Source organism: Euphorbia lathyris, chromosome 2 (assembly GCF_963576675.1).
Source record: "Euphorbia lathyris chromosome 2, ddEupLath1.1, whole genome shotgun sequence".
NCBI classification, from domain to species: domain Eukaryota; kingdom Viridiplantae; phylum Streptophyta; class Magnoliopsida; order Malpighiales; family Euphorbiaceae; genus Euphorbia; species Euphorbia lathyris.
The window spans coordinates 83429872-83501960 of NC_088911.1; the positions used below are offsets into that span (position 1 = coordinate 83429872).

Genomic DNA, 72089 nt, shown 5'->3' on the forward strand with positions numbered 1-72089 from the left:
CACAAGCTAAACTTGTAGGAATTAGAAATCCCCATTGTTAAGAGGGATGAACCCTAAAAACACTCTCAAAGAGAAGATATAATTTGATTGATAAAAAGTTACATATCCTTACAAAGATGGGGTTTAAATACCTCCCATAAAGAAGAACTAAAGACATAATTACCCTTACTAGGGTTACAACTAAAGAAGGAAAATAAAGGGTAAAATAGGTGATACGCCCCGACAATTCAGTACAAAGGTACAAGTACGGACTGTCAGGGTTGTTGGTGAATTCCTTCGGGAGGAAGTAAACCTGACGACCCGCCCAGGAATAGCTTGAGGATCCGCCTCTCGTACGCCCCAATGATCCGCCACTCTAGTGCCCCTCTTAGGATCCGCCGGTTCTAATGAGTGATAGAGAAGGAAGACTTAAATAGGCAGAATGTATATCCTTCCTTGTTTAAGAAAGGAAAGCTTGCAACTATCCTTCCTTAAACAGGGAAGGAAAGTCCACTCCTTGTAAAGGAAGTAATCCGGTATACGCCATTAGGTGTGCATGTTGTTCGTATTGCCCACATCTGAATATGATCTGCCAGGATTCAATGTAGAGTGAGATCCGCCAATCTGGGTCGAAGTAGATACAATTAGGTAGATCCGTCGGAGTAGATATATATCGACAGAAATACAATGAATAGATAGGCCAAGGTAGATCCACTCAGGTAGATACTGGAAGTAGATACGTCGATGAGTAGATACGCCAATGTAGATATGTCGAAGTAGGTCCGCTCAACTAGATACCTGAAAGGGGATACATCAACGTAGACACATCGAAGTAGATCCGCCCAAGTAGACACCTGGAGGAGATACATCAACGTAGACACATCGAAGTAGATCCATCCAAGGAGATACCTGAAGGAGATAGGTTGAAGTAGATCTGCCTAAGAAGATACTTGAGAGAGATACGTCGAAGTAGATCAGCCCAGGTAGATGCTTAAAGGAGATACGTCGAAGTAGATACACTGAAGTAGATACGTTGAGTAGATCCATCGAAGAGATCCGTAGAGTAGATCCGTCGAAGAGGTCCATCGAAGAGATCCTTCAAAGGAGATCCGCCGAAGAGATCCATCGAAGAGATCCTTCAAGGAGATCCGTCGAAGGAGATCCGTCCAAGGAGATCCGTCAAAGGAGATCCATCGGAGAGATCCATCGAAGAGCTCCTTCAAAGGAGGTCCGCCGAAGAGATCCATCAAAGGAGATCCGTTAAGGAGATCCGTCTAAGAGATCCGCCAGGTAGATACACTTAAAAGAAAAAGATATACTAGAACTTTAAGTGTGTCTTCCTCCTCTTCTGAATCACTTTCCCCACATACCTGACGAAATTTGTTACCTTGCTACTTCCCTAACCTGGACTTGGAATTTGTTGAAAAGATGTCCGCATCATCATAACATTGCTTTGTAGTCACAAATAAGCCGGCGATGGCTAAATTCGGTGCAGATTTTGCAACCATATTTCTTACAGAAGTTTAGGACTAAATTCGCCACTTAAATTATATTGTGAGATTACTGATAATATTTTCTGGCGGAATTAATGGATAGCTTAAACCGTTGAATTACTGACTATTATTTTATAGTATTTAGATGCTCATTCCTTAAAAATGAGGGGTACATACTACCCATAGGATGTATATCATATATGTATGAAGGGGACAAACACAAAGTTGTTAAGGTCAATGTAGGTAGTGAAGTAGAAGACCAAAACTAAAGGTCAATCTCTATCAGTAAGCAGCTTTGTCAAACCTATTATACTTCTTCCACACCGCGTTTTATATTCTAATAAACTTAATCTACCATTTCAAATAATTACTAATTTGAAATGTTTTTGGAGTAATATATATCGGTTTGACTATATATGAATATTTCTTTTCTTTTTCCACTGGTTTATAAATTGTTATGTAAAATATACTAATAGTAACTATATATATATGGTAAATAATTATTTAATCCATAAGTTATGATAAAATACATTATCAATCTCTATGTTTTGTTCGCAACTATAGCAGGGATGGGTTGCGGGTCCAGTATGTTATAATTTGTTGCAGCAGAAGGAGTGGACTGCTAGTCCAAGGGTATTTAAAACTACACTTGTTGATATGATTGGTGATTTTCGAATTGTACTTTTTATCAATACTTATATTGGCCATTTTTAGCTAATTCGAGTATAAATTGGCATGTTAATAAGGATCAAATTCACATATGAAATTTATTTTAGGAAGAACTGATCTTGCAAATCAATTTTGAAGGGTCACAGACAATGGCGAATACAGAATTGCTCGGTTGGGGGGGGGCAATTTAACATCAAAGCTGGACGTCTCAAGTCTGGGGGTGCTAATTCAACACCCCAAACCTTAAACAATGGAGACAGGGGTGCCGGAAACCACCCCTACTCAGGGTGGTTCCGTCGGCCGGAGGGGCCGGGCACCCCAGGCCCCCTGTCTCCGCCCCTGGTCACAGAATGATCCTTTAATAAAAACATTCATGGTATAAGTAAAGCAAATAATGAATAATAAAATAAATGATTGTAATGTATAATTGTTAGTTTTTCTAATGTGTAAGAGTTACCCTAAAAATTAAGTTATACAGCTAAAATATATACTAAAAAATCTGTTATGCAATAAAATAAATGTTTTACAATAATTGTAATTGTACCTAATGTGATGCGCGACATCTTCTTGGAGGGTCGAGTCTGGACGAGGGAAGTCGGAGGAAGAACCAAGCACGAGCAACAAGCGAGTAAAGAGGTTAAAACAGTGCCACACAGCAGGTCAGCAGCTCGGGCACGCGCGTGAAGGAAGGTTTGATCCGGAGAAAAGTCCAACAGCCAATCCACGCTCCGCTTGGATTTGGGCACGCTTCGCTTGAGGGAAAACACGCTCCGCGTGAATGAAGGATTGATCTAGAGAAAATTCCAGAGACCAATCCACACAGGCTTGGAATAAGGCACGCTCTGCTTGGATTCATTTTACTGAACTTGTTCCTTACTACAGCTTCCTATTTAATTACAATCCTGTCAATCCTTATTTACAGGTTTGTCACTCCCTAATTACAACTCTATCACTCCTATGTTTACACCTATGCCAGCTCCTTATTATTACCTCATTTTACCTCTAACCTTACTCTTTAATTAATTATGTAATTTAGACTTTTATGTAACTTTGTTTTAGGATTTGAGATGGTATAAATACATCAGACTTTTATGTAATTTTGTTTTAGGGTTTGAGATGGTATAAATACATCTCTTTCTTGTAATTGTTTCTTATTGATTGATAAAAAGTTAAGGTTTTCACCTTCAACAGTGGAAATTTCATTATATATTCCTATGTATTTAGTCCATAAAACCGGGATTAACTCCTTCAAATTTAGCTTGAGAAGAAACATTTTTATTAGTTTACCATTAAAACTAACACGTCTCGAAACCGATCTGTATCATAATGTGTAAAATAGAGGAGAGAGACAAAGTTTTTGGTGGACTATAAAAATACAAAACTATAAAAAAGCATTTGAGAAAAACTTATTAGGCTTTGACTAGAATAAAATAAAACGTTGAATTAGTATGATATAGTATACCATTGTGGGCATCCAAAATTTGACTTTGAATAAAATTCAAAAGGAGCAAGTAGAATCTATCAAACCATGAAAAAAAGGAGAATTAGAAAGTACAAAAGGGAGGAATGGACTTGGTAATCCCACTTATCTTTTACTTAATATTTTGGCATATAAATTCACATTGTAAGCCATGCACAAACTCAACATTTAATTCCCAGCAACAGCTTGCTTTTATTAGTGAATATTTACAGTTCTTTCTGAGTTGATTAAAATTGTCTGTAATTGATGGCTTTTGTGGTGGGTAGTATCAGCAGCTTCATTCCTAGTAGCAGCAGCAACAGCTTTACTGCAAGTAGAATACCAAATTACCTCATCTCCAATAACAAACCTCTTCTCATGTAAGCTTATTTCACTTTATCACTTTAATTAAGTAGAGATCGTATACTTATATTAATTTCTTTGATTTAAAGTATGATTAAATTATTGTTTTTGTTTTTGTTTTTGTAACAGAAAATCAGCAGTGAAAAGAGATCGCCCAAAATCCAGCTCAGGAGGTGGTGCTCAAATTAACAGAGTCCCCAGATCAGGGTTATTGCTCAGAACTTTTGATGTAAGGGCAGAAAGGATAACTTCTAATAACTTTAGTTCTACTGATCCTAACAAAACTCGATCAATTTTGGATGATGATGATGCCACCATTTTGAAACTTGAATCTACTCATGATAATTAGCCATTAGAGGCTTAATTAATAGCTGATTATTATGTTTTGAATTAATCTTTTTTATCTTTGTACAAATTTTGATTAGAAATTCAGAATCTAGTAGCTCTTGTGTACTTTCATGTAAATGAATAGTATATCATTTTATTTTCTTGTTTTCTTCCCCGTGATATTAAAGATAAGTGTTGTATTTAATTAGGTTTGTATAAATATAGCTTGTTGTATTGTTCCTATTGAACCAGAGAAACAAATCGAAAAAGTATTGAAGAAAGCTTGGAAAGCTTGAATACAGATTACAGAAGAAAGGCAGCAAACGCATGCTTAATAACAACGGTAACAAACAAAAGGATAACAGAACCATACACATGCCTACACGTGGCGTGCATACATAACAAACTAATTAAAAACAGAATAAGAGAAACGGTGTCGTATTAGTTTAAAAACCTCCTTTTGCTATCTCGTGCAAGTTCATCACCCCCTCCTCACGAGATAACTGGTAGATTGACAACATTCATCTTTTCCAGGATTGGCTTCATTTGACTGATAGACAATGGCTTTGTGAAAATGTCAGCTAGCTGCTCATTTGAATTAACAAATGGTGTGATCAATAGACCATTCTGAATATACTCACGAACTATATGGCAATCAATATCTAAATGCTTGGTGCGCTCGTGGAAGACTGGATTTTCTGCAATGTGGATGGCAGCCTGGTTATCACAGTATAATGGAACTGGCTTGTGCACTTCAACCTCAAAATCTGAAATTAACTGAGACAACCATTTTACTTCACATGCTGTAACTGCCATAGACCTATATTCTGCCTCTGCTGAAGATTTGCTTACTGTTACCTGTTGGCTTTCCATGACACCAAGGAACTCCCTAAAAAGACACCATAACCTCCAACAGACCTTCTAGTTAACTTACATCGCCCCCAGTCTGCATCACTATATGCAGATAATTTCATTTTATCTCTTTGTTCCTGAACCTCATAGTCATTATGACAATAAGCTGTCAACTGAAGATTGCTTTCTTTGCCATAAAAATAACCCCATCTGTATGGTTCCTTTCAAATATCTCAGCACATGTAATGCCACATCATAATGTAACTGTGTAGGAGCCTGTAAAAACTGGCTAAGCTGCTGAGTGACATAGCTAATGTCAGGCCTAGTGAATCCAAGGTACAATAATTTTCCTATGATTCTCCTATACCTATCACAATGAGGAATAGGTACTCCTTCATCCTCAAAAACCACACCAGAAGGAAAAGGGCTATTAACAACTGAAGCATTTTGTAATCCAGCTTCAAGTAAGATATCATGTATATATTTCTGCTGAGATAAAATAAAACCATCATTGGCTCTAGTCAATTCAACTCCTAGAAAGTACTTGGCAACTCCTAGATCCTTAATAGTGAATGAGCTATGTAAGGCTAGTTTTACTTCCTCTATTTGTGACAGAGAAGTGCCAGTTAATAGCACATCATCAACATAAACAACTAAGGCTATAAATTCATTCTGAAATTTTCTCACAAACAGACAATAATCATGTACTGACCTTGTGAAGCTTAAATTCACTAAAGTGATAGTGAATTCCTTGTTCCATTGGCGACCTGCTTGCTTTAAGCCATATATGGACTTGACCAATCTGCATACCTCCCCTGGTTTAGCTTTAGCATACCCCTCTGGTGGCTCCATATATAATTCCTCTTCTATGAACCCATGTAGATAAGCATTGTTGACATCAATTTGGTAGACCTCCCAACCATTGTGAGCAGCAATTGCAAGTAATAATCTGACAGTGACCACTTTTGCAACTAGAGAAAAACTATCTTGATAATCTATCCCCCACTGTTGATTATAGCCTCTTGCTACAAGCCTGGCCTTATATTTGTCTACACTGCCATCTGCTTTATATTTGACTTTAAAAATCCACCTTGAAGTTATAGCCTTCTTCCCCTTTGGTAATTTGGTAAGAATCCATGTACCATTTGCCTCTAGTGCATTGATCTCCATTTGCATGGCCTGAACCCATTCATTACTAGCACATGCTGCAGCATAAGTTGTTGGTTCTGGAATTTGTTGCACATTGCTTAAAAAGGCTTTATGATGCACTGTATAAACTGCTGTATTGATGGTGAAATCAGAAGTCCAAGCTGGTGGCCTGGTGGTTCTGCTTGATCTTCTGAGATTGTGTGGAACTGGTGAGGTATCTGCTGGTAAAATGTCTGCTGCAAGTGGTATGACTGTTTCTTCTGTGACTGGTAGGTCAGTTTCTGCAGCATATTGATCTGCTTCTGGTGCAACTGGAAGTGACATTTCTTGAGCACTTATGGGAAATACCTGCATTTCATCATGAACATTTGCATTTTCTATTTTTGCATAAGGAAAAATATGTTCAGCAAAAACTGCATCTCTGGAAACACATAATTTGTGTGTGGACATATTATATACTTTCCATCCTTTTTGACCTGTGGAACCCCCCAAATAAACACATTGATGAGATCTATCATCAAACTTTCCTCGCCCTACATCTATATTTACTACATACACTAAACAACCAAACACCCTCAAGAATTGATAATCTGGTTCCCTGTTATATAACACCTTAAAAGGGCTCTGCCAGTGTAAGACTTTGGTGGGATATAGGTTAATAAGCACTGCAGCATGAAGCATTGCTTCCCCCCGAAATTTGAGAGGTAAATGAGCTTGTTTTAACAAAGCTCTAGCAACAACTGTAAGACTCCTATGTCTTCTTTCTACTCTGCCATTCTGTTGAGGTGTATGGATGCATGTTCTTTGATGCACAATCCCCAATTTCTTGATTAATGATTGAGTTACATGGCCTGTAAACTCAGTGCCATTATCTGTCCTAATGGTCTTAATCTTTATGTCAAACTGTGTGCATACTAATTGGCTGAAATTCTCTAATAACTGTGGTACCTGTTCTTTTGATTTAAATAAAACCACCCACATAGCTCTAGAATGATCATCAACAATGGTAAGTATGTATCTATCCCCAGTCAAAGACCCTTGTTTATAAGGTCCCCATACATCTATATGCATCAATTCAAACACTTTTGAAGCTCTACTAGTACTATCTCCAAAAGCACTCTTCGCCTGTTTACTTCTTAAACAAACATCACAGTGTGCAAAATCACAAACTTCATTGATAAAAGGTAGTACATTAGATAAATGTTTCATTCTAGAACTTGATAAGTGGCCTAATCTTTGATGCCAAACACTGATATCAACATTAGACTTCATCTTGTCCTTAATAACAAAACTAACATTCAAAGGCTTACTAGACTTAGCTATTACTATATCATCAAAAGACTGTTCAGATAAGTAATACAGCCCTCCTTGCAAGTAGCCCACTGCTACAACTTGGTCACCAACCAGGTCCTGCAAAACACAGGAAGGACCAAGAATTTTAACTCCAATATGAGCATCCTCCAACAACTTGCTCACAGATAATAGATTGCAATTAAAGCTAGTGGCATATAGCACATCCTTAAGAACAATTCTTGAATGTAATGTGACTTCTCCCTTGTATTTTAGTAATTCTGATTCTCCTGTTGGCAAATATACTTTTCTAGGCTCAGTGAAACTCACTACATTCTTCAACAATGATTTATCATTAGTTACATGAGTGGATGCCCCTGAATCTATGACCCATACATGTTTCAATTGTTTAGTGTTTGTTTGAACATATGCTATACCTGCAGTGCAGACTCCTGCAAAAGCTGGAAGATCATTCTTAGGACTGCCATCTTGAGTTATCTTCCCCTTCAGTGCTTTTTGAACCTCTTTCTGAACCATAGACTTCATAGATGCCCTATCATCTTCACAATCCTCATCTGAATCATCAAAAGGGGACTGGCTACTCTGAGACCTGCTCTGAGATTGAGTCATATTAGCTTGAAACTTAGCACCATTACCAGACCCTGACTTCTTGCCCTTATACCAGTCCGGATATCCAACTAGCCTGAAGCATTCCTGCTTGATATGCCCACTTTTTTTACAATAATTGCAGAATTTGTCATCCTTGTTAGTTGAACCACCTGTATTATTTTTGAAGTTTCCTTTGCTCCCATTGTATCCAGATCCAGGATTGTGAGATCCAGATCCTTGAGCATAGGTCGTAGAAGAATTCACAAATTCTATCTGTGAATTCTCCCTACCAGATCGTTGCTGCTCAATGCAAGTCAGCATAGAGAAAGCACGATTAACAGAAGGTAAAGGATCTATGATAAGAATTTGATCACACACATGATCAAATTCAGGATTCAAACCTGAGAGGAGCTGCATCAGCTGTTCTTCTTCTATAGCCTCCAGAATTTTCTTTCTAGCTTCTCCACAAGAACAAGTGATAGGCGACTTCACCTCACTGTACTCATCCCATTTGCGCTTGATTTTGTTGAAGAAATCAACTAGTGCTTGATTTCCCTGCTTCATGCCACAGATCTCGCGACGCAGCTTGAAGATTAGTGGCCCATTACTTTCTCCATATCTCTGCTCCAGCTCCTTCCACAGATCACGAGCAGTTTTGGCAAAAAGGACCACATTAGCTAGATCCTTATGTAAGGAGTTGATTATCCATGAGAAAACCAAATCATCAGTCTCCTTCCATTTCAGATAGTCATCTGAAGTAACACTGCCGACCGGCCTGTCGTCGGTAAGAATGTGCTTTGATTTGCGTTTTGCATTCAAAGCCAGCATCATTGAGCGCTTCCATGGTATGTAATTCAAGCCTGTTAGCACAGTGCTAACAAGAATCAGGTTGGTATTATCCTGATTATTGAAGTTTCCCTGCGAATTTGACATTTCTTCGCTGGTTTGAAGTTCTGAATCTGATTCTAGAGGTGTTTCAACAACGATTCGAGTTTCTTCTTCAGATCTGCTCTCAATAGATCGTTTAACAGTTTCTGCGTACGATCTATCCTTTTTAGGTGGCATTACTTTCCGGTCACTGAGAAACTAACCGGTGCTCTGATACCATATTGAACGAGAGAAACAGATCGAAAAAGTATTGAAGAAAGCTTGGAAAGCTTGAATACAGATTACAGAAGAAAAGCAGCAAACGCATGCTTAATAACAACGGTAACAAACAAAAGGATAACAGAACCATACACATGCCTACACGTGGCGTGCATACATAACAAACTAATTAAAAACAGAATAAGAGAAACGGTGCCGTATTAGTTTAAAAACCTCCTTTTTCTATCTCGTGCAAGTTCATCAGTTCCAGATATTGGAATATGACTAAAAAGCATGAAATGAAGTTAAAAACAAAGTAATATAAGCCTAAACAAAATGACCCTAAGAAAGAAGCTTACTCCTTTAATGAAAAATATAAATAGGTTTAACAGTTAGGTAGGGAGCGAGCGAGGGAGAAGACAGTCTATTTAGAGATGCATGCACCTGTCGCCAAAGCTCGATATTCAACCTGGGTAAAAAGAATGAGCAACAGGATGTTTGTTTTGTAGAACTCCAATAAATAAAAGGAAAAACTTGTTGAAATAATGAACTTATAATTAATAGTCTTTAATTTGATTCAGTGGATTATCCAAGAGTCATTTCTGTATCTGTATTTATAGAGTGTCCAAGAGTCATTTCTGTACCTGTGTCTGTATCTGTATTTATAGTGAGTTAATGTGGTTTACTAAGAGTCATGTTTGTAATCTATAAATACCTATCAATACAAAGTAGTAAGGCAAGAGAATCAGAAGAGAATTTCTTCCAGCAATTATACTCTTCCTTTGTACCTCTGAAAGTTTATTTATTTGATCCAACAAATTGGTATCAGAGCCAGCAAAAATTCTCTACAATGTTGAATGGAATGATCCCATACAAATATCCACAATTATCAAAGGAAAATTATGATAATTGGTGCATTAGAATGAAGGCTTTGTTGGGTTCCCAAGATGTATGGGAAATGGTAGAAACTGGATATGAGCAGCCAGAGAATGAGGAGGAATTGATGAATGCTCAAAAAGTGAAAAGGAAGAAAGACCAACAAGCACTCTCTCTAATCCACATGTGTCTGGATGAGAATATGTTCGTGAAAATTTCGACTGCAACAACAGCCAAGGAGGCATGGGAGATTCTCGAAAATTCCTTTAAGGGGAAAGATAAAGTAGTCAAGGTGCGTTTGCAAACCTTGAGAAGTGAGTATGAGAAACTCAAGATGAAAGAGTCAGAGAAAATTGATGAGTTCTGTAATAGAACTTTGGTAATTGTCAATCAGTTGAAGAGATATGGAGAAAAAATGGAGGATGTTCTTGTGATAGAAAAAATCCTTCGTTCTTTGACTCAGAAATTTGATTACGTGGTGACTGCCATTGAAGAATCAAAAGATCTGGAGACTATGTCTGTAGATCAACTCTTGGGTTCGTTACAAGCCCATGAGGAGAGATTAAAAAATAGAGAAGAACCGGTCGCTCAGGTGTTGCAGGCGAAACTAGATTTGAATGATAAAGAAGAAAAGAAGCAATTTGAAGGTGGATATGGAAGAGGAAGAGGAAGAGGAAGATCAAGAGGTAGAGGCCGTGGCCGTGGCTGGAATCGTGGATATAATGGAAGAGGTAGAGGTGGCAGAAATTTCCACAATAATGAAACCACAAATAATCAGCAATGGAATGCAAGAGGACGTGGTAGAGGCAACAATCTCCAAGGCCGTGGAAATAATTGGCATGGTCGTGATAAATCTCGTGTGCAATGTTACAATTGTCAAGAATTTGGGCATTATGTTGCTGAGTGTAAATCTGAACCTTTTAAAGACGAACAGGCCAATTTTGCCGAGGAGGAAGATGAAGAATCAACTTTGTTACTGACATGTAGCGAAGATGAAGCAAGGAGCAAGGAGTCTTGGTATCTAGACTCGGGAGCAAGTAATCATATGACGGGAAATAAAGAACTTTTTTATAAGCTTGATGAATCTAAGAAAGGAAGTATTTCTTTCGGTGACAAAACAAAAGTTCCAGTTGTGGGAAGTGGTGACATTCTTATCAAACTGAAGAATGGAGATCATCAATTTATTTCTCATGTTTATTATGTTCCAGCTTTGAAATCCAATATTTTGAGTATTGGACAACTTTTGGAGAAAGGTTATGAAGTGGAGATGAACAGGAATGGGCTGGTTATGAAAGATGGAAAGAAAAAAATGATTGCAAAAGTTCCTATGTCTGCAAACAAGATGTTCAAATTAAAAATCAGCAGTGATTGTCCTATGTGTTTGAAAGCCTCATCAGATTCTGCATGGCTGTGGCATCTCAGAATGGGTCACTTGAATTTTGGTGGACTAGAGCAAATGTGCAAGCAACAAATGGTGTATGGATTACCTTCCATAAATCATCCCAATCAGATTTGTGAAGGGTGTATGTACGGGAAGCAATTCAGAAGGAGTTTTCCAAAGGAGTCTTTGTCAAGCACATCAAAACCACTTGAATTGGTGCATGCAGATATTTGTGGTCCCATTAATCCGAGTTCACATGGAGGAAGCCGGTATTTCTTATTATTTATTGATGATTATACTCGGAAAATATGGGTTTATTTTTTGAAGGCAAAATCTGAAGCATTTGAAGTGTTTAAAAAATTTAAAGCACTAGTTGAGAATGAAAGCGGTTTGAAGATTCAAGCATTGCGAACTGATCGAGGAGGAGAATTCACATCTGAGAAATTCAATCAGTTCTGTGATTATAATGGTGTTCGTCGATTGCTTACTGTTCCAAGATCTCCTCAACAAAATGGTGTCGTGGAACGGAAAAATAGAACCATTCTTAACATGACCCGAAGCATGATGAAGTGAAAAGGTATGCCAAAAGAATTTTGGGCAGAAGCAGTAACATGTGCAGTCTATTTAAATAATAGAAGTCCTTCAAAGAAGCTTTTACGAAAGACCCCTAATGAAGCATGGTGTGGAAAGAAACCAAATATTTCTCATGTAAAGGTATTTGGTTGTCTTGGTTATGTTCATGTTGCTGACGAATTGAGAAGCAAATTGGATGATAAAAGTGAAAAGATGGTGTTTATTGGCTATGCAAAAAATTCCAAAGGTTATAAATTTTATAATCCTCGGAATGGAAAAGTTGTGATAAGAAGAGATGCAGAATTTCAAGAAGAAAGCTCTTGGAATTGGAAGATTCCAGAAGATGAAAATTATGATTTTCTTCCTGTATATGATGATGATTTTGCAGGTCAAAATGAAGATGTAATTATCACACCACCAAACTCACATTCCACATCTCAAACAAATGTGACAGACTCATCCCCAGAAAGTTCATCAGAGAGGCAGCCTCGAATGAGAAGCTTGAGTGAGATTTATGCAGAAACTGAAGAAGTAGATAACGCTACTTTATTCTGTTTGTTTGCTGATACAGAACCTGTACAATTTGAAGAAGCTGTTCAGGAAAAGAAATGGAGACAAGCAATGGATGAAGAAATAAATTTCATAAAGAAGAATGACATTTGGGAATTGGCAACACTGCCAAAGGGAAAAAAAGCTGTAGCAGTGAAGTGGATTTTCAAAATAAAGAAAAATACCAAAGGAAAAGTGGAGAAGTATAAAGCTCGCCTTGTTGCAAAAGGTTTTTCTCAAAAGGCCGGAATTGATTATGAAGAAGTTTTTGCTCCGGTGGCTCGAATTGAGACAATTCGATTAGTTATTTCTTTGGCGGCTCAACAAGGATGGAAAATTCACCAAATGGATGTCAAATCAGCATTCTTAAATGGAACTCTTGAAGAAGAAGTTTATGTCAATCAACCATTGGGTTATACTGTGAAAGGGCAAGAAGATAAGGTGTTGAAGTTAAAAAAGGCTTTGTATGGCCTTAAGCAAGCTCCAAGGGCTTGGTATTCTTGCATCGATGACTATTTCCAGAAGAATGGCTTCACAAGATGTCCATATGAGCATGCTTTGTATATCAAGGAGAATGAGGATGGAAAAATAATGTATGTATGCTTGTATGTTGATGATTTAATTTTCACAGGATCTGATCAAAAGATGATTGAAGAATTTAAGAAGTTGATGACAAATAATTATGAGATGACGGATTTGGGGCTGATGTCATATTATTTGGGCATTGAAGTTAAGCAAAGTGATGAAGGTGTCTTTTTGTCTCAGAAGTCATATGCATAAGCTATTTTAAAAGAATTCAAGATGGATAAATGCAATTCAGCTTCTACGCCAGTGGATTGTCGAAATAAGTTGTCAAAGCATGATGATGAAGAAAAGGTGAATCCAACTTTATTTAGAAGGTTGGTTGGAAGGCTGAGATTTTTGACATGTACAAGGCCAGATATCTTATATGGAGTTGGACTCATTAGTCGTTACATGGAGGTTCCAACTTTAACTCATATGGAGGCAGCAAAACGAATACTTCAATACATCAAAGGTACACTGGATTATGGTTTATTTTACTTTTCCCAGAACAATTTCAGATTGTATGGATTCAGTGATAGTGATTGGGGAGGAGATGTTGATGATAGAAAAAGCACAACTGGTTTTGTGTTTTTTATGGGAACTGCTGTTTTTGCTTAGAGTTCTAAAAAACAAGCAATTGTTACACTTTCAACATGTGAAGCAGAGTATGTTGCAGTAGCTTCTTGTATTTGTCATGCAATATGGTTGAGACGGATGTTAAAAAGTTTGAAGTTTGCTCTAGATGGAGCAACTGATGTTTTTGTTGATAATAAGTCAGCTATTGCGTTGGCTAAAAATCCGATCTTTCATGATAGAAGCAAACACATTGACACCAAGTATCACTTTATTAGAGAATGCATTGGAAGGAAAGAAATTCAACTCAAGCATGTACCATCCAAAGATCAAGTTGCTGATATTTTTACTAAAGCTTTGAAGTTGGAAGATTTCAGCAGATTGAGAGCTGTTCTTGGTGTTACTAAGGGATAAAAAAATTATAAGTTTAAGGGGGTGTGTTGAAATAATGAACTTATAATTAATAGTCTTTAATTTGATTCAGTGGATTATCCAAGAGTCATTTCTGTATCTGTATTTATAGAGTGTCCAAGAGTCATTTCTGTACCTGTGTCTGTATCTGTATTTATAGTGAGTTAATGTGGTTTACTAAGAGTCATGTTTGTAATCTATAAATACCTATCAATACAAAGTAGTAAGGCAAGAGAATCAGAAGAGAATTTCTTTCAGCAATTATACTCTTCCTCTGTACCTCTGAAAGTTTATTTATTTGATCCAACAAAACTCTTGTCAATATGGATATGGTATTTAAGGTTTAACCAGGGCTTTGCTTTGCTACCATATATTTAATCAGCTAACTTGTATTATTGATCATTATACAGACATATATATTACATAACTATATCTGATGTCTCTCAACACCCTTTCCCCGGTGATTCTCTGGATTTAACCGGATCTTGCAATGTCTCTCGAATCAAGTTTATAGTATGCAGTTCGTTTGGCTCTATTTTTTAGAGGGTAGATTCCGACGTTTGTGACGTATCTACGAAAACGTGAAATCACATTAACCGCAAATATAATTTGTACATTATATAATGGTCAAATTTAACTCTTAACATTTCATAGGAATGCAGATATAACATTTTCAAGCAAGATCAATTTTAGGCCTACGTTACCAAAATTTGAAAAAATTGGTTCAACTATTATTTAAGTATCACATCATACCTTACAAACAAGTTTTTTTATAAACCGAAGTAATTTTATATATTGTTTGTTAGTTATCGCTGACTATATTATAGTAACACACTAAATAATTTAGACACTTTAACAAAAAAAAAATATAATTAACATATATGTATTATTAGCATTTTAATAGGTTTTTTATAATTGTGTTAGTAACACACTAAATATTTAAGACATAATTGATGTTTGGAACTTCTCTAGTCAGTTAAATAACAATCAAACAATTTTTTTCAAATTTTTGATAACGTATGACTAAAATTGATCTTGTTTAAAAAAGTTAGGATTAATTTACATAATTTCTTACCTATTAAGGCTAAATATGCATTTTCTTTAAAATATGTTGAGGTTGCGTAATTTAATTTCGTTGATTATAAGTAATTTAAAACTTAATACTAGTAGCTTTTATAACTTTAAAATGTCATTTTAATTATTCAATATTTGTGCATATTATTCCTTAGGGTCATATTCAGAACCAAATGGATGGGTCGAGCTGGTGGTCAACGCACGTGAAGAAAGGGCTGGAGTTGAATTTTGGTTGGTTACATTACATCAAACACACATTTGATATAAATAATAAATAGAAGAGTTTGGTAATTTCTGAAATTATAAAAAATTAATAAAATACTTTTAGATTCAACCACCCACTGGTTTATAGAATCTAATAAACAAATTAAAAAAAAAAACAGATAACGCTGTAATTCTTTACTATAATAACAATATTTTGCTTATCATGAGCCATTGGATGGACTGTTTGACCCGGTACTTGCAGAGGCACTTACACTTAGAGCTATCTTGGACCAAAACAGTTGAAGTTAGAATTGATTGTCTATCTAACAACTTCAAACACCTTTTCCTTACTGGTCTTATCTAGATGTAATTTCAGATTGTTCTGTTATGTTACAACAGCTAGGCTTTAGTCTCATTCTTTTTTCTTTTTTTTTTTTTTTTTTTTTAGACATTCAGCTAACTTAGCAGCTCATTGCTGATACGAATGGTTGCTTCAGGATCTTTTCGTGGAGTGTGTGCATGTCCATCTACGTTTCTTACTGATGTTCTCTTAACCGATTTGACTGAATAATATTTAATCTTCTTTCAAAAAAAAAACAATATTTCAATGCAAACAAGTTGTTTAAACATATTATCTTAAAATGTAATATTTTACTTGTCTTTTATTAACCACTTTAAAAAAATGGTTTAATGTTAAATAATTTCAAAAGTTGCCACTACAAATCATTATTTTATATATAATTTATTTTAATTATATATTTTTATTTAGAAAAGGATTGCAAACTTGTCAAATGGGTGGTAAAAGTGTCTGATATTGCCGTATAAGTAATCATTGAAGATCTAAGACACTCTTCTAAACATATTCCAGAATCTCTTACAGAATAAAGATGAGGAAATTGTTTTGAAAATGTTGAAATTATTGTCAATCGCATGAAACTCCATTTATGGAATAAATAAAAACCAACTTCATTTGGATTGGCCCATCTTATATATAAATAAATATTTTTTTTTGTTTAAATAGTTCATTGATATATATGATTACAATCCTATTTAATTAATGAAAAAAAAAAAAAAAACTAGAGTTGTAACTTTAATAAAAATTAGACAAACTTAATTGAAGCTATTCTGGATAATCAATTAGTGCGAGTGCCAGTGGAGTCAACGTCAGCATCTGTTAATTGTTGAGTTTTATTTTCAACACTTTTAAGTCTTGCAGTAGCAGGAGCATGACATATCATTTTTGTTAGAAATTCCAAAATGGTTGTAAATCTTCGGGTGCTGTTAATTTGTGCACCTCCTCCTGAGCTGGATTTCGACCGTTCTCTTCTGAGTGCCGATTTTCTGATCCAACCACAAATTAATATACAATACAGAGTTAGAATTAAACCCAAAAAAACATGACAAGATTTAATAATAATCTTACATGAGAATAGGCTTTTTATGGTAGTAGGCCTTGGAGGTTGGGATTGCCATGAAACTGCTGCTGCTGCTGCTACCCACAAATGCCATTAATTTTGACTCTATGTGAGTGAGTAAGAATGATTGAATCAAACCTCTAATTCAACGTTCATTTATATACACTACAAGTCAACTTTTACTCGCTTAGTCCACTCCATTTTTATATTTTATCTCTAATTCCAACCCTCTGCTTTTTCTTTGGGCTAATTACAAATCTAACCCAATTAGAAGGGTCCATTTACATATCTAACCCACTTTGCTTCAATTTCACTAAATTAGACACTTTCATCCACTTTAGACAAAAATGCCCTTATTTCAATTCATCTCCTTCCTTAATCTCTTAACGTCTTTTTATCATTCCAAACCGATGAAAAGATGGTGGTTTATAGAGGGAAGAGATTATGTTTCGTTCAACCTTTGAAGAATTAGTGTATGCGGAAGAGGATTGGGATGGAAAGTTCAAAAAAAATGAGAAATAAAAAAAATCTAACAATTAACTGCTGTGATGTCGCATTTGTGACGAATTCGTCACAAATGCGACAAGAGCTGTCGCATTTGCGACAGCAGCTGTCGCATTTGCGACGAAGTGCGACAGCTTTCTGTCGCATTTGCGAAATGCGACAGCACCTGTCGCATTTGCGACGATATGCGACAGCTGCTGTCGCATTTGTGACGAAATGCAACAAATTCGTCACAAATGCGACAGCAATGGAGAAAAATGAAGAAAATTGAAATGATACTGTTACAGATAAAGAAAGAGGCAAGGCCAGCGAGAAAAGCAGACGTATAAGCTAAAAACATACAATTTCTATGGGAAATTAAATATAATACTTCAATAATCTCAAAAATCGCTAACAATTGGTATCAGAAATTGAAAAAGATGAACGGAAGAAGAAGTTGAAACAAGAAGAAGAAAAAGAAGAAGAAGAAGAAGAAGAAGAAGAAGAACAGCAAAGAAGAAGAAGAAGCGGAAGCGGAAGAAGAAGAAGAAGAAGAAGCGGGAGCAGGAGCAGGAGCAGATAGGTCGATCAAAAGAACTAAGGGTAATTTTGTCCAAAGTTGATGAAAGTGTCTAATTTGGTGAGATGGAAGCAAAGTGAGTTAGATATGTAAATGAACCCTTCTAATTGGGCTAGATTTGTAATTAGCCCTTTTTCTTTCCCACTTACTTAATCTTTTTTATATTATTGTTTCTACAATTTCAGCAATTAATCATCTTATAAAATTTTGGATGCCAATAATGCATCTTCTTCGTTTTCTATTCGTCGCGTTTGGTTTAACTTTTAAAATCGAATTGGAATTGGTATCGGAATGACTGTTTATTTATTCATTTCTCTATAGTTCTCTCATGACCCGAATAGGAATAAATACGATATTTATTAAAAATAATTTAGTAAATAATAATTATAATTATAAAAAAAGTATGGTGTACATTATGAAATCAACAGATGAAGTGTTGGGAGATTTTCTAACGTAAAAAAAGATGAAGGGAACTCAAACAATAAGAAAGATCAAATGTCTATGATCATACATCGGTGGAGAATACATAAGTGGTCATTTCATAGAAGTATGTCAAGACGAAGGAATTGTGTGGCACTTCATGATTAGAAATACACCACATCAAAATGGAGTGGAAGAATGCTATCCAATTGCATCAGTCAACGGCCGATGCAAACACATTTGCGCTGCGGGCTTTTACATCGGCCAATGATCGATACAAATAACCCTAAATGGCTGATGCAAATGGTCTTTTTTCCACTAATGTTCGATGTATGTTGTCTAATGTTGGTTTGGGTAGAAAAGTTATGGCCTAAGGTTTTAACATATGCAAGTCATCTCATAAATTGATTACCATCATGTGTTATCAATTGCAAGACACCTTTAGAGATGTGCCATGAAAATTAGTTAAAGATTATAATTCCTTACGTGCGTTTGGCTCTATTATATATTACTACATTAAGGAATCAAAGCTGGATCTAAGGGCAAAAACATCAAATTTTTTGGATTCCCTCTAAAGTCAAATGATATCGTTTGTGTTGATCGAAATCCAATAAGATAATCTTTAGTATGGATGTTAAATCCACCATGTTGAAAAAAGGCAGCAGATCGGGAGACGAATGGTAGGATACTTCCAAACATGTGTAGTTTGATGGAAGTAGAAGAATCAATCCAGCAATTGTGGAATCTAATACTCTTATAGTAGGAGGTTCATATAAAGAACGAGAGGTTCTAGCACAAGAATCTCCCAACAATATACTACAATTGCATAGAGAAAGCCAAAGAGAAACACACACAAACATACTCGTTATGAAGATACAGTGGCTTATGCATCTTCAGTTGGAGAAATTTCTACCTCTTATTTTGAGGCTGTACAAAGCTCATAAGATGAAAGATGGAGGAATTCTATAGATGAGGAGATGTAGTCCTTGGAAAGAATCAGATAAGGAAGCTAGCAAGTATGTCAAAGAGAAAGAAGGCAAATGGATACAAATGAGTGTTTGCAATTAGAAGAAGGATTTCTTGACAAATCTCGCTACAAGTGAAGGCTGATGGCTAAAAGCTACAATCAGAATGAGGAAATTGATTACAATAAAGTGTTTTCTCCAGTTGTGAAGCACACTTCCATTAGAATATTATTGATCTTATTCACACAATTGGATTTGGAACTAGTTCAACTAGATGTAAAAACTGCATTTTTATATGGAGGTTTGGAGGAGGAAATCTATATGACTCACCCAGAAGGGTACAAGGTTACTGGTAAAGAAAATTTAGTGTACAAGTTGGAAAAATTGTTGTATAGGTTGAAACAATACCAATACAGTGGTAAAAACAATTCGATAAGGTCACGATGGGGCAAAAGTACACCATAAGCAAATATGAACAATGTCTATATTTGTAAAAGTTATAAGATTGGTCTTTTATCTATCTTTTCCTTTATGTTGATAGCTTCAAAGAATAAACTAGAGATTGAGAAACTAAAGGATCCATATTTAGATTAGGCCATTAAGATTCTCGATTTGGAGATAAGCAGAGATCGAGAAATTGGGGAGACTTTGTTTAACTCAGAAAGAATATTTGAGAAAATACTAAAGCATTTTGGCATGGATGAGAAGACAAAAGCTATTAATACTCCAGTTGCTCCTCATTTCAAGCTCAAAGAAACTCTCTCTCTCTCTCTCTAAAAAGTGATAAAGAACGAAACTATATGTCAAATGTTCCATATGTAAATGTTATTGGTAGTTTGATGTATTGAATGGTGTATACGAGACCCGACATTTCACAAGTAGTTGGATTTGTGAGTAGGTATATGCATAACCTTGGTAAAGGACATTGGCAGGCTGTGAAATGGAATCTACGGTGCATCCAAAAAATTTATGTTTTGTTAGTTTAATGTTTGAACGGGATGAGAAAGTCGAAAATACATTGTTGGAGATAAGGTTTAGATAAGGCCGTGAAGATTCTCGATTTGGAGATAAACATAGATTGAAAATTGGGGGGACTTTGTTTAACTTGGAAATAATATCCTAGAAAAGTACTAAAGTATTTAGGCATGGATGAGAAGACAAAAGTTACATGTACTCCAGTTGCTCCTCATTTCAAGCTCAAGGCAACTCCCTCCCTAGAAAGTGATGAAGAACTAAAATATATGTCAAATGTTCCATATGTAAATGTTGGTAGCTTGATGTATGGAATGGTGTGTACGAGGACTGACATTTCACAAGCAGTTGGAGTTGTGATAAGATATATGCATAATCCTGGTAAAGCACATTATGCGAAATGGATTCTGCGGTGCATCCAAAATATATTGTGGATGTTGGTTTTATGTTTAAGCGGGATGAGAAAGTCGAAAATACGTAATTGGATACTATGGTTCTGACTATGCAGATGATTCAGATAACCGACAGTCAACTACTGGTTATTTGTTTATTCTAGTAAAGGCACCAGTTAGTTGGAGGTCTACCTTACAGTCAACAGTTGCTTTGTCTACAAAGAGGCAAAGTACATGGCAGTTATAAAGGTTGTTAAGAAGGTAATTTAGCTTTAGGGATTGCTGAAAGACTTGAGAGTTGGTCAGAAACATGTCAGAGTGCATTGTCATAATCAAAGTGTTATTTATTTAGCAAAGAACCATGTCTATCATACAAAAAACGAAACACATTGACGTCCATTATCATTTTGTTAGGGAAATTCTTAAAACATGTCCAATCCAGTTTTAGGAGATTCTGACTGCTAATATGACAACAAAAAAAGGTAACATCAATTAAGTTTCAACATTGTTTGCATTTGATCAATGTTCTAGAAAATTGAAGATTGCATTTAGAGATATTATTGAATTTTGAAAAAGTTAAAAAACAAATTTCATTGGAATTTTGAAAAACATCAAAGCGGAGATCGTTGAAGATGTGAATCTCTTTTACAAAGAATTTTTTGCTTCTTAGGAAAGCATCCAAAAACAATAAACATCCTCTAACTTCAAAGCTTAAAAGTTGTTCTTTTTTTTCCTATTGTAATATTTATTTAGTGTCCATACATATGGATAACATTGAACCTCGTTAAATTACTAATTATTTCTGCAATATTTCATTGTGAGAATCAAATTTCAAAACTCTAATCTCTTTTTTCCTCATCTAAAGCTCATAGATTTGGATGCCTTTTACCCCGTCAGTGACGGCAGCTGCAGCAACATATAAAATAATCATTTTCGGTACTAGTTCTGGTTTCCTTCGAGCTTATAGATGTTCTGTTTGGGTTTAATCTATATGATTAAGAAATTTTCACAACTAAGAAATATTCTGTTTGACTGGAAAATCCAATGAGTTGAGCTTGCAGGTAATGTATTTGAAATTCCTTTTCCTTTGTTTGCTATTGTTTTTAATTGATTTAAAAACTGAATGCTATTATTCATAGTCAAATTAAATTACCTTTTCTACATGTCCCTCCCAGATTCATTACTTGACATAGGGAATTGAGAAATTTTTACGAAATTAGAGCAAAGACGGGAATTGGGGACTTATGTTTAGTTTACAAACTCATTCATATTGTTAATATTTTGGTCATGTTGTACATTCTTGCTGTACATCAATAGATTTTTCAGGCCTATGACACGATTTCATCGATTAGGATTGTTCTAAACCGGACTGAAGTCCTCCTTTCAAATTTGACACAGAAATTTTTCTCTCTTATTAGAATTTACTTTCAGGTTTTTGGCTTCTAAAAGGTCAAGAGGGAGATGTTATGGGGCTACCGATGTTCCATATCACATTTGACATGGAACTCCTCCATACACATAGAAGTTCATTTGGCATGAAACTCCGAGAGTTCCCAACAAAATTTCCCAAGAGGAGATGGAAGTATGGGTCTATGATGTGCCAATGCATCCCCCAACTACCTTCACTACCAAACCACCACACAAACAGGATTTTAACTTTCAGTATAGATATTCACAGATAGAGAGGGAAATACAGACAGAAAAAGAAGAAACTATACTCAGCTCGTGCAATTTTCATTTATGAAAATCAAACTCCTAAACATGTCAGCTTGTAAGATTGCCAATTCAGCAAAGAAGATGCCAAAATTGTAAAAAGACTAGTTGAGGTGTGTGACGGGTCTAATCAAAAGTTCAAGGTGCTAAAAGACAAAAGTTGACAAGTTGAAGTGCGCAATTATGTATTTTGCGGTAACACTAACATCTTTATACAGTCTTCATATCCATATACATACCATTTAATTAAATTAACTTTGTAAGATAACAAAATCTTGTTTAAAAAGTACATTTCATTACCAACAGAGAGTGAACCAAATGTTACCCTTACCTATGTTGCCCGGACACGGATACGGATACAGTATCCGACACGGATATGGGAAACGTCATTTCTATAAAACACAAGACATGGATACGTGGGGACACGTGTAAATATTAAAAATATTGGAACACATTTATAAATATTAAAAATATATTTTTATAGATGATTTTTTGAAATATAACTAAATAAATACATATAGCAGCCCTATTTATATAGATGGATGGAGAAGTTTGAGAGTTTTTGTATTAATTAGGAGTTTCTGGCATTAATTCCCCCTGTCCTTTGTAGTTTCTGGCTCTCCAAATCTATTTGGAATAACGACGATCGATGATTGAAGTTGAACGGCTATTTTTTCACATTTGAAGAATCACTTGTTTTTTTTTCTGGGATACGCGTATCCTTCACTGATACGCATGTTCAACTTTCCGATATTACGGAAACGGCCCCGACACCGTGTCCCAGGCGTTTCCGGCCGTTTCCGTATCGGATACGTATCCGACACGCGATACGTTGGGTCTATGGCGTGTCCGTGCTTCAGAGACCCTTACTGTTCAAATAAATTTCACCACCTTACATAGAAACATCAAACCTCCATTACAATACAACAAAATGGCATTCATGAGCACTTCCATAGGAAAATGTCTGCAAAATTATGTAAATAGATATGCTACCTATTAATTTCTATGCATGGAAGAAACCTCATCTTTATCACTTCCCCAAGTGAGTTAATATTCTGCTGATCAGAGCTTCCTTCTTCCCAGTAACAGAAAGGCTGTTAGATATCAAGTAACACTTCAATTGTAATACAGTCAAGTCCTTCAACTGCAACAAAACCCACAAAGTTGTTCAATATAACTATAACCAAACATTTCCTCAAACTTAATAATAATATATTTACATGATTAATACAAAAACTTGATCTAATTTGAAATAGCTAAAATTGTGTCCCGAATAACTTAGAATACGTGTATCTGATTATAATATGGATTTTTTTTCGATTCATCATATTTCGTAAATCTAACATATGTTCACTTGTGTTCATGAATGCAAGTTTAGATGTTATGACGAAGCTTGAGATGTATGATGTGATGTGTTCAAACAAAAGTTCAGGATGCTGTCAGAATTTTTCTAAGTTTTTCTAAGAAGTTCAGTTGCAGATTTATTTATTTGGACAAATTACAATCCCTTGATCATTTGCTGATAATTAACGAAAGTGATAAGGAAATTTTTAAGGTGCATCTTTAGAAGTTTTGGATTAAACGAGAACAAAATTAGAAAAACAGCTTATGTTCAAATTTCATTCCTATTTAACCATCAAATATCACCTGTCCATTGTCCGCAAGCTCAGCCCAGTTAAAAACGGTAGACTCATTAGCTGCTGCTGCCTTCCTCTTTTTGGAGGCATCATTGGCTTTTCCATCACCCAAAATTTCCTCATCATAGTTTTCACCATAAACAGAAAGCTTGAAATCTTCTACTGCCTTCACAAATTTTGGTCTGCGGACATATGCCAACAAATTCACCATCATATCCACAAAATTAAATGCCCATACCCACCTTTATATTTGTACATTGTAGGAATGAAAAGTGAAATTCATATTTACCTAGCCATGCCTTCCTCATCAGGAAGTGTTTCATCTTTGGTTTCTGGAATCTCATCTTCTTCTAGAGCTAGTGCCTGCAATATTGCATAGTGTCTCTGCAAAGCTGCAAAGAAGCATTATGTTAAATAAAGTGGCTCCAAGCAATAATGTACTAAGTCTTATAGAAGCAAAATCCTTGTAGGCCAGACATGCTGACAGATTATAATAAAGATTTCAGAACTATAAGTAACCATAATCAACTTCTTGCTCTTCCTTACATCGTTGTTAAGATGTAAACACATAAACAGTCTATAGAAGTAGTTTAATATGAAAGTTCTACGAAAAATAAAACAAACAAAAAATAATAATAATAAAGAACGAAAGAAAGAACACCAGGTAACCAGAGACACAAAGCTATTGTACCAATCTGTCATCATGGAAATATGTTAAAAACTATGTTGTTTGAAATTGCTCTGCAGCATTTTTAAGTTATAGCAACTTGGACCGTATTCGACGATAATTTAGAAACTATTGTCTTATGAAATGGGAAGCGGATAGCAACTACGTACAACCACAAGGATAGAAGTTGCAAAAGACCTAATTCTTAACCATAGCCTTTGTAGTATAAGACATGCAATAAGCCTCATTATCATATTTATAGATTCAAAACATTATAGAGAGCAAAAAAAGTTTCCAAAGTCCAACTAAAACAAAATATTTGCTTGAATTTATGAGGATTTCACCAACAAAAAGGACTCCGAAAAAATGTTAAACTTTGACATTTAAAAGCATTCTCCAAGTTAACATGTAAAATATGGAAAATTACCTGGGTTAGTAAATTGACATACTGAAAAATCTTTCAAGTCCATTCTTTTAATCAAAGAAGCTGCCTTTTTAATTTGGTCATCAGTTGCATGAGGTGCCCCAGTATTTGACTCCCAATTTAACTGCCATAAGTTGTTTAGTCATTTAATAAACTTACTACATCACACATTTTAAAGTGATTCTAAAAACTATTCATACCTCTTCAGGATTTCTGACATCATCGGAGAATGGAAGATATATCATGTGTATTCCTGGTGGCTCAACCTGTCCACCACCACTAATGATCTCATCCTGCAAATTTTTAGAGAGATTAATATGATACCAGACAATCCATGAATTCTGGGTTATAATAGAAACTGAAGACCAAGAATTTTTTTCTAAAACAATTTATAATAGCAATTGAAGATCAAGAAGCGCACAAGCATTAAGTCAAATTAAGTTAGGATCTTGGACTCTCATTCTCAGCATCACGCACTGAACAAGGCATTTTTTAGTTGTCTACTCTAGCTTTCACGCACACAACACAAGTATAAATGAGCAGAGGCAATCTTTTAGTTGTCTACTCTAGCTTTTCATGCAAGTACGAATGCATGTGTAACAGCCTAAAAGTTCGTGAAACCAAAATAAAACTTATTTAGTACAAAGTGAGAGTATATTCAAATTTTTTTCTAAACATTTCAACCACTTTACTGAGTATTTTTCCAGTTTCCTTTGAAGAATATGTTTGCGTTGAAGTTCATTCATTCTACAGAGTGGAGCATAATTAGTTTAGAGGGCCTTCAACATTTAGGATATAAGCTTCCCTTCATATTCAGTTTGAGATTATTATTTTTCTTGACAAGCAACATAAACCATATAGTGGTCAGCAACAAGAAGAATAATTTGACTAGACCGGATTTTCTGGAGAGAAAACAGTTAGGGAATGTAGAATCAAGGTATCTAGGATAAGTTGGAGCAGATGACAAACAGAGGAGCTGGTAAACAGATTATCAGCAGCATATTCATGCAGGAAACTGATCTACTATCATACATGAAAAGACTGCAAGCTTATTCGCATCAAAGTCAAATCTTACTTGTGCAACAAGGGCAACCAATCGAGAATTAGATGAGGTTCCATAGAAAGCAACAGCAAAACTGAAAAATAATAAATGGGTAAATTCAAATAATCAGCAACAGTACTAATATCTGCATCATATTATTCAAAGCCACCTCAATCTCTTCTGTATCAGCAATTTTACAACACATACATTTCAAACCATTGAAAAAGAAAATGCAGAAGCCACTTGGTGCTTCACAAATGGCCTGTTAAATGATATCACCATGAAATACCCACAAACTACCAGCATTAGATTCAAATCCTATGATTCCATCCGCATAGTGCTTCAACAATAATTACTACATTAACAAAGGCACAGTTCATCCATAGACATGAAAGGAAGAGTGGAACACAATAACTGTAAATAATACTACTCAGATTTAAAGGCGATGTGCAAATAAATCATGTATACTAAAATCATATTAGGTGCATTTCATAATCAACTTTTAAGCAATAAAGCTTGAGCCAGGTGCGTGAAAAAAAGAAACTAACCGATTGAACCGCAACATGGATCTATGCAGAGCAATGAAAATGGAAGTGCTACCAACCACTTCCTGCAATCAACAACAAGCAAATGAATCAGCTAAAGTAAACCCAAAAGAAGTTTTAAGAAATAAATACGCACTCCAAGAGTATCAGAATATTAATAATCAATGTTAGCTTGTAGGCATATTACCGGATAGTACCAATAAGCATGATATTCCTCATATTTCATGTGTATACAGTTTGGTTTTGAGCACAATTTATACATCAGAAATTTCAGAGTGCGATTTGAATGAATATTAATGTTATAAATTTGATCACCAAGCAAGATTAGTGTTAAAATTCATATTTTTCATCAGAAGTATACAAAGTTATTGAGTTTGCAAATACATATGATCTCCAATTTTATTTCATTAAACAGTGTCATTATAGGGTAAAGCAACAAGCATTACACTTCGATAAACTACAATGTCAAATCACTCCGTGTGATTAGAACATTAATACTACATTAAAGCAATCAAATATTTGCAGAACTGCACAAAAATAATAACTGAAGAAAAACCTTGTCACTGGGAAAAAGAAATGTTGAAGGTTTCAGATTGTGATAATCTTTCAAGCAATGTAATGGCTTGAACCCAATAAGACGAAGATGTCCTGTTGAAACTCTTTTTATCTCTGAGAGCTCCTCCGCAGAAAACTTGATATTCTCACTAAAAAGTAACAAACAATTAGGTTGAAAACCTTTGTAGACAATACAATTTCACAATAACGATACATGTAAACTTTAATCCGACTTCAAGCTTGATCTTTAAAGACTAACAAAGAAGCAAATGACCACCAAAATACAAAACTTAAGTAAGATAACAGGAAGTCCTTAACCACAAACCATAAAGGAAGAAAGTAATAATAATAAAATAAAATGAATCAACAGATTCTTTTTGAGCCAGATTTTCATGCATACATGATACATAGAGATAGAAGAGAGAGGAGACAGACAGAGAGCTTACTTCACAAATAACATGATTTTCAAGAGACGCCAACTTACTTTTTATAAGGCTGAGATAGCTTGCTAGCCTCATGCATCAATGCACCAGTATCTGAACAAATAAAAGACCGTTCTGTCTGCAGAATGTTAACACATACTATCTAATCAGAATCTAGTCCCTACAATTACAGTCAAATAATAAAATACAACGAATAAGATACAATTGTAATTCAGCAAGTGCCAAGTAATGCAATAAATGAACACTGATTCACTTCTTTTTATTGTACATTTGCTCTCGCCACAATCAATTCCCACCACCAGCTATCTAATGGTGTACCCCTTATTTTTTTCTTATGCGACTTACATAAATTAAAATATACCAATTCGATACCTTCTCCATGAATTGTTTTTACTAGGACCAAAAACAGAAGTTGCATACTAATGGCACAGAACAGAGGAGGAAGGCTTAAGTACACATTTTGCCAAGTTGGGGGCTTCTTCTTTTTTAAAAGTTGTGCGCAATGCACTTACATTAAACAAAGGAAAATTACATTAAAGACAAAGGAAAACCCTCAACCCACCCCACCCATGTGATTCGAACCCATGACCTCTACGATCATAGGTAAGCTCTCAACCAACAGGCTAAGAGCTTCACCACAAGTTGGGGGCTTCTACGGGAGACGAATTTGCATAAAAGTTAGAATATTATACTAAGCATCTCATTCTTGAGATTCCAGAAAAGGCACATATATCAACAGAAACCTATTAGTTTTATAAAATACATACGAATAATCCTATCAGCACTCTATGTAATCATGACTTTTCACTAGCAAACAAAGTTCCACCATTGTTCTTTCAGAATCCTAATGATCCCTATTGAATCTCATAAAACTTCCATATATACAGTCAGTAATGCATATATACATACATGTCTGTGTGTACTGATAGAAAAAGAGATTTCATTACCTTTAAAGGACGATTGGTAATAGAATCAAGCCACGTAATTGCCCCTAAAGCACATACACAAAATTTCTATAATTTTTAACACAATAACATGCAGAAGCATTAACAAAAGGAAAACATAATAACAAGATGTATACCTGGTGTGGTTGGCCTTATCAGAGCATATGTATTCAGTTCAATTGACAAACCAGTAGCAATAACAAATGTGATTCTTCTTACTATACGCTTTGTGAACATGCGTTTTCTCAGTTGATCTTTCATATCTTCCAACCTATATTTGAGTATATAAATTGAAAAGAGAAAATTGTCAGCATGCCAAACTTAAGGATAGAGATTTCAGCATCAATATTGATTGGGTTCAGTACTAATGTCCGGCAGCAAATCCTTAGCCATGGACAATGATAAAATCATCTAAACAAAATCAGTATTGAGTTTTTTAAAAGCTCTATGAAATCAAACAGTCCTTGTTTTTCCTCACCGGTTATCAAAATAAATTATTACATAAAATAACCAGTACAAAGATCATATGCATCCAATTTGCTTTTCTTATCGTCACTAAGATGCAAGTTCTGTACAAGAATCCTTGATGTCAAGAACACCAACTAACCAACTGTGTGTATATATAGATAGTGAATCAAAGCATACATAACAACCATAACTCAGAAATTTAGGTTTAGAAGGCCACTGCAATTTTTATCCCAAAGTTTAGTCAACTATCAAGAATAAAATTTCATTGATGGCATAAAATTCATGTTATTCATAATGCATCTCATCGGCTTTAGTATTGTAGATTCATGAAATCTTCATCTTAATTTGATTAAAAAAAAAATACTTAAAAGTCAAATCATTGATGTAATAAAAAAATGAGTTTCTTAATTGTAAAATAGGAAAAATCCAAAAAACATACTTTTGTCCTATAGAGGGCATAAATTGACCAACATCATCACCTTCCAGTCCAATCAATTCCTGAAACATTTCGGCAATGGCAACAAATTTCTTTCAACTCCGGTAGCCATTTAAGTCAATTAAGGCATAAAAACGGATCAATAGAGAGATTTAGTTATAGCCATACAGCATAAAAAAGTGAAACATTGAACTCCTCATCAGGTCGACTCAAGGGGAGAAGTTCAATTGAAATACCAAGATCTTTTGCATCCTGAAAAAGAGCACAGCGGGCTTTCATGAAAAAAATTGATCTTACAAAGACCATCGAAAAATAAAGCATTCAAGAGTAATATTATTTAATTAGCAGTAACTCCTACTTTAGCTCGCTGCACTGTGGTTCTTGTCATATCTGTTCTTGCTGCACCCTTCAAAATCCCAAAAGGGTCATCTTCATTTGTTAACAAGAGCATCCTTTTATCCGCAGTTTTAGCAGATCTGTAATCATTTAATCACTTAATAAAAGCAACACACTGAACATGGAGATATCCTGAAGAACAAAAGGAAAATATCATTCCAGTGAAGGAAAGAAATTCATAATTTACCCTTTACGCAAAAGTGCTTGTGCTACCCAAAGCACGTTATAAAGGGAATTCTCTCGAGACCCAGAGACAATTCCATACTGGCTGCCAATATCTTTCATGAATGACTCTGTAGGTAAAAAAGCTGAAAATAAGTCTAGACTCAAAAAAGAAAATAGTCATTCATGAAACAGACATCTAATCAAACTCAAAATCTTCTCTCAGGAGTTTTGAGTAGTGAACAATACAAAACTTCCTTTAGTCAAGGAGGCATCCGAATACACGTCCTTAAAAGATAAGATATCTTCTATGTTAGATACAAAAGTCAAAAAGGAAATGTGTAACAATGAAATAGCAGTTATCGGTATCTCCATAAAATGAACAGATCCCCAAAGTCCTTTCTGAGAACTTAATATCTGCTAATAAGAAAGTGAGGAAGAAACAGAACTCATCAGAGGTTAACATTCTTCAATGAATTAAATGCAGTTCTGACATCTCAAAGGAAGAATTTGCAGAAATTAAACCAGCAAAGAGAATCTGATATTGAGCTTTATGTGTTATCTTATTCAATATTTTATTTTATTATATAAAAGTGCATATCATATCACTTTTGGATGGTCATTTGTACCCACATCTCAACAAGAATAATGGAAATAATAAACAAAAGATATATATAGACACACACACATAAGTGTTGCTTAAATTAGCAACCACTGGCTCTTAGTGTGTGATTGGATCCAGAATAGCATTAGTGATAAACTTAAACACTGTTATTTGCACAGGTGAACAATAGAACTATAATCAAATAAAGTCCATGGAGGAGTTTCTGAAGGTCGCAAAGAAGTTACTCCGTCTGTTTCACTATAGACTTCTTTCTGTCGGAGATTAATATAAGATATATGATTGGGCCTTAACTATAAGCTCGAGCTTTTAGTTAAGGCCCAATCATATATCTTATATTAATCTCCGACATGTCAAGGAACCGATTGAACTAAAAGCTCGAGCTTTTAGCTAAAACGGTTCCATGACATGGTATCAGAGCCTTTAGGACCAAACGGTCGAGGGTTCGAGTCCCGACAACCTCATTAATTTGTGGATTTAAAAACACATGGCGGGATGGGCCTGTGTTGTGCACGCTGCAAGCCCAAAGGGCATTTGCGTGTGGGGGTGTGTCGGAGATTAATATAAGATATATGATTGGGCCTTAACTATAAGCTCGAGCTTTTAGTTCAATCGGTTCCATGACACTTTCTAGCGAAAATTCATGTTTCATAATTCATGACGTTTTGATTCAATCCATACACATTAATTGATTTCCACCAAATATACCCTTATTTAAGTTGCCTTCTATTTTGGAAGTAATACAAGAGTAACAAAGCCTTTTAGTTAAATTAATTATATTTCTTAATTCTTGTGCATTCTCCTAAAAAGACATCTATTGTGAAACAGAAGGAGTAGTTCATGTGGGATGATAACAGCTGTTACTTAAAACAATGCATATTAATTGTCCCCACAAGTTGCCTTTTTCGAGAAATAGAGATCTGGAAATAGCATGCTAATATAATCAAAAATTGAATATGTAACTCTTGATCTCCAAAGTTCCTCTAGCAGTAAGATACAGCAAATGCTGAAACAATGTAGAATTCTTTCACTAAAGTAACTCAGTACCATATATGTCAATGACTAAACTTGCACTGAAGGAAAGAAACATACAAAAAGAAACTCAACAGCTTATACCCTCAAGTTATTTGGAGAGAGAGAGAGAGCCTAACCCTCTATGGAGTCAAAATCTTTTATAAACCTTGCAGTTGGCCTGTCCAGACATTCTCGTTCAGCAACATTGAACACGAAAACACCATTTAGGTCCTGCAAATTCCTCTTTTCTCTCTGCAATCATTTGGAGAAATGTGAAACAAATCTGAACATAACACCTAAATAGTAGGTAGTAAACTATCGAGACCAAAACTACTAAATCTAAATGCACAAATAGGAAGATGTTTTTTTTCCTTTTCAAGAGTTAGTTATGAAATAATTAACATGGCTCACAGAAAATTAGCACAGAATTATCCAGAAAGGCATTGCCATACTATTCGAGCCATCAAGGCAACATCTTACAGTGTTGAAGAAACAGATTGCAACTTCATCATATGATCTATTAATAATCTGAGACTTGAGTGATTGCAAGATGCAACTAACAGCAACATGGAAATGTGTTTCATCTTTGCCATCTTCCTGTTGATATTGATAAACCCAGAAAGCGTCAAACAAATCACAACCTACCAGCCAAAACATATGTAAACCTTCATAAAGCACCACATATTCACATCAACAAATGCATGTAGTTCGAATTAAAACAAGTGAAGTTCTTAAGCAATGACTAGCAACTAAGACTATTTAAAGCAAACTCTATCAACAGTAGACCCTGATAAACAATTTTAATTAACTAGTAGTATACTGTATAGGCAATGAAAATACAACAAGATTTCAGTAATTAGCAAACTGAATTAAATAAATTACTAAGAACATGAACCTTCCACGCATTATTAAAATAAGAGCGGGGTTTCTCTCTCAAAAAAAAGGTGGAAAAATCAAAAGAAATGGTAAAAAAACTTCCATAACAAAAAAAAAAAAAAACTACAAATATGATGATAAAATTAAGTATAGTGATAAATAGAGAAACTGACCCCGGGGCAAGTAGTGTTGAACATTTTGGGAGAAGCATCGACAAGATAAACTACGAATTCCTTCGAGGATTCTCTTTGCTGCGTAACAAAGTTGAGAGTATGAGTGTTGTATATTGCTCCAATCATAGGCAGAAAATTCGAGAGAGAGCAGTTAAAAGAAAAGGAGAAATGTTCATAATCTTGCTTATAAAAGGAGGACCTGAAAGAAGTCAGAATCGGGATCGTCTTCGTCGTCTTTGAAGACATCGTCGGGGTCCAACTCCATTGTCAGATACGAGAATGAGCAAAGTGTCACCCCCGGAGGAAGGGGAGGAGGATTTCTGGTTTAAGCAAGAGCTACAGCAAGCGGCAAGCCTTTAAAAAGTAAAGCAAATTCGAAAAGTTTAGCTTGTAATTTTTGGGTTTATTTTTTAGTGTGTCGAGAAAGCCACGGCAGCTGTCGATCGGTCTACCCCTCCTGATAAATAGAATAAAATATTGAATTGTTGGTTGACAAATTTAAAAACTTATAATTAACATTATATTATCAAGGGACAACCTAGGTTCTATGTCTAAAATAGAATCAATATCCGTTTTTTTTTTATAGAAATGGAGACGAGACAGAATTTGGGCGGGATGAGCACCCATGGTCTAAGAACTGACAAACCCGTAATATATTAATAAAAAAATTAAAGATGAGTGTTTGAACAAGAGAGGAGGAATGTGAACAAACAAGAAGAAGGGGAAAGGAGAAATGTTTAGGAAAAGTCAAGAAAAACGCAAATGAAGAATATTACAAATGTCATCATTGATAAACATGTGACAAAAAGCGGGAGTTGAAGGCCACCAATTGATCACTGAGAGACTCCAAATTTTGTCAATGCATCAGCAACTCTATTTCCTTCCCTAAAGATGTGTGTTCAAAGAATGCTCATCCTAGAGCAAATGCTGAGACATTTCAACCAATTTTGTCGAATACTTCAAGGAACATCCATGGAACGATGTCTAAGCAGATTAACTATATACATGGAGTTTGACTCAACCCAAAGCTGATGCCAATTTTTCTCCCAAGCAAGTTCAATCGCGAAAATAGCGGCTCTCAATTCAGCCAAATAAGCAAAAAAATGAAGGGTAGAAAAAGCAAAACAATCTTGAAAAAGCCTCGATAGTTGCGAAAGATACCTCCCGCTCCCGCCTCGCCAGGAGTGCCAAAAGCAGAGCCGTCCACATTGACTTTAACCCAGTCCGAAAGAGGTTTAAGCCAATGAACCGGAATAATGTTGGGAGTCGGAGGCGGCCTAGGAAAAGCCAGAAGATGGGATAAGATAACAGCATCTCTCCGCGAAGAATAAAAACCTTTAGAAGAGGCAAAGGACTCTCCAATCATTCGAAATATGATGATCTTTGAGTGTTGAATAGAAGGAGAAACTTCCTTAAAGGTTGCTTCATTCCTGCAATGTCAGATTAACCAGATGCAAGAGACAGCGGCAATACGCCAATATACAACGTTTAAAAATATATCAATTTAAATTTCGATAGCGGAATGGGACATATCATTTATATTGAATGATGTATGAATGACGTATCACGTTCCGTTATCAATATCTAAATTGGTACCTTTTTAAAACGTTAAGCATATATTGATGTTATTTTGTACGTAGGGCCTAAATTAATAATTCTCCAAAAACCATAGACATATTTTGGTACTTTATCCATATTATTAATATTCCAAACCAATCACACGTAACAGCAAGAAAAAAAGCATGAAAAGAGGCACGACATTTAAATAATACACTAATGGTTTTATTAATTCAAAGCCAACAATTATACACATTAATGTTCCATCAATAGTAATAGGGGGTCACTACTAAAGTTGGAAAGAACTAGGCCAATCTTGGTGACAAGTCCCGAGGAGACTAGTCACCCCTGCAATGTTTCTTACACCAAATCAAGACTCAAGGTGTGTGGATGTTACAATGTTCCATTCACATATTGAATGGATGGCGAATTTCGCATGTTCTTTTCCTTAATCATCATGAGTGTGATGAGCCTCCTATACCTCTTAAATGTTCTTTTTTATGATACTTGAGGCTACATCTTTGGACTTTCTTGATAACTCATTTAATCATTTAAATTAAAGTATTAAGTATTTATTTAATTTAAATGTGTGTTTGATAACATTTATTTCGCTCCCACTTAAATTAGTCAATTATGTAAAAAGTTACTTATTTTGATATGTTAAAATATTTAAATTAACTTTTTAAGTTAAACATTATCCACTAATATATTTTTATAATAATTATATCATTTAATATTTTCAGCTTTCAACACTAATTTTTAATTTTATCAAACAGCAACTTAATCATATCATTCTATCTTAATTTTCCTTTTATCCGATTCCTTTTAAACCGTTATATGTTTTGTATTTATTATGGATTATAGTAGTGTTATTAATTTTATATGCTTTGATGATTCAAGACCCCCATACCTCTAAACTGAAAATAGAAAAATGGAGCAAAAAGTTAGAACATTGCATGTATCCGGGCACAGTGAAAAAACATGTTACAAGAGCTTACGTTGTAATGAAACCTTATCACAATTACATGTTTTTACTTAATTTTAACACACTTTTAACTATGGGTTTACAGCTAGATTTGGGTGTTTTTGTTTTACTTGTTTTGTGTTTTTTATGTATATATTGAAAAAATATATATTTGTTTATAATTCTTGTATTTTAAAAGAATAACCTTGTCGATAGGGAGACATATGCTAACATTAGAATGAAACTTTATTACTGATAATTTCATAATATTTGTAAATGAAATTCGTGTCTGCATTGATGGGAGTAGTGATCATGGTATACAATTAATAAGTGAAAATAATAACAACAATGAAACATTCAAAGTAAAACACATTAATTCCATGCCCTTCAGGCAGCAATAGGAGGAATACTTTGCTCATTCTTGAAGAAATTATTTGGATCTACTTTCTTCTTCACTTTTGTCAACTTCACGAAGTTGTTTTTGAAATATTTACGCCCATAAACCTCAGCCTGCTTGAAGTTAGTCTCATTGCTAGGATTACTTCCAATATCAAGATCTCTATAGTTTAGAAAAGCTTCTCTTGGATCTTTGCTCACATATGGAACCATTCCATCATACATTTCTCTGGACGCTTTCATATGACTTTTTTCAACCTCTTCTCCTTCTACAAACCACATTGTCAAATGTTGAATCTTGAACAAGTATCCTTTTCTGTGTGGAAATGCAGTTTTTGTATCCGAAATCTCTTCCATTCTTCCTCCATATGGATTCCATTGCATTATCGTTCCGTCTGCTTTCATTAACATTTCCCATATCTTTTCCAAACCTTTCTTGGGAATTATTTCTTTTACATAATCAGATTTGCTCTTGAAGAACAGCTGTGTTGGAACACTCCGATTCAGAATGGCTTCAGCAGGTGTTCCGAATGGAAAATTATCCCAAAACATAGCTGATTCAACCCAACTTACCTCTTTGCAATCTTCTGCCTGCAAACCCAGTTCTGGGAATTTGATTTTCATCAAAGGAAGAAGCTTGCTTTTCTTTCCCAAGTATTGCCCTATGAAATTGATTTTAACAGTCTTCTTTTCCGTCTCGTTTGTAGGATTTTGAGTCTCCGGTTGTGCTCTTATGAAGAGTTCTTTATCTATTTCTGTAGAAACTTGTTGCCACTTGTAAAAAATGTCAGTTCCACCTTGCTCCAAGGTTCTTGGAACTTTGAAAACTGTAACTATGGATGGAACACGAACCAATTTGATTTTCCAAGATAAAATAACACCAAAGCTACCTCCACCACCTCCTCTAATTGCCCAGAAAAGATCCTCCCCCATGGATTTTCTATCATATATATTCCCATTAAAATCAACAATTATGGCATCAATTATATTGTCAACAGAAAGGCCATACTTCCTCATCAAAGTCCCATACCCTCCACCGCTAAAGTGGCCTCCCACTCCAATGGAAGAGCAAATTCCGGCCGGGAAGGCATGGACTTTACTTAACTTGGAAATTTTGTAATAAAGTTCACCAAGAATAGCACCAGATTGAACCCAAGCAGTCTCGGAGGCAATATCTATATCAATGGATCGTAAATTGAACATGTCAAGAATAACAAAAGATGTGTTTGATCTATAAGAAATACCTTCGAAATCATGGCCGCCACTTCGAATTCTGATCTGTAAGGAATTATCCTTTGCACAGTTGATGGTTGCTTGGATATGGGATTCATGAAGAGCAGTTATGATGGCTACTGGTTTGGGGGTTCTGGGGTTTAAAAATCTGCGGTTTTTGATGTAGGTTTCAAGAACTTGTTGAAAAGATGAATTGTTTGGAGTAAAAATGGCTTTTTGGATTGGTATAGAGTGATGAATATGATTAGGTAGACATTGGAGGAAGTTGTCAACAACTGGATTTGATGATGATGCTGCTGCAACTAGCAAAGTGAGCAATGAATATAACGTTATCAAACACTTCATTTTCAATGTGGTATTTTATTGTTCTAATGTTAGCTAAGCTTCTTATAGAGAGAAGGGTATGATGTGAACCCTACTCTGCATTTTGCTGTCAAGGTCAATCAACATTTTTTCTTAATTAATTTAAACTGATACCAACCTCCCAGGAGACTTTTATATAGATATCGTTTAAGCTCAAGATTAGCCGCCTCAATCATATATGCAAATCCTCATATTAAGGGTCGCGATTCTTTCGTTGACCTTCTACATAAAATACATCAAGCCAGCTGCAAATATATATTTACTATATGCTTGAATTCATTCATATATATATATATATGAATGACATACAAATCACTCGTAAAAAGTCTTGGTCGGATATTCTGAGAATTCTAATAGAAGGTTCGATAAGGATTGATAAGCGGTCACTAGAATGTCCCAGACCAGGACGTCAGACATCCAAATGTAAGCTAATACAAGCCTTGTTCAAATGTCTGATGATTAAGAGTCTAGGATCCAGATAGAGGTAAGTGTTGATGGCTAAGAGATATGCAGCCACAAGGCATGTACCTAGAGGAGCCTAGTGTGAACACGATTGAGGAAATAAGATAATACACGTGGAGGGTTCCTAGTAGCAAAAAATAATTTTTCAGCAGGAAAACGACACTCCAAAATCCTAATAGGAACCATTAGTGACGGATCCAGGATTCACTGAGAGGAGATACTTATATCATGATTTATGGATGCCAAGTTGATATTATTTAAGTGTTTTACATAAAAAAAAAAAAATTAAAGCATCATTCACAGTTTTTATAGAATTTTCGGCGTTTTTCGGTGACTAGTTGGTGCTCAAGCCCCCCTTTACCTTCTGGATCCGTCTCTTAGAACCACAACAATGGGTTTAAGGGAATCTTTTAAGTATGCTCAGATTTTTAGTCTCCGTTACTTTTTCACTATTATTGAGAGCAGGTGACACTTATTTAAGCATCACAGTGCTTATATCATATAGCTAACACATCTTTTGTTTTACAGGAAATCTCTTCGCCAACAAAGGGAATTTGAGCTCTATTACATAAAAAAAAAATTACACAATTTATCATTGATATAGTGAGCATTGAGTAGAAAATAACTCATTACTTCATATGCTTAACAATAAAAATGGTTGATGGTAATTCCAACAAGGAGGAGGTTATAGATCAGGACAATTCGAATGTCTCCTCAGATCACATCTACGAAATGCATTAATAAATTCCTTTAAAGGATCTCAGAGTAAATGTTATATGTTCTAGGTCATTCTCTTTTTATATTCTAAAGTGTGAATTTCGTACCCAAATGGCGATTAATAATATATATATTTATCATTAATGTTATGAGTATATAAATATATTAGTCCAAAGATTATTTATAAGTAAACAATAGGCTTAATACATCATTTGCCCCCTGAACTTCTCTAAAATAGTTGATTGGCCTCCTGAACTTTCAAAGTGTCTCGATAGCCCCCTGAACTTGCATAAAATATTCAGTTAGCCCCTTGAACTTGTATAAAATGTAATCAATTAATCATTCGGTTGTAAAAAAGTAAGTCAAATGCGAAAAATATGTTACACGTGCATTAAAATGTTATTACATACTTCACAAAATAGATTAAAACATGTTAAAAAAGAATTTCTTGCCTATTCAACTATAAAATATTTTCTTCTCTAATATTATAATCGCATACCCCGATCTTGGTTGTTTTACTTTTTTTTTAAGATGCGTGCAACATATCTTCCACATTTAACTTACTTTTTTACAACCGAGTGATTAATTGATTACATTTTATGCAAGTTCAGGGAGCTAACTGAACATTTTATGCAAGTTCAGGGGGCTAGACATTTTGAAAGTTCAGAGGGTCAATCAACTATTTTGGACAAGTTCAGGGGGCAAATGATGTATTAAGCCTAAACAATATTAAGAATTAATAATAATAGGATATCTTTCTTTTGGTAAAATAATAATTTTAAATATTTATCGTCAGTGAATAATGAATTGAGTATTTATCTATCCTACTACATTTGCTTATTTTCTTGATTATATGAGATACTGATTGGAAACAGATAATCTCATTCTGCTTGATATGTTGATATCAGAATAAACATGTGGACATTCAAAGAGGTGAATGGTTCAAACTGTGATGTTAGAGAATAATTACACAAAGATCTACCTTATTCAACATAATTATTATCTAGATCATACTAGCATATATATAGTCATTTGCTTTAAGGAAACTTAGTTGTTTGTTCTTGCACATGTAATTATAGTTTGTTCCTGCTTTGTACTAGAATCTTAACTCTGGTAATCCGATAGTGAATCACTTTACTTAGTTGTGTAGTGTAATAAGAGTTTGTCAATAAAGAATTTATTACTCTGTAAATAGAGATAAATTATAAGGCATTTATTAATTTGTTTTTTATGGAATGAATTCCTGGACAGACTAATAAGATCATCTAATGAGATAAGTATCAAGGAATCGTTACTTGATAAGATTCTTATCAAAAATTTAATCAATATTTCTTAGTATATTAACAATTAGAGCTTGACATTTTGTGAAACTTCTTCAAAAAAAAAATTAGAGCTTGACATTTTGTGGCTCTAGTTAAAATCTAGTGAAATGACTTCAGTAAATGGAAATTATAATTATTCATAATTAGTTTATTAATCATAAGTTTACTTTAAGTAACTGCATTCTCTAATTGGGACATCGTGATGGATAGAGATCATGACCTTTAGAGGATCGTTAGTAAATATATGCTAACTTTATATAGGATAAAGTATAAGAAATTGGATTGCTAACATAATTACTATGAGTTAGTACTATGCATCTAATCTCATTTAAAGATGAACACGGGAAGTGACACACTTACAAGTTATATTAATCAAATGTTTGTTAAATTGATTAATTAAAAGTGTTTTAATTAATTAATTAATACAATTTAATATGTCAATAGGATTGATAAAAACATTCTAAAATTGTTTGATATTCCATTGAAAAAAAGGAAATTACATTTAGACTAGAAATTAAGTTAGTTAATTTTAAGACCAAAATGTAAACACTATAAGAAAATTCCTGATTATTGCCAGAATGAAAAACGTGGGTAAATCACACGTCGGAAAAAAATGACAGAATTTTGACGGATTCGATGGAAATTACATCAAAAATTATAAAATTCCCCTTGACAAATTATTTTCGCAGTTCTATCGTTTTTGTTGATGTTAAAACTGTCAATATATTTGACGTTATTTCAAAAACAGAATTTTTTCTGTCAGAAGAAATATAATGAATTAATAAATTAATAAATAAAGTTAATAAAAAGAATTAACGAATAAATTTACTTTGATCGAAGGAAGTTATACATTTTGATATAAATTCAAAAATTATTATATATATTAATAATATAACTAATTGAAACCGAAATTATTTAAAGAGTGTCTGACGAGTTTCCAGCTAAAAAATATAGTTAATTATACTTAGCTAGTATTCACGATATATTAAAAATAAATAATAAAAATTGATTGAATACAAGAGTCACTAATGAATTGTAAAAATGTAATGTATGCTTGGGTGATAAACAACACACCCATAGAAACCTGTCTCACCAAAATATAAATAACTCCTAAGTTATATGTCATCATCTGACTCCTCACCTCCTTCATCCTTCTTTTCCTCTTCCTTAGCAGCAGCAACAACAACTGGCCATCAGTAAATATGAATTTTCTAGAATAATTATTAATTAAATTGTATAGACTTAATTAATACATTCTTGCTATATTGTCCATATGGCATTAATACTTGTATGTGCCATATAAAGAATTATGATTATCAGAGTTACAATTATAATTTAAATTAATCAAATATTATATTGACTAATGTTAGTTGCATCTGTCAAGTGGAAGATAAGGCATATATATTATGTAATGAATACTTCCAAAATTAGACAGATGTTTATTGATTTTATTATTACAAAACCATCTTTATCTTTCTTTCTATAACTCTTGTTTCCAATCGATTTTAGCTAATTCATTTTTCTTATCCGTCCTGTTAGAGAAAAATTATTTTAATGATTTTGATTAATCAAACATCTAATAATAGTATTGGTGAAGAGTTTATTGGATTTAAAAAACTAATTTTAAAAAAAAGTTTGTTTGTTCATATGTATAGAAAATGTAACAGAACTGCAGACTGACTGGCGAATTTCGTAGGTTTTTATTTTTTGTATCACTATGAGTTTGGTACGCCTCCTCTAGACCTCCAGAGAATCCTCTTAAATGATCACAAGAGGGTTCAACTATGTCATCATCATATACCAGTATGTTTGCATCACAGCTTAATATGCATCACAGCTTAATATTCATAGGAAACCAGTTGACAAAATTACAAGCGGCATAATTGAATTAGACTTAAGTAATAGTTTAGAAATTTCTATTCTCTTAGGCAAATTAATTATATTATTAGAATATTACCAACATCTCCTTAATATAGGAACTAGTGATCTAAATAGGCATATAATGTTAATAAGAAAAGTAGAAATGATTAAATGCCTAATTAATTTCACAATCATGATTTTTCAGGATTATACACACTAGATAATAGATATATCAGTTGAAAGTCTTAGGATTATTGCTGAAAAACCATTAATTTATAATCAGGATATTAATCAACATATTATAAGTTGTAGAAGAGCATTACAAATTATGGAATTAAAAGATAGACAATTAGAATTAGCACAAGGTGCTTTAGACGCTAAGCGTATTGAAAAGATAAAACTACAGAAAAGAGTTTTCGACTTAGAAGATGAAGTAAAAAGATTAGAAGAAAAACGTAGAGAGCAAGAAGAGACAATAGAAATTCAAAAACAAATAATCACTGAAAGTTACAGACATATTCAAGCGTTAATCAATGGAAGAGAATAAAGAAATAACAGAACAAACTCATACAGAAAATACTAATATCTACTATCAAATGGATACTTATGAAGGTGGTATAACTCAAACTTTAAGTTTTAAACCAGATATTTATCAGAAAATACAAGATGAAACTGAAGAGCTATCTGTAAATAAGATATTTAAAACAAAATGGTTTGAGAGAAATAAAAATATACGATATATTGTTCAGAAGCATGAGAATATTATAGATACAACTACTATAAATGGTAGAGCAATGATAAATTTAATAACAGATGGCGTAATAAAAAGAGAATTATCCAAATTATCACATAAAGAAGCAAAGAAATATAGTAATATTTACTTTGGAGGAATAGAATTCACTATAAAAGCATATTTTCAGAAAAAATCGATACTCATATTCAAATATATGTATTAGATGATAGAATAATAGATAATATCGAAGATGCCTTAATAGCAGTAGTAAGAGGAAACTTAATTTATCAGAAACTTAAATTCACAATTCAACCAGATTTTAGTGTCTCATTAGAAGATAAACATAAAGATCTAGCTTTAACACTCTATTATAAATTAGAAGGAATAAGAATGCCCCAGGAAGTAAAGTAATTAGTATAGAAACAAAAATGATATATGCCCTTACAGGTAATCATCATATCAGAAAACAAAATGATAGGGATATATTAGTACCAAAATTATATCAGGAAATATTAGAACCACTAGAACATAAGGAAAACTCCATAATAACAATACCAGACGAAATATGTATAGATTTTAATTCTAGAAAACTACAACCAATCAGAAATTATTACCTAGGATAGAAGGAGGAATGTTAAGTTTTAAGAAAGAAATAATAAGACAACCAAGAACCTTAGATTTATTACATACATATTATGAAGATAAGTTACGAATAAAAGTAATATTATTTAATGAGCTACGAGCAACTGACTGTATAGCTGAAATTAATACAGGAACCAAAAGTTTAGTACATATTAGCCAAATAAATGAGAATAAATGTGAACTAATCGAACCACAAACTTATAACTGTCCAAATAGTACTAGAGAAATAATCATAACTAAAAGCATAAGAATTAGATTTAAAATTCAAGATCTAGAATATGAGATAATTATAGGAGTAACAGAATATGATAGTACATATGCACTATTACTAGGATACGACTTTTTAAATAAAATAAAATATAAGATAAATAATGAAGGAATTACGATAGAGAACCAAAACAAAATACGGTATATAAATAAAATATGAACATACGACAACAACTTGATAAAAAAGAGAGAAAATTACAAGCAATAAAAACTATTATAGAATCTCAAATAAAATATTTAGCAATTGAATCTAAACAACAAAGAGTAGAATGTAAAATCAAACAATTAAAATCTTTATTAGAAACACCTAAGAAAGAATGGATCAAACTTGAAGACGGATGGATAAAAAGAATCTACAAAGATGAGTGATCTTAACCAAAAATTGGACCAAATATGGATAGAGATTGTAGCAAAAGAACAATTAAAGAATACTCTTAGTTTAATACAAGAAAATCATATTCAAATCCAAGAAATGATAACACAGGAATTAACAAAACTGTGGAATACATCGGAAATACCAACGTTTAAGATAATTTTGGAAAAATTAAACATGTTAGTAGCTAATATAGACAAAAGAAAAAGACTCATAGAAGAAAGTTGTAGCATTACCTCATGAGAAAATCTAAACATTACTATAACACAAACTAACACTCCAGAAATAGTACCCATAGATGCTTGGAGACGAAGCAAGGAACCAATAATGATGGATATAAGTGAAATAAAACCTAAAATCCCTACAACCGTAAATAAAACCTTAGATCTGTTAACAGATTTACACAAAAAATGACAATTCTAATCTAATGGCAGAACAAGAACATAGTGTAATAACATTTCTTAAAAATCACGCCCAAGAAATTATTGAAAAGGAAAAATACAAATATGAACCGCTAAAAAACAGAAAACTCAAAGACAATGATGCTAAAACATCCAATGTAGACGTAAGCACCGAAGCCGAATACCTTCAACTAAAAATCGAAAAACAACATAAAGAAATCAAAGACCTGCAAAAAGAAAACATAAAATTAGTCATAAATTCGAATACAGAATGGGTCGAAAAATATAAAAAATATAAACACAAATTTAAAAATACTAAAAAAGAATTAAAAGAAACAAAGCTAGACTTAAAACAAACAAAAACAGAGCTAATCCACATTACAGATGAATTAAAAGAATTAAAGGAAGAAGTAAGAGTTTTAAGAACAATGGTTAAAGAAGTCAAAGGGAAAACTATTCACATCAGTAACAGTAGTAGTGATAGTTCAGATAGTTCAGATACGCAAAATGAAAATAAACTAAAAATCATTGGGTATATAGAAGAAGAAAATAAAGATGAAACAAAATTAATAGAAGAAAATCATCAAATAATGAAAGCATTAGAACAAATGAAGAACATTAATGCAATAATAGAAGAAGAACCAGAAAGTGATATAGAAAACAACAACAAATACACTAGGTATGAAGAATCAGATATAGGATCAGAAAATATAGTAAACGAAGATGCCGATAATTATCCAGAAGAAGAAATGATAGACCCTAATTTAGACGTAGTAACTAAAAAAGTACCTACAATTCCACGACATATACCTATAGGCCAACAAGGAGACTTTAAAGAATTTATAGGATCTATGTCTCAAGGATTAAATCCAAATGGATATTTTTTAGACTTAGATAATGTCTATGATGAACAAGAAATAAGTAGACGAATAAATGATTGGAATTTAGGAATGTACATAGCCTTAATGAATTCATCTCACACTGAAAATTTAGATTATATGTATGACCTAATCTCTAAAACAATGATAGGAAAAGTAGGATTTTGGATGGAATCTATAACTCATCAGTTAAGACCACAAATAGAAGCTTGTGCTCATGATTGGAAATCAATGTTATTATTATTCGATATGGTATTAAAAAGAGAATTTTTAGGAGAAAGATGGTTAGTGGCTAGAGAAACAGTATTTGCTGAAAGAAAAGCTGAAATAATAATGAATTTGAATAACATGAAATGTTGTAAAATTAGTAAATTACCAGAATATACTATCAGTTTTACTAAGTTCTTTTATGAAGCTAGATTTTTACCACAAGAAGGATTGATATACCAACAACTATATTATGACCACTTACCAAACCCATACAACGTAGAAGTTTCAAAAGAATATACTCAATTAGAACCAAAAGAAAATACATTAGGAGAAAGAATTAGAGTACTACGAGCTTATCTTATGCGAAAATGTGAAGAATATAGAATTCAACAAAAGGTTAAAAAGGATAAGAAACTCGGATTACGAGAAATATGTGGATTCACGGAGAAACGGTTAGTTTTTGGTTGTGATAATAAAGTTAGAAGAAAATATAGACGATATACTCCTAATCGCACTTATAGATATAATCCTACATATAAGAAGTCTTATACTAACAAGTATGATAATGGACGATTTCGACAAAAACGATTTAGACGATATAAAAATAATCCAGAAAATAGGAACAGATTTAGATATAAACGAAAATTTAGGAAAAGACGAGAAAGACCACTAAGGGATAAAAATACTAAACTTACAGAATGTAAATGTTGGAATTGTAATGAGAAAGGACATTATGCTAATAAATGCCTTAAATTAAAACAAAAAGGTGTCAAATATATAGGAACAACATAATTTATAATGAGTCTAGAACAAATAAGAGCCAGCGATGATAAATGGCATACAGAAGATGAATTTTATATTACTGAAACAGAAGGTGAGAACTCAGAAGAATTAGAACCAATAGAATATGAAGATAGTGACATACGGAAAATTCCTAGGATTCATGATCAGCCAGAAGGGGGTGAGCCCGAACCCAGACAAAGTTAAAGTTGTCCTGGATATGAAAACACTTCAGAATATTAGAGAAGTACAACGTTTAAATGGGCATATTGTGGCCTTGGGCAGGTTCATCTCCTGTTCAGCTCGCAGATGTCAACCCTTCTATGAGGTGATCAAAAAACAAAAGACATTTGAGTGGAATGAGGACTGTAAGCAAGCTTTCGAAGGGATCAAGCGATTTCTCACGGAATCACCTCTGATGAGTCGGCCCTTGAAAGGTGAGAATCTTTACATGTACGTCTCAGTTACAGATAAAGATGTTTGCACAGTCATGATCAGGGAAGAGGATGGGTAGCAGTATCCAATCTACTACGTGAGCAAAGTGTTAAAAGACGCTGAGACCCGATACTCCAAATTGGATAAAATGGCACTGGCCATTGTCACCACCTCAATACGTCTCAGGCCCTACTTTCAGGCTCATACTGTCATAGTCCGCACGAGTATACCCATGAGAAAAGTACTGCAAAAGCCAGAAACTTCAGGGAGATTAATGGAGTGGGCAATCTGCTTAGGAGAATTTGATGTCCGTTACGAAAGCCGATCCGCCCTGAAAAGTCAAGTCTTGGCAGACTTTGTGAATGAATTCACTGAAGAAGGCGTGAATCTCCCCAAATCTAAGGTCGAAGAATGGACGATGTATACAGACGGGGCTTCTTCGGCTGAAGGCTCAGGTATAGGCATCGTGATCAAAGGGCCACAGTATATAAAACTGCATTACGCTGCAAAATTGGACTTCATCGCAACCAACAATGCAACGGAGTATGAGGCCTTAATATTGGGACTACGCCTGTTAAAGGAGATCACTCCAGAGCGGATCGTGATCTATAGTGATTCCAAGTTAATGGTCAACCAGGTAATCAAAAATTTTGAGGTGAAAGATGAAATCCTAGCCAAATATGTTAAAGAGGTGAAGAATTTCTTGAACCACCTCGAAGCCAAAGAAACCAAGTGGGAGCTGATCCATGTGCCTCGAGGATCTAACACAGAGGCCGATCACCTAGCTAAAATGGCCTTAAGCAAAGAGCATTGGGCGGATCTACAGTGCCCGTTCGAGGTCAAGATAGCACCAGCATACGCCACAGAAATAGTATCCTTACTTGCATCCGTTGAAAGTGATTGGAGATCACCGATCCTCCAGTACCTGATAGATGGAACTTTGCCTCCGGACAAAGAAGAAGCTCGACAAACGATAAGAAAAGCAGCCTATTTCTCCATAATAAATGATTGCCTATACCGAAAATCTTTTGGGCACCCCTGGTTGAAATGCATCGAGACGGAAGAGGGACAACAGGTCCTCAAAGAGTTGCATATGAGGCATCTGCCTCCATTTTGAAGAAGTCCAGGTTAGCAGGATTTTATTGGCCCACGACGGAACTTGATGCCCAAAAGTTAGTGGAGTCTTGTCATAATTGTCAGGTTCATGCAAATGAATCTCACACAGCTAAACACCTTCAAAGGCCATCATCGAAGGTCGACCCTTTGCAGTTTGGGGGATTGATATCGTTGGTCCTTTTCCTCCTACCAAAAGACAGAGGAAGTATGTGGTGGTGGCTGTGGATCATTTTACTAAATGGGTAGAGGCCGAAGCTGTCTCTCTATCAACACCGAACGAATGGTGGAGTTCGTCAAGGATAATATCGTTGGAAGGTATGGGGTTCCACACACGATTATCACTGACAATGGAACGCAATTCAATTGTGGAGAGTTCAAAACTTTCTGTGAAAAGTTGGGCATTCAAAACAGGTTCGCCACTGTTTACTATCCCCAATCTAATGGGATGACCGAGGTTAAAAATCGGACGATCGTTAAAGGAATAAAGAAAAGGTTAGGGGAGCATAACAAAAAGTGGGCTGATCAGTTAATGAGCGTCCTATGGGCGTATCGAACCCCTCCACGAATGGCCACGGGCGAAACACCATTCACCATTTCTTATGGCGTGGAAGCTGTAATCCCTGTTTAGATACAGGTCCCTAGTGACAGAGTTGCATTCTATTGCGAAGATAAAAATAGCCAAAGGTTGAAGGAAAGACTCGATCAAGTGGAGGAGAAAAAGGAGAAGGCGTATGTGCACATGGAAGCCTACAAGCAGCGGATCGCAGCTTATCATGATAAAAATGCAAAGCCTGTAAGTCTGGATGTGGGAGATCTCGTGCTCCGAAAAGCGGATAAGATCCAATCTATGGAAGGAAGAGGAAAGTTGGGGATCACCTGGACAGGCCCATACAGAATAGTCACCAAGATTGGGTCCGCCACATTTAGAATTTAAGACATGGAGGGTAACACACTGCCATGTACGTGGAACATCCAAAACCTCCGCAAATATTTCGCCAGAAAATAGAATGTAATCAAGGTCTTGAGTACTCTTTTTCCTTTAGTAAGCTTTTATCCCATGAGGTTTTTCTTATTAATGTAAGACCCACTTGCTGTAATAAGGCGCATCGCCATTCAATAAAAAGCAACTTTTGTCCTATCAATTCTTTTTTAAGTATTTTCTTGTAGCAATATGAATATTTCAAACTAAAAAAGAAGGGAGGCAACCAACGCATTCCCACAAGTGGAGTAATGCTATCACGATATAGCTACTTTCTCTACTTTCTCCTAAAAAATAGGAGAACAATCTCATGGGTGGATTAATCCATAATTGATCCCCGTCAGAGATAGAGTTAAAACATTTCTCAGACGTGAGATCTTTACACTCTCATATACTCTTTCCAAAGAAGAGTTCAAAGTCCTAGTGGCAGATCGATTCACCTCAAAGATAGGAAGTCAATCGATCGCCTAAGGCAGCTTAACTTCCTCTAAAGGAATAAAAGCTCCAAGCCTTCACAAAGGCTCACACTCTGAGGTATGGCTGGCCACCTACTTCAAGTCAATCCTAAAACCTATGGCTTTACTTGCTGAAAGATATAAAGCGTAAAGTAAAGATAAATGGTTATAACAAGGATTAAAATAAAATTGTACTTAGTTTTACAAAGAACTAAACATATATAGGAGCATCCTCCTTAGCATCTTTCACACCAGATGCGCCCTCCAGTGGGGCTTCCTTCTGTACAGAAATAGTTCCTTCTTGAGGAACGGTACAATCGGTTATCGTCTCACTCGCCTTCTAGGATACTCCATCAAGGACCTCTGGTTCGAGATCAACAAGGGGCTTGCTCTCTTCAGCAGATCCATTCATCACTTTGCGCATATAATCGTGGATGAAGTCCTTGACGTTTGGGATTTTTCGATACTTAAGGCAATCCTCCACATCAGGGACCACGTACTCAGGATCAACAAAATCTATCTTGGGATGAGCAAGCTTGACATACGCATGTGGACGAAGCCTACCTCGACAGGCTTTCACCCGCGGGAGGTCCGTCATGACTACTACGATGTTGTTTGGACTCGAGGTCCAGTAGAGAAAACGACTAGCTCGGCAGGGCCGGTGTCGGAGAAAGAGTCGCCACCCGGATTTTAGGTCCGAGAATGTTACTGAGATTCCTTGCGGGAAGCAAGTGTGTTCGGGAAGTTAGGTACGCTTAGGGAAGGTTAATATCTCCTCGAAAGGAAATATTAAGCACCCGCAAAATCGTCTGGTGAACCCACCGGCCTCCTACTTAGCATTTCTAAATACAATCATGTTACTAATAACTCTCTTAAGCTTTTTAAATTCGTTTTGAATGTGATTTGTTTGGAAAAAATCATTTTTGTTTCATGTCATATTGCACAATTGTATACAAAAGAAAATAAACAAAATATTACAACCCTAAAAGCAATGAAATATGTACAAAATTAAATACAATTATATCCGGGCATTCCCGGGTCTTCAATCCGCACCAAAACAATATCCTCACATATTCATATCCACCAAAACAAAAGGTTAGAAAGAAATAACATAACTATATAATTAATTATGGTGTAAAAATGGATAAAGGACTAAATTGAATAAACTTAAGAAGTTTATTTAGGGACCTAATTGAAAAAAAGAGGAAAACTTGAACTTAAGGACCAAAATGAATGAAATATAAAGTTTCAAAATAGGGATTAGAATGAACCAAATAAAAAGTTATCAGGTTAGGAATCGAATTGAATAAAAATAAAGTTATTGGATTGTGAATTAAAAATAAATAGAAAAGAAAGTTTTATTATAACTATTGGTACCTAAACGATCGTGAGATGAAATTTATCTCGAGTTGATTCATTTATCCCAAATCATTGTTATGAACGAAAAGAACCAATTAGATCAATAATATTAACTTATAATATTATTAATGTCAAAAAAATAAAAGTATAAAAAGAGTAGGTTGATTGAAATGAATAAAAAGGCTCAAAACAAATGATTTAACTGGTAAATCACTGCTTTAGGGCTAAATCAAATCAATTTAGGGATCAAATATATACAGAAAATATATTTGATAGCATATTGACAATAGAAATCAACAATGAAAAATAAAATCAGAAAGGGGAAGAACAATCTATATTTCAGAGTACCAAATATTAAATAATAGACATGATTTGTCCATCAGAAACGTTTACCTAGGTTGTGAGATGATTGGAAAGATCACAAATATGGAACACGGATGATGAACGCAGAAAACTAGAATTTATTCAGAGTGATTCGGTAGAATTTCGGCTATTTTCTATCTAATTTTCGCCCTCCCTAAAACTGTGTAAAGGCTGCTATTTATAGATGAATATTAGGGTTCAGGGTTAATGTTGGAATTAACTAAATGAGGCAGGGGCAAAAAGGCATTTATCCAACCTTTTCTAAGTTGGCGGAAAGAAGGAATAAAAAGAGGAGGGTAGGGCTGACATGCGTCAGTCCTGACGCGCGTCTGCCACATGTCAGCGCGTGGCTGGCGCGGCCAATCACGCGCCAACACGTGGCGCCCTCCGCCTTTCATTTCTTATTTACATTTCAGTCCTAAAAATGCTCTTAACGACCTTCAATTTTGACGATTCTTGTTTCGTTGGACTCGTTTTGACGAGACGAAATTTTTTGTGTCAATGGGCTAAGGCTAAAAATGAACCAAACCAAGGTTATTGTCCATTTTACCCTGATTTTCACTTAAAAACTTCAACTAGTTACAGATTCTTCGTTAGACCTCCGAATTGATCCTGGAAATGTGCATTATGACACTCTCGGGGGATATGACTCACTAAGATATCCTAAAATTCAATTTGGTTCTCTGAAAACTTTGGTTTTAGATGAAAAAGGGTTGACTTTGACTTTCTAACGAGTGATTTTTCCGTGATCCATTTCTGATCATATTTCCAATCATCTTTAAAAGGTTTTCATCACAGGGCTACGACTCCAGTGTCTACAGTTGCCCCTACTTTATCATGCGTTGTGAGTTGTGTGCATTTTTAGAAAACTGAATTCAAAGTAGATGTTTTGAAAAAAAACGGTTTTTGCCCCTACTTTGAAGATGTAGAAAGAAAATGTGTGTAATGGAACAAAGTATGATAAAGTAAATACTCATCTTGAGTTGGAGGATGTTGTGATTGATTCATCGATCCAGTCTCTTAAACGACTGGGAGCAAATGGACATCTGATTATTGATCTCTTCAGCGATCTCAGATTGTAGGTCTCTTCAACGACTTGTAGTTGTTGATCTCTTCGGCGATCTCAGATTGTAGGTCTCTTTAACGGCCTGTGGTTGTGGATCTCTTCAACAATCCTGGATTGTTAGTCTCTTCAATGACATGTGGTTGTGGATCTCTTCAATGATCCTGGATTGTTGGTCTCTTCAACGACCTGTTGTGGTTGTGGATCTCTTCAACGATCCTGGATTATTGGTCTCTTCAACGACCGACTGTGGTTGATCACTTCAGCGATCTTAGATTGTAGGTGTCTTCAACGACCTGTGTTTATGGATGTCTTCAATGATCCTAGGTTGTAGGTCTCTTCAACAACCTGTAGTGGTGGATGTCTTCAACGATCCTGGGTTGTAGGTGTCTTCAACGACCTGTAGTTGCGGATGTCTTCAACGATCCTGGGTTGTAGGTGTCTTCAACGACCTATAGTTGCGGATGTCTTCAACGATCCTAGGTTGTAGGTGTCTTTAACGACATGTAGTTGCGGATGTCTTCAACGATCCTGGGTTGTAGGTGTCTTCAACGACCTGTAGTTGTGGATGTCTTCGACGATCCTGGGTTGTAGGTGTCTTCAACGACCTGTAGTTGCAGATGTCTTCGACGATCCTGGGTTGTAGGTGTCTTCAACGACCTGTAGTTGCAAATGTCTTCAACGATCCTAGGTTATAGGTGTCTTCAACGACTGATAGGGGTCAAAAACCCCTATCTTTGGGTACGGTTTTAGGACGGGTTTTAGCGTTATTTTGTTAATAAGCGAGCAATTCTCGCATTTAAATGCTTTTGTGTGAGTTAGTTAGAAATTGGAAACGTTTTATTTACTTTTCGTTGTTTAGGCTCGTTTTATGATCAATTTAGGCAAATACGGCCAAAATGGCATGCATATTATAATTCCGTTATCTTTTGAAGCTAATTGATCCGTCAAAAGTCACACCAAACGAAGCGTTTGCTCAAATAAGCGATTGGCGGGTCAATTTAGCCCTTGGACTAATGTTGTTTGGAGTTTATGTGCGTGTGCAGGTTAAAACATGATCAATTTCAGGCAAAAATCGTGTCTCGGGGACCCCCGGCAGTCGCTCGGTGAATTGAGCATCGGCGCGCAGCCCGGGCGCTGCTCGACGAGCAGCCCAGGCACTGCCCAGGCACCGCCCAGGCACTGTGCCTGCTCGCCGAGCAGGCCACCAGAGGCCTGCTCGGCGAGCAGGAGCGTGCTCGCCGAGCAGGCCGCCAGGCGCCTGCTCGGCGAGCAGGGGGCTGCTCGTCGCGAGTAGCCCTGCTCGACGAGCAGACCTGCGGGAATTGGTCAAAAAGACCAATTTCGCCCCCATGATGCCACGATGGACCCCACGACTTCCTACATCAATAAGGACACAAATTAGGTCAAGAAAAGGGCCCGAGCCGCGTCTATAAATAGAGTTTTTCCAATGTAAATTAGAGATCTTTTTCCTTTGTAATTTTCTTAGCTTTTCACTTTGAGAAATCCTCTCCACCTCCTCCATATCCTTCAAACCTCCATTGAAGACACCTCCGAAGCTCCATTCACCGAGGATTGCTCAAGCTTCATCCTTAAATCCTAGAAAGACGCCTGCATTGGTAGACAGGTTCCCTGAAGGGGATTTTTCTTCTTTTACATTCTGTCTAGCCTCTGATACATGCTATGAATTCTAGGTTTATTGTAACTTCGTGACAATGTTTCCATCTTTGATATATATTATAGTTCTTGTTTATTCAATTGTTTTGATGTTTTAATCTTTGTCTTACGCTTTGTCTGATTGGTTTAACTCATTCGATAATCCCAAAATTAGGTTGGCACATATTGTGAGCTGAATCTGACCTAGTCAGTGCCTATAGGATTGACGACCCTATAGAAGATTAAGCCCAAATTACTGAGCCTTAGAGCTAGTTTCGGCCTCACAAGGGAATCACGAACTAGGGACTTTAGGAGGATAGGTCGGGTTAATCGCTTTGGACACAAGTGACTTAGGTTTCAATTCAATTGTTTAAACATTCTATTTTCATTATCATCGTATCCCTTCATGTTCCTTCGGTTAATTGCATTGGTAAAAGATCACTTAGGAGTAGTTTAACTTAATTAGGGGTAGAGTAACTCAATTAGGAGTAGAATAACTTAGTTAGAATCGGATAACTTAGCTAGGAATAGCGTAATTCAACCTAGGAGTAGATTAATTTAAACAAACCAACTCAAAACCCCCTAAGCCTAGATAACATCCGAGATCGAGTAGCTCGGTACTTGCAGAAATAAATCCTGTGGACGATAACCTGGACTTAAACCAGAAATTTATTACTTGATAACGACGGGGTACACTTATCCCTTAGTGAGTCCTCATCTCTAACGTAGGTGAGGGCGCATCAAGTTTTTGGCGCCGTTGCTGGGGATATTAGATTAATTCTATAAATACCCGACAACCGCCAATAATCAAGTTTTTGGCGCCGTTGCCGGGGATTTATTTCTTCTGCAATATCGAACCAAAGGTCGATTTGTTAGTTTAGGCATTCATTGTGAATATCCTTTGTTTATAATCGTTTATACTTGTTTATATATAATCTTTTATACTTTTCTTTTTGTGAATATTTGTTTCTAATTTTTATTGTTATTTCTAATGATTCTTCTTTTTTGGGAAAATGGCTAGAAACAATGGAAATAAGGAGTCTATTACGCATTTGCTTAATTTTCTATCTACTCACAAAGATCAAACTGACGATTTGTATGCCTCAATTAAAAATTTATGCATACAAAAAGGGATCCTAGTTGATTCAACCGCGGAAGAATCAATTAAAGAACCCAATTTGGTAGGTCAGGTTGATAAGGTAATATCTTTTCCCATTAATAATGAAGAACTGATCCCTAATTATGAGAAACCGAAAGTTTCAATATTAATTGAGGAATCAGTTGAAATTGAGCCTCTAGAGAAGAATCCAAAAATAGAAGAGTTCAGTTTTGCTCCAAGTCCAGAAATTTCCATTCTCTTTGATTTACCAAGAGAATCAAAAAGGGAGCAAACTAAATTTTTTCATAACTTATTTAAATTTTATCCGTTGTTTTTATTAAAATTCTTTGAAACTGATAATCCGTTTTGCAGGTACGGATTATTTATTCAGGAATTTGAATTCCTAACGCGAGTAGAAGCATACACCTAGGCGGGAATTCTATGTCGAGCTCACCGACTATAACGTAGCGCTTCTTGGGAGGCAACCCAAGTTTTAATAAAACTTTTCAGGTTTGTTTTATTTAGATTATACATTGATCTTTTAGTTTAGTCTTTTTAGTTTTCTTTTACGTTTTTTTTAAAGTGTTCGTTTAAAAAAATATATATAATAAATAAATAAATAAATAAATATTTTTTTTATTTGTTTAGTTTTCTTTTCTTTTATTTTTATTTTTTTATTTTAAAGTTTTCAGGTTTAAAATAAAATTTTAAAAAAAAAGAAAAAAAAAAAAAAAATTTTGGCCCTAGGAGGCCCAGCCTGCCGCTGGGCACTGGCGCCCAGCACGCCGCTGGGCACTGCGCCCAGCCCGCTGCTCGACCGAGATAAGCAGCGGTTCGGGATTTTTTTCCCGAACGAAGCTGAAATAAATAAATAAATAATAATAATAATAATAAAAATTGCCACCGCAAATCGTCAAGCTTTTGGCGATTGCGCTAAAATCAGTAATTTGTCTTCTCCACCCTAACTTTTTGCACTTGTACTCTATGGTTTGTGATGCAATGTTGGAACTTATTGCATATTTTTAGTGTGAGGAGGAGGGGTAGACAAACTTACAAAAATTGTATAATTTTTAAATTTTTGTTGCGTCTTGTCTAGTTTAGTTTTGCGTTTTCCGGGTTTTATTTAGGTTTTGCATGTTTAGGACCTAAAACCGTGAACCTCCTTCGAATCTAAACTTCGTTATTTGTCCTTGAGGGCTGAGAACCGAATCTAAGATTGCATGACAACTAGTTTAGGTGTAGGACACAATCCTTGTATCTATAAAAGCATGAGCTAAAATTTGCATTTAGACCCTACTTTTGAAGAAATGCTAAAATCATTACTTAGGTAGATAACTTAAGAATTGAAGGCATGTGATGTTGAACTTGAGTTTGGGGAAAACTAGTAAACACAAAATTAAAACCCAAAGAATTGTGAGTTGAATTTGAGCCCAAGAGCGAACATCAAAAAGCTCTTTTTCTTGACATTTTTGTGTGAATGCTTTGACTTGTGGAAAGATTACAGATTTTGCACTTAATACTGTGTTGAACCTACATGCAATGATTTGAGATGATAAACGATGAATCAACCTCATTAGAATTAACCCTTTTCTTTACCTTATTTTTTTTTTCTTTTTCATCCACTCTAGGAACCCCTTTGAGCCTACATTTTTGTAGTTTATAGATTTTTCTTTCGTTCTAACCTGTTTTTGCAAACCACAACTTGGTTTGCTATTTAAGCCAATTTATTTTGCAAAGCTCAATTAGAGCCTTTGTTTTCTAGCGCTTTATCTTTGTGATAAAGCTTATGGCATTACAGTAGCAAGCCAAAAGGCTAAGAAGTGAGTGAGCATCACTATCCAAAAAAAAAAGAAAAAAAGAGAAAAACAGAAAAAGAAAAAAAAAAGAAAAGAAAAGAGACGAGCAAAAGGGAAGAACTCCATTCCCCAGTTCTTAGAAAAATCAAAAAACGTCTCGAAGAAAACATTCCAAAAAGAAAATAATAAGGGATGAATAAAAAGCTCAGTCACTTTATATTTGCTAAAGCCATTTAAACTTTGTTTTTTGTAGCGCTAGAACTAATAACCCGTGTTGTACCTTTAACCCTCTAACCACATTACAACCCCGATTAGAGGCTGTTTTGATATCATCGGAATCATATAGCATAGTAGAGGAACGCGGATGAACGTGCAAAATCAACGTAATCCTAAGCAAGAACATAAGCCGAGAGTAAACACTTTAGCCACCAAAATTGTGTGAAATGAGTGAACTACCTATGGTGAGGTGTTTTACTTAGCGATCCCCTTAAACTCGTTTAATTGAACATGTGTCCATTTGCTTAAAACTATGACCCATGATAATTGAAATGCGGCTTTTGGATATCGTGTCTCTACTTTGTATTTCCGAATGCATGTAATTACAGATGCTCGAAATTGTGTCAAGCACCTAGTCAAACCGGGAGGTTTTCTAGCTTGCTTGTGATTGCGGGTTTAGTTTTTAGTTTACTTGGGGACAAGTAAAGTTTTAAGTGCGAGGAGGTTTTGATAGGGGTCAAAAACCCCTATATTTGGGTACGGTTTTAGGACGGGTTTTAGCGTTATTTTGTTAATAAGCGAGCAATTCTCGCATTTAAATGCTTTTGTGTGAGTTAGTTAGAAATTGGAAACGTTTTATTTACTTTTCATTGTTTAGGCTCGTTTTATGATCAATTTAGGCAAATACAGCCAAAATGGCATGCATATTATAATTCCGTTATCTTTTGAAGCTAATTGATCCATCAAAAGTCGCACCAAACGAAGCGTTTGCTCAAATAAGCGATTGGCGGGTCAATTTAGCCCTTGGACTAATGTTGTTTGGAGTTTATGTGCGTGTGCAGGTTAAAACATGATCAATTTCAGGCAAAAATCGTGTCTCGGGGACCCCCGGCAGTCGCTCGGCGAATTGAGCATCGGCGCGCAGCCCGGGCGCTGCTCGGCGAGCAGCATAGGCACCGCCCAGGCACTGCCCAGGCACTGTGCCTGCTCGCCGAGCAGGCCGCCAGGCGCCTGCTCGTCGCGAGTAGCCCTGCTCGCCGAGCAGCTCGCCCTGCTCGACGAGCAGACCTGCGGGAATTGGTCAAAAAGACCAATTTCGTCCCCACGATGCCACGATGGACCCCACGACTTCCTACATCAATAAGGACACGAATTAGGTCAAGAAAAGGGCCCGAGCCGCGTCTATAATAGAGTTTTTCCAATGTAAATTAGAGATCTTTTTCCTTTGTAATTTTCTTAGCTTTTCACTTTGAGAAATCCTCTCCACCTCCTCCATATCCTTCAAACCTCCATTGAAGACACCTCCGAAGCTCCATTCACCGAGGATTGCTCAAGCTTCATCCTTAAATCCTAGAAAGACGCATGCATTGGTAGACAGGTTCCCTGAAAGGGATTTTTCTTCTTTTACATTTTGTCTAGCCTCTGATACATGCTATGAATTCTAGGTTTATTGTAACTTCGTGACAATGTTTCCATCTTTGATATATATTATAGTTCTTGTTTATTCAATTGTTTTGATGTTTTAATCTTTGTCTTACGCTTTGTCTGATTGGTTTAACTCATTCGATAATCCCAAAATTAGGTTGGCACATATTGCGAGCTGAATCTGACCTAGTCAGTGCCTATAGGATTGACGACCCTATAGAAGATTAAGCCCAAATTACTGAGTCTTAGAGCTAGTTTCGGCCTTACAAGGGAATCACGAACTAGGGACTTTAGGAGGATAGGTCGGGTTAATCGCCCTGGACACAAGTGACTTAGGTTTCAATTCAATTGTTTAAACATTCTATTTTCATTATCATCGTATCCCTTCATCTTCCTTCGGTTAATTGCATTGGTAAAAGATCACTTAGGAGTAGTTTAACTTAATTAGGGGTAGAGTAACTCAATTAGGAGTAGAATAACTTAGTTAGAATCGGATAACTTAGCTAGGAATATCGTAATTCAACCTAGGAGTAGATTAATTTAAACAAAACAACTCAAAACCCCCTAAGCCTAGATAACATCCGAGATCGAGTAGTTTGGTACTTGCAGAAATAAATCTTGTGGACGATAACCTGGACTTAAACCAGAAATTTATTACTTGATAACGACGGGGTACACTTATCCCTTAGTGAGTCCTCATCTCTAACGTAGGTGAGGGCGCATCAACGACCTGTCCCAAAAGTTGATTATTCTTGTCAAATAATCCACTTGTGAGCTACAAAACCCCACTCTCCCTTCAGGAGCCATCTGGCCTTGTTGAATTTATGATAACTTTTTTCTGTGACCCAACTCTTCCTTCGGAAGCCATCGGATCTGCAGAGGACAAAAGCCCACTCTCCCTTCAGGAGCCATCTGGCCTTGTTGAATTTATGATAACTTTTTTCTGTGACCCAACTCTTCCTTCGGAAGCGATCTGATCTACAGAGGACAAAACCCCACTCTCCCTTCAGGAGCCATCTGGCCTTGTTTAATTGATGATAATCTTTTTTGTGACCCAACTCTTCCTTCGGAAGCCATCTGATCTGCAGAAGACAAAACCACACTCTCCCTTCAGGAGCCATCTGGCTTTGTTGAATTGATTGGAATTCTTCTCGTGGACTGACTCTTTCTTCAAGCTGCTGTTGAGAAGAAATTTCTGTCTGTTGACAATTCTGTTGTTTTGCTTTGGACTAAATTTTCTCATTCAATTCCCCTGGATTCTCTTGCTTCAGAAGATGTTGTTTTGGTGACGATCCCTAGAGTTTCAGGTATTCCCTGCAATAAAGCAAGATGCCTATTTTCTCGTAGAGTTGACATCAAATCAAATGATGAATGTGTAGTGATGCGTATGTAGCCTAATGTATGCATGTATGAATGTAAGCATGTTTGTGTGAATGAATGTGTATGGTAGACGTGCATTTTACTCTGTGTTGATACATTGGTACATGTGTGAAGATTATGCATGAATGGATGAAATGATTTCATAGATTCTCTTTTCCAGACTCAAGAGATGGGGCATTTTTAGGATCAATGAATGATGTTTTGACGATATGCCCCATTTTGCGAGAGCTTATACTGTCTGCAAATGTTAATGATAGATAAGTCTGACATGAGAAGTTCTGGGGGCAAGATTTTAGCTTGATGAGGATAGATAAGTCTGACATGAGAAGCTCCGAGGGTGAGGTTTCAGCTTGATGAGGCTCATATCTTTTTTTTCAAGAAGTGTTTATATGTTCATTTTTTTCCTAATTTTTGCCTGAGCCGCCCTTTTCGGGTTTTCAATTCAGCAGAATCTCTCTGTTGTTCTCTATCTCTCCTTTTTCCTGAACTGCCCATATGGGTTTTCAATTAAGCTTTTTAACATCTCACAGTTTTTTCTCTATATCTCCTTTTGCCTGGACTGCCTCTTTTGAGGTTTTCAATCCAACATTTTTTTTCTTTATTTTCATGGATGCAAGAGAAATTGGTATTTTGAAGTGCATGGACCAAAGAGTCATTTTTTGTTGGTTTCCATACTTAGCATCAAATGTGAGCTGGTGCTCAGTCTTTTAACCAGTGGAAAAGCCTTTTGAACTGGCTGACAGGTGATCAGATCATATGGATGTACCCCTTGATGGAGATATCTTGGGTTGTAAATAGAGTTTGGGTGGATGCCCGTGAAAAACTTGAGGCAAGGCCTCATTTGCGTTTATATTATGCAACACCACCGTTGGGAGTGAACCATTGTCACTCACTATGCTGATTGGTCTGTGTATACAGATGAGGAGTGAAGAACTCGATATATTCCTCAGTTTGGACCGGAGTTCGCTACTCTGGATGATTATAAACGCAAGATGCTTCTGCCATAGTCGGCTCTTGAAAGGACAACAAAGGAGCAAAGAGACCAAGCTTCAGGGAGCATAGAGATGGAGAATTAGTCTTTTTTACTCAAATCTTATTTGATTTTTTTTTTTGAGAATTCTATTGAAGTGAGATATCTATTGATTCAAACATTTCATCGTATATACAACTTCTAACTGTTCAACTCAAACAGAACACTTGGCAAATATACATTGAATTGTTTATTGCTCAGATTCCTAACCACTATCACTGAAGTGCGCCTTTACAGGTTTTCACGTTTCAGCTATTTTATTTACTCACTTTTGTTCCCGGAATTTTCAAATGAATGCCTTTTACGGGTTTTCACTCATTGGGGAAGTCCCTTATTGTTGAATAGGTCGTCCTTTGCGGATTTTCCACCTATCGAGATTTTTTTTTTTCATTTTTTCATTTTTTTGTATTATTTCTTTATGAGAAGGATTTCTTAGCTTCACTGAGGGTAATCATCCTCCTGAACTTGTGGTCGTTCTTCTCTTCACTTAACTACACTCTTGATCTTGGCTTGGAATTCCCATGTTGGATATGAACTTCTGAGAGCATGATTGATAGACTCCATAATTTCTTCCTTGACTAAAGTGAGCTTTTCTTGAAGGCTTGATTAGCCATTTGTGTAGCACTATTGATTGTTTTGTCACCTTGAAGCCACTTAGTGGAGTGTGTTGGCTTTTAATCTCATTCGAATTCTACGGAATCTTTTTCCAAGATGGCTTTGGATGGCTTCATCTTCATTTCTTATTGTTAGAGTTTGCCCCTAAACTTTTCTGGTAACTTTTCTAGTCTTGGATTATCACATCATGGATTTGGACCTTGTTGTTGCTCATGGAATATAGGTCAATTTGTCATCTATGGGTCGGTTGACTCTTTATGCTTCAATCTGAATGGTGTATCCAGGTAATTATGTCTTTTTTTTTGGAATTAGAGATGACCTTTCTCAGTGAAACCTTGGTGCTTGGGAACGGTATGATTTTGGCTTGCTATCCTCTTCTTCATTGAGCTCTGTCAATTGTTGCTCGACCTTCTTTGTGTGAAAGTAGGTTAGAACTCTTTGCTTGATGAATTTTGGTCTGGCTTATCACTGCAAGGCCAAGGAAACCCTTCTCATGATTTATTTTATTTATTCACTCCATTAATTTTCTCTCTTCAGTGGTTAAGTTCTGAGCAATAAGTATATGTTTAGGACTTTCATCCGTGATAGAAGTGTTTCAAATGAGCGAATGTCAAATGCTGATATGTGGTGTGGATGAGAATGTACAAAATTATCAATATCGCAAAAAAATGTAATTTTATTGAAATCAAAAGGTTAATTCACGATGTCTTATTGAACAAAAACAAAGATAAAAGATAAAGACTAAAAATGCAATCCTCCATTCTCATGTTGCTTCAAGGAGCTTTAGGTGCCTCTGCTTCATTAGTGTCCTCAATCTCGAGGACTTCTTCTTTAACTCCCTTTGATTCATTCTGGAGTTCCTCTGTTCAAGGCATTGTTGAAGGATTCACTTGTGGGATGAATTTGGATCACTTAACTTTCCTGCATCAATAAGATCTTGAATCTCATGCTTCAACCTAGTACAATAATTTGTCTCATGACTATGCTTTTGGTGGAAATTGCAGTACCCATTACATTCAGCTCGAACAGAGGCTAAAGCATCACTAGCTGGCAATGGATGGAGCAAATTAAGCCTTTGTAGCCTCTCGAGCACTTCAGACAATGGTTGAGTAAAAGTGGAGAATTTCCTTTTCACTTTAACAGACTGAGGGTGTGATGAAGGGTGAACAACTCTGTTAAACTTACTGCCCCAATTGGGTGGAACTTGTTGTTGTTGAGGAGTAGGTAAATGCACGACAAGTCTTCGTGGAGTGGATGTTGGCGGAGCAAACTGTGGTATGAACTGGAAAATAGGCTCCACACTAGCAACTTTAGGGGTCTCAACAATCAACGACTCATTCAGGGTCTCTCGGATCAACTTTTTTAGCTCAGTCTTGAATTCAATGGAAGCAAGAATATCAGGGAGGACTTGCTTAATTGCTTCTCGGAGGTTAGGATCTCTAACCATCCCCTTGGAGTTTTGAATTTCCTTCTTTACTTCTCTAACTCGGCCAACTGCTTCATCACATCATTCTCAAAAGCCTCTTTGATGTTAAGAGCATGCTTGATCTCATCAGACAGGAGGCACTCCACTAAGCTCTTTTGCACTTTGCTCTCAAGATTATGGTCTAAATCACTAGATTGTGCCATGACTGTGATCTAAACACGAAAAAGGAAAAGATGCATGAGTGAGACATTCTAGACATTGTGAATTTGGATGATTTTAATGCATGTACAAGCTGAATGTCGGAGCTACCTATTTGTGCGTTCTACAAATGGATGTATGATTTATGCATGATTTGTGGTGTGTGCTTTTTTTTACAGAAAGCAAGAAAAAGAAAACAAAACCAACAAACAGTTAGTCATAGCACACATAACACATATCACAACATTATTCCTTCCGACCTTATTCCTCCCATACACGTATTGGTTCAGGTCCCTTCCTAGGATTTTTGGTTTTGGTTCATTTTGCATCAACGAGGGATGCACGAAACCGACGACATGCATAACTCTCAAAGCGATGTAAATCAATCATCATATAAGGTTAGCCTTTAGTTCGCCTTTAGGATAGACCGTATCAAATTTTTTAGGTCATGTGAGACCATGGGATACGACGTAGCCTATCTTAACGGTTAGGGTCTTGTTTAGGACAAACTTATACCAATCTAGTCTGTAGAATCCGCCCATTTCAACATTTGGAGTTTTAAGCCTCCTCAGGGTGATTTCCCAAACTTGGATGTAGCAAAGGTTGTCCTAGACAAGTCGATGTCCTTTAAAAATAGGTTATGTCAGTTTTATTTCGAAAGTACCCTCTGGATAGAGTTGAAATCTCTACTGGGGTTTTCTCTCATTTCAAGTATGACACGCACTACCTTTAAATGACATGTTCGTTTCGTTTACTATAGGTTGTACCAACCTTGATCTCCATTACTATTTTGATTTGAAAGAGGTGAAAAGCTCTTTTGAGTAAATGGAGACTTTGGGTGTAGTACACACTATACTAAAAGACTCGAAACCCTATTCTTTTGACATAGATCATAGCAAACTAAAATTTCAATTCTAATATGACATGACTTAGACAAAAGATGCCAAAGTGGTCTCTTTGAATCATGGTTTGTACCGACCTTAGATTTCATTTTTCCTTATTGATGAAAGAGGTAAAATCTCTTTTTGGGAAACATGAAATTTTGGGTCTAGTATAATTCATGGTTAAAGAGACTAATTAGTTCTCTTTCAGAATAGGTCATGCTAGATTAGAATTTTGCTCCTTCTTTCGGGTTTGAACAAAGAGGTAAAATCTCTATGAAAGAGGTATGAAACTTTAGGTATGTCATAGGCTATAACAAAAGACAAACAAAAGGCCAAAATACAATGGAAAATCAAAATCATTATTAGGGTCATGCTTTATCCTAAGGAAAGTAACTAAAGCCATTACATGAGGTTTGGTTGAGACATAGGGACCATTGCAAAAAGATCAAACTATTCCTTTCGAATGGAGTTAGAATAGTCCAAAACTTTTTACAAGGGGGCATTGACACTAGGTAGGCCCCAAGTATCGAATGGATTCTTGGAGAACTTTCGTGAGAATTGCCCAAAAGGTTTTCTTTTGTATGCAAATGTTATGCGAACTTAAAAGAGAGTAAGAATAGTTCAAAAAGTACAGAAGAAATTGCTTTTCGGAATCAACTTCTCTTTATCCCCAGCAAAGTCGCCACTGTGGACGAAGCCTACCTCGACAGGCTTTCACCCACGGGAGGTCTGTCATGACTACTATGGTGCTGTTTGGACTCGAGGTCCACTAGAGAAAACGACTAGCTCGGTAGGGCCGGTGTCGGAGAAAGAGTCGCCACCCGGATTTTAGGTCCGAGAATGTTACTGAGATTCCTTGCGGGAAGCAAGTGGGTTCGGGAAGTTAATTACGCTTGGGGAAGGTTAATATCTCCTCGAAAGGAAATATTAAGCACCCCCAAAATCGCCCGGTGAACCCACCGGCCTCCTACTTAGCATTTCTAAATACAATCAGGCTACTAATAACTCTTTTAAGCTTTTTAAATTCGTTTTGAATGTGATTTGTTTGGAAAAAATCATTTTTGTTTCATGTCATATTGCACAATTGTATACAAAAGAAAATAAACAAAATATTACAACCCTAAAAGCAATGAAATATGTACAAAATTAAATACAATTATATCCGGGCATTCCCGAGTCTTCAATCCGCTCCAAAACAATATCCTCACATACTCATATCCACCAAAATAAATGGTTAGAAAGAAATAACATAACTATATAATTAATTATGGTGTAAAAATGGATAAAGGACTAAATTGAATAAACTTAAGAAGTTTATTTAGGGACCTAATTGAAAAAAAGAGGAAAACTTGAAATTAAGGACAAAAATGAATGAAATATAAAGTTTCAAAATAGGGATTAGAATGAATAAAATATAAAGTTTCAAAATAGGGACTAGAATGAACCAAATAAAAGGTTATCAGGTTAGGAATCGAATTGAATAAAAATAAAGTTATTGGATTATGAATTAAAAATAAATAGAAAATAAAGTTTTATTATAACTATTGGTACCTAAACGATCGTGAGATGAAATTTATCTCGAGTTGATTCGTTTATCCCAAATCATTGTTATGAACGAAAAGAACCAATTAGATCAACAATATTAACTTGTAATATTATTAATGTCAAAAAAATAAAAGTATAAAAAGAGTAGGTTGATTGAAATGAATAAAAAGGCTCAAAACAAATGATTTAACTGGTAAATCACTGTTTTAAGGATAAATCAAATCAATTTAGGGATCAAATATATTTGATAGCATATTGACAATAGAAATCAACAATGAAAAATAAAATCAGAAAGGGGAAGAACAATCTATATTTCAGAGTACCAAATATTAAATAATAGACATGATTTGTCCCTTAGAAACTTTTACCTAGGTTGTGAGATGATTGGAAAGATCACAAATATGGAACACGGATGATGAACGCAAAAAAACTAGAATTTATTCAGAGTGATTCGGTAGAATTTCGGCTATTTTCTGTCTAATTTTTGTCCTCCCTAAAGTTGTGTAAAGGCTGCTATTTATAGATGAATATTAGGGTTCAGGGTTAATGTTGGAATTAACTAAATGAGGCAGGGGCAAAAAGGCATTTATCCAACCTTTTCTAAGTTGGCGGAAAGAAGGAACAAAAAGAGGAGGGTAGGGCTGACGTTTGTCAGTCCTGACGCGTGTCTGCCACGTGTCAGCACGTGGCTGGCACGACCAATCACGCGCCGACACGTGGCGCCCTCCGCCTTTTGTTTCTTATTTACGTTTCAGTCCTAAAAATGCTCTTAACGACCTCTGATTTTGACAATTCTTGTTCCGTTGGACTCGTTTTGACGAGACTGACATTTTTGTGTCTAATGGGCTAAGGCTAAAAATGACCCAAACCAAGGTTATTGTCCATTTTACCCCGATTTTCACTTAAAAACTTCAACTAGTCACAGATTCTTCGTTAGACCTCCGAATTGATCCTGGAAATATGCATTATGACACTCTCGGGGGACATGACTCACTAAGATATCCTAAAATTCAATTTGGTTCTCTGAAAACTTTGGTTTTAGATGAGAAAGGGTTGACTTTGACTTTCTAACGAGTGATTTTTCCGTGATCCATTTCTGATCATATTTCCAATCATCTTTAAAAGGTTTTCATCATAGGGCTACGACTCCAGTGTCTACAACGCCATGATCCACTCACCATAATAGTAAGCTCGTTCCCCTGCCAGGATCTCCGTGTCCAGTAAGGCAGCCTTATGCTCTTTAGCATCCGCATCTATCTTCTCCTTCAATTTAAGGATCTCAGCATCCTTACTCTCATTAAGCGCAACGGCGGAAGCAGCGTTCGTGTTGGAAACAACGACCTCTTTCTCTAACCTCTCTATGGTTGCCTTGTCCGCCGCTCCTTGAAGGAGATCCGCTTCCATAGCACGCATGCGAGTGTATACCTATCAAGGGAAAAGCCAATTCAAATAAAAGAATAAAAACGACAAACTCTCCCTAAAGGAGATCACTCTTTCATCCAAAAATGAAAAAAAGGGGATAGAAGAAACTTACTGTGAGAAGCTCTGTTTTTCCCATCTGGACATGGGCCGATCCCGAGATCTTATTTTGGCTCTCCCATACCTCGCCTAGTTGACCAGAGCTTCATCTAGATTATTGATGACAGATTCATTCCTTAAAGATCCTTTGTCACCATATTTGGCGAGCAGTAACCTCCCAAGTCCGGCTTCACCACCTATGCGAGGATTATGAAGCAGAGAATAAAATCCCAGTAAGAGAAAAGAAAATGATAAGATAAACGCACCTCTTCAAGCCTCGCCATTGGTTTCTCGGCTCTCATGGCATCCGCCAGTAGCTTCCCTCCACTGGTAGACATAGATTTCTTCTTCTTTGGGAGAGGAGGATCAACCATATCACCGGCAGGACGCTTCTCAGAACTCTTACGGGGATCCGCTAACTGCCCATTCTTTCGAGCCTCTTCCTCCTTCTGTTTCTTGCGTATCTCTACAAGGGTGCGACTGGCCTCAGACAAACCCCTGATAAGGGAACAATAAAATAATCAAAGTTCAAGGAAGAAACAAGGTTACCTCCATCTAGTTGTGTAAACTTCGCGTAAGTGATCTTGTCCCCTTCCCGACGGATCAAGGGAATGACATTCATCATGAATTCCAAGGCGTCAGCGTATGTCCAGGCATCCGCCTTGATACTTTTCATGAGATCCGCCACTTTCTCATCATTGTTCGTCAATATACGCAAGTCTCCAGCCATATGCAAAGGTTTGGCATTCCAAACTGACAGAAATCCTAGAGATTCTCCCTCTCTTATCTTTACAAAGAAAAATCTTTCGTCCCAAAGATGGACATTTGACATCTTACCGCAAAAAGGCGAATAAGTCTTGAATTTAGTGAAAGTGAAAAAAGACTCGGCCTTTCGCTTCGTTGGTTTATGAAGAGACCGAAAGACACGAGGGTTACATACTACCCCTAAGTTCGAAGCTAAATAACAATCCAGAGCCAGATCTAACCAGCCATTTGGATGCAGCTGGCAGACATTGATTCCAAAGTATGCCAGGATATCCGCCATCATCTTAGGAAGAGGAAGCCAGAACCCTCTTTCTACATGACAACTGTACACATACAGATATCCCCTTGGTGGACAGGCATGTCGCTGATGAGCAGCCGCCAATTCAGTCTCATAATTCTTAATCCATGGATAGCGATCCGCCAGATTCGCTAGATCCGCGGCGCTCATACGAGACGGATTGGACTCCTCACGTGGCGCCTTTTTCCTAAACGGGGATGAAGAAGAAGCCTCCATCCTAGAAAACTACCTAGAATCTATCGCCGGAGCAATGCGAGTCACGGCGACGGGAAGGTTCTGAGTCCTAACTAAACAAGTTCGATAGCTACTACACACTGAGTTACACAACTCGGTTAGGTCGCAACTGGCAGTACCTTCGGAAGAATCAGAATTTTCCGAAGAGGTAGTCCAGCTAATTATGGTTTCAGAGGTAGTGGTCAAATTAAAGAGTTCGAAGGTAGACTCAGAAGAAGAACTCCTAAACATTCAGAAAACAGAGCGAAAAGATTCACTTACATGAGAGTTAAAGGTTTTAAGGATTCTGAACTCCGGAAAAAGCTCTGAAAAAACTCGAAGAAAGACGAAAGAGGAAGACGCTAATGAAGTGGAAAGAGAAAAGGGAGATGGAAGAAGGTGTTTTCCCTTTCCTTGAGCAGCGCGCCTATGACACATATCACCCAACGAATGGTATTGAACAGAGTGACCATCAATGCGAGTCATCATGACGGCGCGCAAAGAAGCTCAAAAGCCTTAAAGGACTTTAAAGGAACTTTAAGGGGGCTTCTGATAACAACACCATATTTTCCTGAGGACCAAATGAGATATTTACTGAAACGACTACGTATGGGAGCGGCTTGAAAATGAGGATGGCGTATCACGCACATCATCTGAAGGCGGATCACCTAGACTCCGCCACATGAGATCCATAGTCGAACCTACGAGAGATCCTTCGTCACCCTACAATCCGCCAGGTAAACAGCTGAGCCGACTCTTCAATAAAGATAATGAATGAGCCATTAATGAGCTAACGGACATACTTAAAGGAAACTTGTAACCGCCATTAATGAGGCATTAATGGAGACTTTCTAGTTACCGAGGGTTACAACTACATGACTATATATAGCTTGCATCTCAAGCTATCAAGGTACACATTCACACAATCCTAGAAACTCTACTTTGTCAATTCAGTTTATTCCTTCGTTCATTATACTGACTTTGGCATCGGAGCTTCCCCCCGTCGAACCCAACGATGCCCCCACAGGGACAGAAGCTAATCGGAAATTCTCCACTAGTCATCAGACCGGGTATCGAATCCACGGGATTTATAACTACATGAAATGACTCGGTTTTATACGTTATCTAAGCGGTGAATACTTTGAGTTGATTCGGGGAACAACTACAAACTAATCCTAACTACGGGTGAGACAAATTTATATAACAAAAACTCTACGAAATAATATGGATGGCGATAAGTTATAAATATGATAAATAATGACTCCCGATATATATACGGTTAATGTTTTACCCTTGCAATGACGACTACGTGTAGTGTGACCGACCCGTGAAGTACTTAGACTACGTGGTTCCTAGTCAAAGCGTGTCTAATGCTCGGGATCAGAAATTAGGGTCCGCAAGTTCTGTGGCTTGTCAATTCCTACGGTTTCCGGAGCGTCACTTCCGGTAAGGCAACACCTTATGAATCCCTAAAGATAGCCCGAATGGCGTCGGAAATTGCGTTCTCCTACACAATAATCAATTACGAGTATCAAAACAAGCAACAAACATCAACACATATATAGAAAAAGAGATTATGAATCATAAATTATAAATATGGAGAATGTAAATATGAAATACAACCAAGCCTAGTACATAGGAAGAGTACAAGCTAATTAGCAAGTGAAAAGGGAAGAATCCACCCTCGGAACTAACTAACCGGACTCAAGGCCGTCTCTTAGGACTTGGAGGTGGAGCTTTCGAGCTTGGTGAACGGAGATGGAACGGAACTTTGACAGAATGCCGGAATCAACGAACAAGCTCTCAAGGTGATAGAGATTTGCTATGTAAATAAAATCTAAAACTATATAACAAGAGTTTTGTATATCTCCAGCTTCCTAAATGAGTGCTAGTCACTCCTATTTATACACATCAGGCTAAGGGTAAAGTTGTAATTTCATAAGATACAAGCATGGAGGAACATGATTTTCTGCAGATTTCCCATGACACGCCTCGCGTATGGTGGGGGACGCCCCATGTATTTGCCCATTCCGTCAGAAATCTCCTGTATGTGGACCAAATCCAGATCTTGTTGTCTCAACCACGCCCCGCGTAGACTGGGGTGCGCCTCGCGTGGTTGAGTTTTTGAGATTTTATTGCTTGAATTGGGTCTTTTACGCCACGCGTAGCTGAAGCACGCCTCGCGTAAATAAGTCTCTGGCTTTTTAGACTGAAGAACTTCCGATACACGCCCCGCGTGTCTGGTTGTACGCCCCACGTATTGTCAGTTGAATTAGAAGATCTTGTAGTCTGACATTCATGATTGAGACATTATTGCTTATCATTGCTCATACGCCCCGCGTGGAAGGTAGGACGCCCCGCGTGGCAGTGGGTAAGTTCCACGTGGTGCCTGCGGATTGAGCAATTATTTCTGACAATGTGTTACACGCCCCGCGTGGAGGGTGATACGCCCCGCGTATGTCGGAGGATTTTTACTCCTTGCTCGTACCTGAAATACAATTCTCGAGAGCCGAGTTAGCTTGACGTTTTATTTTCTAATTTAATAAAAAATAAGGAAAATTAACCGAAAGTACGGAATTTATTTTTATTTCGTTATTTCATTAAAACATTCTATTTTTTCAATTAAACTTATTTATTTCATCTAAAATTAAACCGTAAATCACGCTAAAAGATAGGGACGAAACGCCCCTATCAAACCTCCTCGGCCTTTAAAGTTTTACTTGTCCTCAAGTAAAAGAAATCGAAAGACAAGGGATTGAGATTATTAAGAAACAAACCGTCGGTTGGTTTAACCAAGTGCGTGATCCCAAAGCTAAAGTTTTACGCAAAGCTTTCGGCAAGTACCTACGCAAACAAATGAGTGACCAAAACTTGTTTGAAACCTCCATGATCAAATCTAATAGGCAATATTAACGGGGGTCGATTATCTTTTGAGAACCGAAAAGTACCTCACCAAGGGATTTCACTCTTACGCTCAAATTTTGGTGGGTCGGTGTTTTTGCACTCTCCTTTGCACTTACTCGAAGTCACTTTGAGTTTGCATTTTCATCCGGGTTTTTCCTCCTATGTTATGGTCTAGGCAATATTAAAAATGAACCCGGAGGGGGGTTGTAATGTGGGTGGCTTTTTAGTGGTTAATTTTTGGAAACTCACTTTGATGATCGCACCGTGCTTTTATTTTGGCCTTAGTAAGTTCATAAAGTATAACTCGAAATTGCTCGGGTGGAGCTTGAGAATGCCTTTTGCTCTTTATTGTGTTTTTCTTTTTCTTTTTGTTTTGAGAGCAGCACAAAAACGATTTCGAAAGCTTATGGTGCTTACTTATCAAGGCCTTGGCTTGTTTCGAGTAATTCATGTGCGATTTGATTTTGTTGGTATTTAAACAAGAGGAAAAAGGGTTAATTGTTAAAAGGGTATTAACAACAAAAAGTCGGTTAATAGGCTCGAGGGGGTTTCCTAGGGGTTAATGAAAAAGAGAAAAATAAGTTAAGAAAAGAATTAGCCTAAGTGGGTTCGTTTTATCATCTATTGCCGTTTATACCAAAATAAGTGTACTTAACCCGGTATTAGGTGCAAACTCTATGAATTGAGTGAAGTCAAAGCTCTCGAAAAATTGTGAAAGAAATAGAGTTCTCGTATGAACTCTTTTAGGCTCAAAAATACCTCACAAAAATTCCGGGTTAAATTGTGTACGTTCAAGTTCTCGTTAAATTTTCAACTATCCCGTTTTTATTGCCTTTTTAAATTTCATTATAGAGATAACCTTTGGGTTAGGACTCAATGCTTTTGTTTAGTACGAACCTAGGCTTTGCATAAATTCTATAACTTTAGAATTAAGACTAAAATTTCTTACTTAAACCGATCCTTTGTGTTAACGTCTTTTTATTTAAGAACAAATAACGGAACTTTTAATTAATTTCCGAGGGGGGTATTGTGTCGGAAAAAATTTAAGAATCAATAAATTAGTTTAATTATTTTGTTGTTTATTTGATTTTTATTTTTGTTTTTGTTAGTGCAAAACAAACGGTAAGTGCAGGGTTGCACGACCCTCCGCGTTATTAAAATGACATCTATTCCAAGGACGTCGCAAATGAAAAGAAAAACAAAAACAAAAATAAAGATGGGGGTTAAAAAGGAGCCTTGAAGGTCAGGTCCTACGCGTGGCGTGCCTAGGGGGGCGCCCCGCGTAGGGGATGCGTTGTGAGGTTATTTTGGCTAGAGACTCAGATACGCGGGGCGCACTAAAAGGGGCATCCCGCGTGTTCCGAGCTC

General features: G+C 36.0%; 2 protein-coding genes and 1 long non-coding RNA gene across 3 annotated transcripts; 1 reads left to right on the top strand and 2 right to left on the bottom strand.

Moving 5' to 3' along the window:
• Window positions 1–3669: 3669 nt before the first annotated feature.
• On the top strand, window positions 3670–4459 carry LOC136220639 (uncharacterized). The gene is made up of 2 exons (XR_010684647.1): window positions 3670–3980; window positions 4093–4459. It is a non-coding gene; the product is annotated as an uncharacterized lncRNA (long non-coding RNA).
• Window positions 4460–23293: 18834 nt separating this feature from the next.
• LOC136218754 (ATP-dependent DNA helicase 2 subunit KU70) lies at window positions 23294–33246 on the bottom strand. The gene is made up of 19 exons (XM_066005840.1): window positions 33025–33246; window positions 32826–32903; window positions 32257–32373; window positions 31914–32028; window positions 30166–30271; window positions 29941–30058; window positions 29751–29834; window positions 29586–29644; window positions 28816–28949; window positions 28682–28725; window positions 27776–27852; window positions 27293–27440; window positions 26740–26801; window positions 26225–26285; window positions 25350–25442; window positions 25153–25273; window positions 24348–24450; window positions 24069–24240; window positions 23294–23565 (listed from the first exon to the last, which is right to left on the bottom strand). The coding sequence occupies exons 1-19, from the start codon at window positions 33088–33090 to the stop codon at window positions 23452–23454; spliced, it is 1872 nt and encodes a 623-aa protein (XP_065861912.1). The 5' UTR covers window positions 33091–33246; the 3' UTR covers window positions 23294–23451.
• Window positions 33247–35595: 2349 nt separating this feature from the next.
• Window positions 35596–37340, bottom strand: LOC136220640 (berberine bridge enzyme-like 4). The gene has a single exon (XM_066008435.1). It carries the CDS (start codon window positions 37318–37320, stop codon window positions 35734–35736), a length of 1587 nt encoding a protein of 528 aa, XP_065864507.1. The 5' UTR covers window positions 37321–37340; the 3' UTR covers window positions 35596–35733.
• Window positions 37341–72089: the final 34749 nt, after the last annotated feature.

Excerpts from the sequence above, each read along its gene's own strand:
- LOC136218754 (XM_066005840.1), bottom strand. The coding sequence starts at position 33,090 with ATGGAGTTGGACCCCGACGATGTCTTCAAAGACGACGAAGACGATCCC. Across the intron at positions 28,950-29,585 it reads ATGCCCTCTATAGGACAAAA|GTTGGAAGATATGAAAGATC; the intron begins GTATGTTTTTTG and ends ACTCAAATATAG. Across the intron at positions 25,274-25,349 it reads ATGTCAGAAATCCTGAAGAG|TTAAATTGGGAGTCAAATAC; the intron begins GTATGAATAGTT and ends AACTTATGGCAG.
- LOC136220640 (XM_066008435.1), bottom strand. The coding sequence starts at position 37,320 with ATGAAGTGTTTGATAACGTTATATTCATTGCTCACTTTGCTAGTTGCA.